This window comes from Pelophylax lessonae, assembly GCF_965119305.1.
Source record: "Pelophylax lessonae genome assembly, chromosome: 7".
Lineage (NCBI taxonomy): Eukaryota > Metazoa > Chordata > Amphibia > Anura > Ranidae > Pelophylax > Pelophylax lessonae.
The window spans coordinates 2,310,780-2,382,492 of NC_138774.1; the positions used below are offsets into that span (position 1 = coordinate 2,310,780).

A 71,713-nucleotide genomic window follows, 5' to 3' on the forward strand; every position below is an offset into this window, starting at 1 on the left:
ATGGAGGATATGGGATGGTATATAGATGGAGGATATGGGATGGTATATAGATGGAGGATATGGGACAGTATATAGATGGAGGATATGGGATGGTATATAGATGGAGGATATGGGATGGTATATAGATGGAGGATACGGGACGGTATATAGATGGAGGATACGGGATGGTATATAGAGGGAGGATACGGGATGGTATATAAATGGAGAATATGGGATGGTATATAGATGGAGGATATGGGATGGTATATAGATGGAGGATATGGGATGGTATATAGATGGAGGATATGGACGGTATATAGATGGAGGATATGGGACGGTATATAGATGGAGGATATGGGAAGGTATATGGATGGAGGATATGGGATGGTATATAGATGGAGGATATGGGACGGTATATAGATGGAGGATATGGGATGGTATATAGATGGAGGATATGGGATGGTATATAGATGGAGGATACGGGACGGTATATAGATGGAGGATACGGGATGGTATATAGAGGGAGGATACGGGATGGTATATAAATGGAGAATATGGGATGGTATATAGATGGAGGATATGGGATGGTATATAGATGGAGGATATGGGATGGTATATAGATGGAGGATATGGGACGGTATATAGATGGAGAATATGGGACAGTATATAGATGGAGAATACGGGACGGTATATAGATGGAGGATACGGGACGGTATATAGATGGAGGATATGGGATGGTATATAGATGGAGGATATGGGATGGTATATAGATGGAGGATATGGGATGGTATATAGATGGAGGATACGGGACTGTATATAGATGGAGGATACGGGACTGTATATAGAGGGAGGATATGGGATGATATATAGATGGAGGATATTGGATGGTATATAGATGGGGATATGGGATGGTATATAGATGGAGAATATGGGATGGTATATAGATGGAGGATATGGATGGTATATACAGTAGATGGAGGATATGGACGGTATATAGATGGAAAATATGGATGGTATATAGATGGAGGATATGGGATGGTATATAGATGGAGGATGTGGGATGGTTTATAGATGGAGGATATGGGACGGTATATAGATGGAGGATACAGGACGGTATATAGATGGAGGATATGGGACGGTATATAGATGGAGAATATGGGATGGTATATAGATGGAGGATACGGGACTGTATATAGAGGGAGGATATGGGATGGTATACAGATGGAGGATATGGGATAGTATATAGATTGAGGATACAGGACGGTATATAGATGGAGGATATGGGACGGTATATAGATGGAGAATATGGGATGGTATATAGATGGAGGATATGGGATGGTATATAGATGGAGGATATGGGATGGTATATGGATGGAGGATATGGGACGGTATATAGATGGAGAATATGGGATGGTATATAGATGGAGGATATGGGACGGTATATAGATGGAGGATATGGGATGGTATATGGATGGAGGATATGGGACGGTATATAGATGGAGGATATGGGACGGTATATAGATGGAGGATATGGGACGGTATATAGATGGAGGATATGGGATGGTATATAGATGGAGGATATGGGATGGTTTATAGATGGAGGATATGGACGGTATATAGATGGAGGATATGGGATGGTATATAGATGGAGGATATGGGACGGTATATAGATGGAGGATATGGGACAGTATATAGATGGAGGATATGGGATGGTATATAGATGGAGGATATGGGATGGTATATAGATGGAGGATATGGGATGGTATATAGATGGGGGATATGGGATGGTATATAGATGGAGGATACGGGACGGTATATAGATGGAGGTCTCATTATTCTATGTTTTTGCTCTGATTTAGGACGGAGGGATCGGGATGTTGGCTCAGATGGTCGTGTTTTTTATGTTCCTCCTGGAGGTAAGATAAGGTTCATCTGGTCTTATTGCTGGTGAGTCAGACCCCCCTCCCTGGGTTACCCCATTATGGACCCCTGTTCAGGTATGGGCTGACATTTTGCCTGGCTCTGCTCCTCCCCCTCCTAGGGTGCGGGCTGACATTGTCCCTGGCTCTGCTCCTCCCCCTCCTCTTCCCCCTTAGGTATGGGCTGACATTGTCCCTGGCTCTGCTCCTCCCCTCCTCCTCAGGTGTGAACTGACATTGTCCCTGGCTCTGCTCCTCCCCTCCTCCTCAGGTGTGGGCTGACATTGTCCCTGGCTCTGCTCCTCCTCCTCCTCCTCCTCAGGTATGGGCTGACATTGTCCCTGGCTCTGCTCCTCCTCCTCCTCAGGTATGGGCTGACATTGTCCCTGGCTCTGCTCCTCCTCCTCCTCCTCCTCAGGCATGGGCTGACATTGTCCCTGGCTCTGCTCCTCCTCCTCCTCAGGTATGGGCTGACATTGTCCCTGGCTCTGCTCCTCCTCCTCCTCCTTTAGGTATGGGCTGACATTGTCCCTGGCTCTGCTCCTCCTCCTCCTCAGGTATGGGCTGACATTGTCCCTGGCTCTGCTCCTCCCCCTCCTCAGGTATGGGCTGACATTGTCTCTGGCTCTGCTCCTCCCCCTCCTCAGGTGTGGGCTGACATTGTCCCTGGCTCTGCTCCTCCTCCTCCTCCTCAGGTGTGGGCTGACATTGTCCCTGGCTCTGCCCCTCCCCTCCTCCTCAGGTATGGGCTGACATTGTCCCTGGCTCTGCTCCTCCCCCTCCTCAGGGGTGGGCTGACATTGTCCCTGGCTCTGCTCCTCCCCCTCCTCAGGTGTGGGCTGACATTGTCCCTGGCTCTGCTCCTCCTCCTCCTCAGGTGTGGGCTGACATTGTCCCTGGCTCTGCCCCTCCCCTCCTCCTCAGGTATGGGCTGACATTGTCCCTGGCTCTGCTCCTCCTCCTCCTCAGGTATGGGCTGACATTGTCCCTGGCTCTGCTCCTCCTCCTCCTCCTCAGGTATGGGCTGACATTGTCCCTGGCTCTGCTCCTCCTCCTCCTCAGGTATGGGCTGACATTGTCCCTGGCTCTGCTCCTCCTCCTCAGGTATGGGCTGACATTGTCCCTGGCTCTGCTCCTCCCCCTCCTCAGGTATGGGCTGACATTGTCTCTGGCTCTGCTCCTCCTCCTCCTCAGGTATGGGCTGACATTGTCCCTGGCTCTGCTCCTCCCCCTCCTCAGGTGTGGGCTGACATTGTCCCTGGCTCTGCTCCTCCTCCTCCTCAGGTATGGGCTGACATTGTCCCTGGCTCTGCTCCTCCCCCTCCTCAGGTATGGGCTGACATTGTCCCTGGCTCTGCTCCTCCTCCTCCTCCTTTAGGTATGGGCTGACATTGTCCCTGGCTCTGCTCCTCCTCCTCCTCAGGTATGGGCTGACATTGTCCCTGGCTCTGCTCCTCCCCCTCCTCAGGTATGGGCTGACATTGTCTCTGGCTCTGCTCCTCCCCCTCCTCAGGTGTGGGCTGACATTGTCCCTGGCTCTGCTCCTCCTCCTCCTCCTCAGGTGTGGGCTGACATTGTCCCTGGCTCTGCCCCTCCCCTCCTCCTCAGGTATGGGCTGACATTGTCCCTGGCTCTGCTCCTCCTCCTCCTCAGGTATGGGCTGACATTGTGCCTGGCTCTGCCCCTCCCCTCCTCCTCAGGTATGGGCTGACATTGTCCCTGGCTCTGCTCCTCCCCCTCCTCAGGTGTGGGCTGACATTGTCCCTGGCTCTGCTCCTCCCCCTCCTCAGGGGTGGGCTGACATTGTCCCTGGCTCTGCTCCTCCCCCTCCTCAGGTGTGGGCTGACATTGTCCCTGGCTCTGCTCCTCCTCCTCCTCAGGTGTGGGCTGACATTGTCCCTGGCTCTGCCCCTCCCCTCCTCCTCAGGTATGGGCTGACATTGTCCCTGGCTCTGCTCCTCCTCCTCCTCAGGTATGGGCTGACATTGTCCCTGGCTCTGCTCCTCCTCCTCCTCCTCAGGTATGGGCTGACATTGTCCCTGGCTCTGCTCCTCCTCCTCCTCAGGTATGGGCTGACATTGTCCCTGGCTCTGCTCCTCCTCCTCCTCCTCAGGTATGGGCTGACATTGTCCCTGGCTCTGCTCCTCCCCCTCCTCAGGTATGGGCTGACATTGTCTCTGGCTCTGCTCCTCCTCCTCCTCAGGTATGGGCTGACATTGTCCCTGGCTCTGCTCCTCCCCCTCCTCAGGTGTGGGCTGACATTGTCCCTGGCTCTGCTCCTCCTCCTCCTCCTCAGGTATGGGCTGACATTGTCCCTGGCTCTGCTCCTCCCCCTCCTCAGGTATGGGCTGACATTGTCCCTGGCTCTGCTCCTCCCCCTCCTCAGGTATGGGCTGACATTGTCCCTGGCTCTGCTCCTCCTCAGGTATGGGCTGACATTGTCCCTGGCTCAGCTCCTCCCCCTCCTCAGGTATGGGCTGACATTGTCTCTGGCTCTGCTCCTCCCCCTCCTCAGGTGTGGGCTGACATTGTCCCTGGCTCTGCTCCTCCTCCTCCTCCTCAGGTGTGGGCTGACATTGTCCCTGGCTCTGCTCCTCCCCCTCCTCAGGTATGGGCTGACATTGTCCCTGGCTCTGCTCCTCCCCCTCCTCAGGTATGGGCTGACATTGTCTCTGGCTCTGCTCCTTCCCCTCCTCAGGTGTGGGCTGACATTGTCCCTGGCTTTGCTCCTCCCCCTCCTCAGGTGTGGGCTGACATTGTCCCTGGCTCTGCTCCTCCTCCTCCTCCTCAGGTGTGGGCTGACATTGTCCCTGGCTCTGCCCCTCCCCTCCTCCTCAGGTATGGGCTGACATTGTCCCTGGCTCTGCTCCTCCTCCTTTAGGTATGGGCTGACATTGTCCCTGGCTCTGCTCCTCCTCCTCCTCAGGTATGGGCTGACATTGTCCCTGGCTCTGCTCCTCCCCCTCCTCAGGTATGGGCTGACATTGTCTCTGGCTCAGCTCCTCCCCCTCCTCAGGTGTGGGCTGACATTGTCCCTGGCTCTGCTCCTCCCCCTCCTCAGGTGTGGGCTGACATTGTCCCTGGCTCTGCTCCTCCTCCTCCTCCTCCTCCTCCTCAGGTGTGGGCTGACATTGTCCCTGGCTCTGCCCCTCCCCTCCTCCTCAGGTATGGGCTGACATTGTCCCTGGCTCTGCTCCTCCTCCTCCTCAGGTATGGGCTGACATTGTCCCTGGCTCTGCTCCTCCTCCTCCTCAGGTATGGGCTGACATTGTCCCTGGCTCTGCTCCTCCCCCTCCTCAGGTGTGGGCTGACATTGTCCCTGGCTCTGCTCCTCCCCCTCCTCAGGGGTGGGCTGACATTGTCCCTGGCTCTGCTCCTCCCCCTCCTCAGGTGTGGACTGACATTGTCCCTGGCTATGCTCCTTCCCTCCTCCCCCTCCTCAGGTGTGGGCTGACATTGTCCCTGGCTCTGCTCCTCCTCCCCCTCCTCAGGGATGGGCTGACATTGTCCCTGGCTCTGCCCCTCCCCTCCTCCTCAGGTGTGGGCTGACATTGTCCCTGGCCGGCTCTCAGTATTAGTACGGTTCGGTATCATGGCTCCTCTGTGAAAATTCTCAGCCGTGTAGAAGGATTGGGTGAATGATGGAACATTGAAGATTGGATGTAGTTGGGGGGGGGCACAGAGGCGCCATTGGAAGTAGGGGGGGGGTCTGTGTCCCTGCATGTGGACTTATTTGGGGGTGACAGTTGTACCCCTATGTTGGGGTATTAGGGGGGGTCATAGTGATTAATTTACGTCTTTCATTGTATGAAGTTAACCCTTATCCCAGAGCTAGGAGAGTATCAGAGGAGGTCATCGGAACCCCCCCTTAAGGCATGGTAGGGGGCGGGGTCAGACCTGGTGGACACAGTGTTATGAGTCCTGTATTCATTGCAGGGCGTTCGCCCGGACACGGTACACGAGATGATCCAGGCCTGGAAGAAATATCAGAAGGAGTGTGAGCTCCGGATACAATCTGATCCTCCAATGAGTGGTGAGATGCCGGTCACTATTACATCTACAGGTGAAAGCCATTCCCCATGGAAGGAAAGGTGGGGGCAAAAGCCCCCTTCAAACACAATTTCTGATCTATTGTCTTGTTACCTTTGAATTCGGATCAGCTGCCTTCATGGTGACTCTACATGGGGTATAGCGGGGATACTGGTGGGTTGTGACTCTACATGGGGTATGGCAGCCATACTGGTGGGAGGTGACTCTACATGGGGTATGATGGCCATACTCGTGGAGGGTGACTCTACATGGGGTATCACAGCCATTCTGGTGGGGGTGATTCTACACAGGGTATGATGGCCATACTTGTGGGTTGTGACTTTCCATGGGGTAGGGTGGCCATACTGGTGGAAAGTGACTCTACATGGGGTATCACAGACATACTGGTGGGAGGTGACTGTACACAGGGTATGACAGCCATACTGCTGGGGGGTAACTCTACAAGGGGTATGATGGCGATACTGGTGGGGGGTGACTCTACATGGGTTATGACAGCCACACTAGAGGGTGGTGACTCTAAAAGAGGTACGAAGCCGATACTGGTGGGGGTGACTCTACATGGGATATGACTGCCATACTGGTGGGGGGTGACTCTACAAGAGGCATGATGGCCATACTTGGCCATACTGGTGGGAGGTGACTCCACATGGGACACGATGGCGATACAAGTGGGGATGACTCTACAAGGGGTATGGCAGCCATACTGGTGGGAGGGGACTCTACATGGGGTATGGCGGCCATACTGGTGGGAGGTGACTCTACAAGGGGTATGATGACGATACTGGTGGATTGTGACTCTACATGGGGTATGGCGGCCATACTGGTGGGGGTGACTCTACATGGGGTATTATGGCCATACTCATGGAGGGTGACTCTACATGGGGTATCACAGCCATTCTGGTGGGGGTAATTCTACATGGGGTATGACAGCCATACTGGTGGGAGGTGACTCTACAAGGGGTATGATGGCCATACTGGTGGTGGTGACTCTACACGGGGTATGATGGCCATACTGGTGGGAGGTGATTCTACAAGGATTATGATGGCCATACTGGTGGTGGTGACTCTACACGGGGTATGATGGCCATACTTGTGGGGGGTAAGTCTTCAAGGAGTATGATTGCCATAGTGGTGGGAGGTGACTCTACACGGGGAATGACTGCAATACTGGTGGGTGGTGACTCTACAAAGGGTATGACTGCCATACTGGTAGGAGGGGGACTCTTCATGAGGTATGACGCAGATCTGGTGGGGGTTACTCATACTGGTGGGGGGGTGAGACCAGCAGAACTCAGTCATATCTATGGTGCTTCCTGGCTGATGGGTGATCTTCTTGTTTAATGATAGGAGTGCACTGCAAACGCACCTTCGACAGGTACGTGTGCTGGGGGGATGCCGCGGCCAACACCACCCACTCAGAGCCCTGCCCATCCTATCTGTCCTGGTATGACCAAGGTGAGAAGTCATGTGACCAGACCAGCACAGGTCATCCATACTCTGTCCTTTCATACTCTGTGTCCATCCATACTCTGCCCATCCATACTTTGCCCATCCATACCCTGTCCATTCATACCCAGCTCATCCATACTCTGCCAATCCATACTCTGCCCATCTATACTCTGCCCATACATACTCTGTCTATCCATACTTTGTCCATCCATACTCTTTCCATCCATACCCTGTTCATCCATACTCTGTTCATCCATACTGTGTTCATCCATACTGTGTTCATCCATACTCTGTTTATCTATACTCTGTTTATCTATACTCTGTTTATCCATACTCTGCCCATCCATACTCTGCCTATCCATACTCTGTCCATCCATACTCTGTCCATCTATACCCTGTCCACCCATACCGTGTACATCCATACTCTGCCCATCTCAGCCCAACCACACCCTGCCCATCTATACCCTGCCCATCCATGCTCTGCCCATCCATACTCTGGCCATCCATTCCCTGTCCATCCATACTCTGCCCATCCATAATCTATCCTGCCATACCCTGTCCATCCATACTCTGTCCATCCATACTCTGTCCATAACTAGCCCATCCATACTCTGCCCATCCATAATCTGTCCATCCATACTCTGCCCAGCCATACTCTATCCTTCAATATTCTGCCCATCCATATTTTGCCCATCCATACTCTGTCCTTCCATACCCTGTCCATCCATACTCTGTGTCCATCCATACTCTGCCCATCCATACCCTACCCGTCAGTACCCTGCCCATCTGTACCCTGCCCATCCATACTCTGCCCATCCATATTTTGTCCTTCAATACTCTGTCCATCCATACTCTGCCAATTCATACCAAGTCCATCCATACTCTGTCCATCCATAGTCTGCCCATCCATTCTCTATCTTTCCATACCCTGTCCATCCATACTCTACCCATTTATACTCTGCCCATCCGTACCCTGCCCATCCATATTCTGCCCATCCATACCCTGTCCTTCAATTCTCTGTCCATCCATACTCTGTCCTTCCATACTCTGCCCATTCATAACAAGCCCATACATACTCTGCTCATCCATACTCTGTTCATCTTTACTCTCTCCTTTTATACTCTGCCCATCTATACTTTGTCCATCCATATTCTGTCCACCCATACGCTGTCCTTCCATACTCTGTTCTTCCATACTCTGTGTCCATCCATACTCTACCCATTTATACTCTGCCCATCCGTACCCTGCCCATCCATACTCTGCCCATCCATACTCTGCCCATCCATACCCTGTCCTTTAATTCTCTGTCCATCCATACTCTGTCCTTCCTTACTCTGCTCATTTATACCAAGCCCATACATACTCTGTTCATCCATACTCTGTTCATCCTTACTCTGTCCTTCCATACTCTGTCCACCCGTACTCTGTCCACCCGTACTCTGTCCACCCATACTCTGTTCTTCCATACTCTGCACATCTATACTCTGTGTCCTCCTCTCTCTGCAGTAAAGGACGGTTTTGTGTTCCGGCGGTGCGATGCCGAGGGTGAGTGGGTCAGAGATGAGACGGACATGCCCTGGAGAGACCACTCACAGTGCGAGAATGTCAACACAGTGGAGGAACAATCGCAGGTAAGAGACCCTCACCTCCATAGAGAGCATTCCTTCTCTGTACAGCACCGTGGTATATGTCAGAGCTATGTATCTATAAGAAATCCATCCAGTCTGCTGGTACTTGTGATGATAAGGAGAAGGTCCGGTGGTGGGATTGATGCTCAGGTGGTGGGATTGATGCTCAGGTGGTGGGATTGATGCTCAGGTGGTGGGATTGATGGTCAGGTGGTGGGATTGATGTTCAGGTGGTGGGATTGATGCTCAGGTGGTGGGATTGATGCTCAGGTGGTGGGATTGATGGTCAGGTGGTGGGATTGATGGTCAGATGGTGGGATTGATGGTCAGGTGGTGGGATTGATGGTCAGATGGTGGGATTGATGTTCAGGTGGTGGGATTGATGTTCAGGTGGTGGGATTGATGTTCAGGTGGTGGGATTGATGGTCAGGTGGTGGGATTGATGCTCAGGTGGTGGGATTGATGCTCAGGTGGTGGGATTGATGCTCAGGTGGTGGGATTGATGGTCTTTGTTCTTTGCCGGCAGTGGGAGGCCTGGATCGTGTCTCAGTTGCGGGTGATGTACAGTGTGGGATACGGCATTTCACTGGCTGCGCTGACTGTGGCCCTCTGTATACTGACACAGCTCAGGTACGTCTTCCACCTCCATTTCTGATTACCTGCTTGAGGATTCTGTGAGCTGCACTGGGTACCAAATGCATTCATATTTAAAAAGTTCCACCAATCAGAACTTGTCCTGTTCCAGCAAAACATTAGAAGGTAACCACATCCGCATGATATCCCAGGAGAATCTATCCTGAGAAGGATAGCTTTCATTGGAAGGTTTGCTGTACATTGTGTTATATACTGGTAATCAGCACAGAATCCTCGGCGGAGGCATTATACTCCTTGATCCTGCAGCCTTTGTGTGTTGTATACTGATCATCATTAAAGAGTCCTCATGGGAGGGACTATGCTCCCTGATCCTGCAGCCTTTGTGTGTTGTATACTGATCATCATTAAAGAGTCCTCATGGGAGGGACTATGCTCCCTGATCCTGCAGCCTTTGTGTGTTGTACACTGATCATCAGGGGAGGGACTAAGCTCCTTTATCCTGCAGTCTTTGTTGTACACTGAATATCATCAGCACAGAGTCCTCATGGGAGGGACTATGCTCCCTGATCCTGCAGCCTTTGTGTGTTGTACACTGATCATCAGTGCAGAGTACTCAGGGGAGGGGCTATGCTCCCTGATCCCACAGCCATTGTGTGTTGTACACTGATCATCAGTACAGAGTCCTCATGGGAGGGACTATGCTCCCTGATCCTGCAGCCTTTGTGTGTTGTACACTGATCATCAGTACAGAGTCCTCAGGGGAGGGGCTATGCTCCCTGATCCCACAGCCATTGTGTGTTGTACACTGATCATCAGAACAGAGTCCTCAGGGGAGGGACTATGCTCCCTGATCCCGCAGATTTTGTGTGTTGTACACTGATCATCAGGGGAGGGACTAAGCTCCTTTATCCTGCAGTCTTTGTTGTACACTGAATATCATCAGCACAGAGTCCTCATGGGAGGGACTATGCTCCCTGATCCTGCAGCCTTTGTGTGTTGTACACTGATCATCAGTGCAGAGTACTCAGGGGAGGGGCTATGCTCCCTGATCCCACAGCCATTGTGTGTTGTACACTGATCATCAGTACAGAGTCCTCAGGGGAGGGACTAAGCTCCCTGATCCTACAGCTTTTGTGTGTTGTACACTGATCATCAGTACAGAGTCCTCAGGGGAGGGGCTATGCTCCCTGATCCCACAGCCATTGTGTGTTGTACACTGATCATCAGTACAGAGTCCTCATGGGAGGGACTATGCTCCCTGATCCTGCAGCCTTTGTGTGTTGTACACTGATCATCAGTACAGAGTCCTCAGGGGAGGGGCTATGCTCCCTGATCCCACAGCCATTGTGTGTTGTACACTGATCATCAGTACAGAGTCCTCAGGGGAGGGACTATGCTCCCTGATCCCGCAGCTTTTGTGTGTTGTACACTGATCATCAGGGGAGGGACTAAGCTCCTTTATCCTGCAGTCTTTGTTGTACACTGAATATCATCAGCACAGAGTCCTCATGGGAGGGACTATGCTCCCTGATCCTGCAGCCTTTGTGTGTTGTACACTGATCATCAGTGCAGAGTACTCAGGGGAGGGGCTATGCTCCCTGATCCACAGATTTTGTGTGTTGTACACTGATCTTCAGGAGAGAGTACTCAGGGGAGGGACTAAGCTCCTTGATCCTGCAGTCTTTGTTGTACACTGAATATCATCAGTACAGAGTCCTCAGGGGAGGGACTGTGTTCACTGATCCTAAAGCCTTTGTGTGTTGTATATTGATCATCAGAGCAGAGTCCTCAGGGGAGGGAAGATGCTCCCTTATCCTGCATTCTTTGTTGTTCACTGAATATCATCAGCACAGAGTCCTCAGGGGAGGGACTATGCTCCCTGATCCTGCAGTCTTTCTTGTTCACTGAATATCTTCAGCACAGAGTCCTCAGGGGAGGGACTATGCTCTCAGATCCTGCAGTCTTTGTTGTACACTGAATATCTTCAGCGCAGAGTCCTCAGGGGAGGGACTATGCTCCCAGATCCTGCAGTCTTTGTTGTACACTGAATATCTTCAGCACAGAGTCCTCAGGGGAGGGACTATGCGCCTTGATCCTGCAGTCTTTGTTGTACACTGAATATCTTCAGCACAGAGTCCTCAGGGGAGGGATTATGCTCCCTAATCCTGCTGCCTGTGTGTTGTACACAGAATATCCTCAGCACAAAGTCCTCAGGGGAGGGACTATGTTCATGGATCCGGAGGCCTCTGTCTGTTAGGATTATGCACTTTTTGGGACCTAATTTACTAATTTATACAGAGAATGAAAATATTGAACACTGTAGAGAAGACTTTTCCCCGATTCCTCCCTGTGGGTTGGGGAAGTCAGGGCAGTGTGCAGGTGATTGGTGGATAAATGGCGGTTGACATAATGATGCGTTTTGTGTTGCAGGCGCCTGCGCTGTACGCGGAATCTCATCCACTGTAACCTGTTTGTGTCTTTCATCCTGCGTGCCGTGTCTCTGCTGTCCCGGGACGCTCTGCTCTTTCACCAACACAGCATGATACAGGGCCAGGAGAACATGACTGCTCTGCTGAGGGAGCGGGTGAGACCATCTAATATCTGTACAGGGTGTGGCTCCTTCCCTTACCTGTATAGAGGGGTGGAGTCCTGTCAGGCTTCTCCTCCTCTTTGTATAAGGAAGGTGGTCCTGTCAGGCTCCTCCCTTTACCCAAAGGGGGCAAAGTCTGGTCAGGCTCCTCCTCTGATCTGTATCAGGGTTTGGTCTTGTCAGACTCCTCCTCTTACCTGAATAAAGGGTGTAGTCTCACCAGGGTCCTCCCCTTTCCTGTATTGGGTTAAGGTCTGATCTGTGTCAAGGTTTTGTTTTTTCAAGCTCCTCGCCCTACCTGTATAGATGTATAGGTTTTTATCAGGCTCCTCCCCTTAGCTGTATGGGAGAGAGAGGTTCTGTCAGGCCCTCCCCTTACCTGTATGGAGGGAAGAGGTTCTGTCAGGCTCCTCCCCTTACCTGTATGGAGTAAAGATGTTCTGTGAAGCTCCTCACCTGTATGGAGGGAAGAGGTTCTGTCAGGCTTCTCCCCTTACCTGTATGGAGGGAAGAGGTTCTGTCAGGCTCCTCCCCTTACCTGTATGGAGGGAAGAGGTTCTGTGAAGCTCCTCCCCTCACCTGTATGGAGGAAAGTTGTTCTGTCAGACTCCTCCCCTTACCTGTATAGAGGGAAGAGCTCCTGTCAGGTTCCTCCCCTTACCTGTATGGAGGGGATAGGTTCTGTCAGGCTCCTCCCCTTACCTGTATGGAGGGGATAGGTTCTGTCAGGCTCCTCCCCTTACCTGTATGGAGGGAAGAGGTTCTGTGAAGCTCCTCCCCTTACCTGTATGGAGGAAAGATGTTCTGTCAGACTCCTCCCCTTACCTGTATAGAGGGAAGAGCTCCTGTCAGGTTCCTCCCCTTACCTGTATGGAGGGGATAGGTTCTGTCAGGCTCCTCCCCTTACCTGTATGGAGGGGATAGGTTCTGTCAGGCTCCTCCCCTTACCTGTATGGAGGGGATAGGTTCTGTCAGGCTCCTCCCCTTACCTGTATGGAGGGAAGAGGTTCTGTCAGGCTCCTCCCCTTACCTGTATGGAGGGAGGAGGTCCTGTCAGGTTTTCCCCTTACCTGTATTGAGGGAAGAGATTCTATCAGGCTCCTCCCCCACCTGTACAGAGAGCAAAGGTTCTGTCAGGCTTCTCCCCTCAACTGTATGGAGAGAATTTGTGTCAGACTCCTCCCCTTACCTGTATGGAAGGTAGAGGTTCTGTCAGGCTCCTCCCCTTACCTGTATGGAGGGAAGAGGTTATGTCAGGCTCCTCCCCCTACCTGTATGGAGGTAAGAGGTTCTGTCAGGCTTCTCCCCTTACCTGTATGGAGGGAAGAGGTTCTGTCAGGCTCCTCCCCCTACCTGTATGGAGGTAAGAGGTTCTGTCAGGCTCCTCCCCTTACCTGTATGGAGGGAAGAGGTCCTTTCTGGCTCCTCCCCTTACCTGTATGAAGGGGAGAGGTTCTGTCAGGCTCCTCCTCTGATCTGTATCAGGGTTTGGTCTTTTCAGATTCCTCCTCTTACCTGTATAGAGAGTGTAGTCAGGCCCTTCCTTGTATAGAGGGGAGAAGTTCTGCCAGGCTCCTCCCCTTACCTGTATTGGGGGAGAGTTCCTGTCAGGTTTCTCCCCTAACATGTATGGAGGGGAGAAGTTTGGTCAAGCTCCTCCCTTGACTTATATTGTATGGTAGGGAGAGGGTCTGTCAGGCTCCTCCCCTTACATGTTTGGAGGAGAGAGGTTCATTCAAGCTCCTCTCCTTACCTGTATGGAAGGGAGTAGTTCTGTCAGACTCCTCCCCTAATCTGTATGGAGGGTAGAGTTTTGGTCAGGCTCCTCCCCTTACCTGTATGGCAGTAAGAGGTTTGATTAGAATCCTTCCCTGACCTGAGTGTCAGGGAGAGGTTCTGTCAGGCTCCTCCCCTTACCTGTATGGAGGGAAGAGATTCTGTCAGGCTCCTCCCATTACCTGTATGGAGGGGATAGGTTCTATCAGACTCTTCCCTTCACCTGTATGGAAAGAACTTCTGTCAGGCTCCTCCTCTTACCTGTATAGAGGGGAGAGGTTCTGCTAGGCTCCTCCCCTTACCTGTATAGAGGGGGGAGGTTCTGCTAGGCTCCTCCCCTTACCTGTATTGGGGGAGATGTCCTGTCAGGTTTCTCCTCTTACATATTATCAGAATAGAGGTACTCACCGAGGCCGAGATGCCGAGAGCGGTTCGCTGTTGCGACTAAGCGCACTCCGCCCCTCTGGAGGTGATACAGAGGGTGGATGGCACAAAGAGGCACAAGCTACCAGCAGGCAGGGTAGAGCTTGCGTGGAGGTCCTGTAGAGCTGGAGCAGAGACTGATAAGGATCCAGCAGTAAAAGTCCAGAGCAGGCTGAGGGTCAAACACAGGTAAGCAGACAATCCAGGTCACAGGCTGAGGGTCAAGGCACTGGAGATAGGAGACAAGACTAGGTCACAAGCAGAAGGTCAAGGCACAGGAGACTGAAGGTAAATCCGGGTCGCAGGCAGAGGGTCAAACACAGGTAAGCAAAAGCAAAGTCCGTAAAACAAGCCAAGGTCGGGTCCAGGAGAAGAGCAGAGTAGGTCAGGGTCAATCCGGGTCACAGCAGGTAAACAATCACACAGGAAACAGGAACTCAGGTACAGGAAGCTGAAAGACAAACCAGCAATTCCTCTGAGCACTTGCTCAGCTTTTATAGGCAGCCAGGAAGTCAAGTGGAAGTCATGTGGTGCTTGTCATGTGACGACCAGTCTGCAGCTGAAGGTTTCTCTGACAGTGCCCCCCCCCGAGGGGCGGCCTCTGGACGCCCAAACTGGACATCAACTCCGGGTGATTCACATGAAAAGCTCGGATCAAGCGAGGGGCGTGTATGTTTCTTGAGGGTTCCCAAGAGTTGTTTTCAGGTGGGTACCCCTTCCACTTGATTAGGTATTGGAGAAGTCTACCCCTCTTCCTGCAGTTCAGTATGGCTTCAACCTCAAATTCATTTTCTCCATCCACCTGGACCGGTGGAGGAGGCGGCTCCTCTCTTCCCGGGAAGGGGCTAGGAATCACTGGTTTCAGTAAGGATGCATGAAAGACAGAATGAATCCTGTAAGAGCTGGGTAAGGCCAATTCAAAGGCCACAGGGTTAACCATCCTCTTGATTTTGAACGGCCCTATGAACTTTGGGCCCAACTTCCGTGAGGGAAAAGGTAATTTGAGGTTAGCTGAAGATAACCAAACTTCCTCACCGACCTTGAAAACCGGGTTCTCCTTCCTTCCCCTGTTGTAGTACTTCTTATAGTCATCCTGGGCCTTTTGCATGGTTTCCTGAATCCTTTGAAAGTTCTGTTGGATGGAGGCTATGCGATCTTGGACAGCAGGAACAGATAATTCAGGGGTAGCGTTTGGAAGGAAAGAAGGGTGAAACCCAAAGTTAGACCAGAAGGGCGTTTGGTTGGTGGCTGAATGAACTGAATTATTATACGCGAACTCCGCGTAGGGTAGCAGAGAGGACCAGTCATCCTGGGAGCCAGAAGAGAAACAGCGGAGATACTGCTCCAGAGTTTGGTTCGTTCTCTCTGTCTGGCCATTGTTTTGAGGGTGATACGCAGAGGAGAGACAGACCTTTATTTGTAGTGCTTTACAAAGTTCTTTCCAAAATTTGGATGTGAACTGAACCCCTCTGTCAGAAACAACACTGTCGGGTACTCCATGTAGCCTTATTATTTCTTTGATAAAAATGTTAGCTGTCTCCAAAGCAGAGGGGGTGCCCACCATGGGCAAGAAGTGTGCCATTTTGGAAAGGCGGTCGACAACAACCAGAATGGAGGTGAAACCTTCCGAGGGAGGAAGATCAACAATGAAGTCCATAGAAACTTCAGCCCATGGGCGTTCTGGAATGGGTAAAGGTCTAAGTAATCCCCAAGATTTGGTGTTAGCCACTTTACTGCTCTGGCAAGAAATACAAGAGAGGACATACTTTTTACAGTCCTGCCTCCAACCAGGCCACCAAAAAGAACGGGCGACCAATTCCAAAGTCTTTTGAGTCCCAAAGTGACCAGCCAGTTTATGGTCATGAAGCAACTTTAACGTCATGGGTCTAGCCTCCGGTGGGACAAAAATTCTTCCTTGGGACCAGAACAAGTCATCTCGTTTCTCCAAGGAGGATATTTCTGGGTCAGTACAATGGCTGGATGCCCACTTGATGGTGGTCATAAGATCAGTGTCTGTGAGCAGAAGGAAGTTTTGTGGAGATAAGATGGTACTAGGTTCCGTTGACTGGGGAGATTCAGGGAACATCCGGGAGAGTGCGTCTGCTTTCCCATTCTTAAGGCCAGGTCTATAAGAGATATGAAAGTTGAACCTAGAAAAGAAGAGGGCCCACCGGGCTTGCCTGGGTCTTAAGCGTTTGGCTGTCCTGAGGTATTCTAGGTTTTTATGATCGGTGAAGATCATGATGGAATGGGAAGCACCCTCCAACAGATATCTCCACTCCTCCAGAGCGAACTTGATGGCCAACATCTCCCGGTCTCCCACATCATAATTCCTTTCCGGGGAACTTAGTTTCCGAGATGCGAAAGCTACAGGATGGAGGAGAGCCTTGGGGCCCTGTCTCTGGGAGAGGATGGCTCCAGTGGCGGTTTCCGAGGCGTCTACCTCCAACACAAATGGCAGGGCTGGATCCGGATGCCGTAGGATTGGTGCAGAGGTGAACAGGGCTTTGAGCTTGGTAAAAGCTTCCTGGGCCTCTTGGGACCACTGAAAACGACTGTGTTGGCGGGTTAGTTGGGTGATGGGTGCAACAATGGATGAGAAGCCAAAGATAAACCTCCGGTAAAAATTAGCGAATCCGATAAACCGCTGTACCCCCTTTTTGTCTACTGGAGCCGGCCACTCCTGAATTGCCTTGACCTTCTGTGGATCCATTGCGACCCCGTTGGTAGAAATGATAAAGCCTAGGAATTGCACAACAGATTTTTCGAATTCGCATTTCTCTGCTTTAAGGTACAATTTGTGTCTCCTGAGAATTGCAAGGACTGTCTTTACATGAACCCGGTGTAGCTCAATGGTGGCAGAAAAAATAAGAATGTCGTCCAGGTAAACAACTAGGAAATTGTCCAGATATTCTCGAAAAATGTCGTTTACCAGGTGCTGAAATGTGGCCGGGGCGTTACACAACCCAAAGGGCATTACCAAATATTCATAATGTCCAAACCTGGACCTGAAGGCAGTCTTCCATTCGTCTCCAGGCCTGATTCGGATGAGGTTATAGGCACCTCGCAGATCCAACTTGGAGAAAATTCGGGCAGACCGGAAACGCTGAAACAACTCTGGGATAAGTGGAAGAGGATAGCGATTTTTTATCGTTATTTTGTTCAGTTCTCTATAGTCTATGCATGGTCTTAGGGAACCATCTTTCTTTTCCACAAAGAAGATGCCGGCTCCGGCCGGTGAAGATGATGGACGAATGAAACCCTTATCCAAGTTCTCATCAATATACGTTTTAAGAGCCGCTAGTTCAGTCTCAGATAGTGGAAAGATACGGCCAAAGGGTATTTCAGAACCAGGTAGCAAATCAATGGGGCAGTCGTAAGACCGATGAGGTGGTAGGCAATCAGCTTTTTGTTTATCGAAGACATCTCTAAATTCAAGATATACCGGAGGGACATGCTGGAGATTGTCAGGTGTAGGTGCTACAGTTAAACAGGCGGCTGGAGCTGGAGGAAGGCAATGCTGGGAACAGTAGGGAGAGGAGAAGGAGACTTTCTTCTTGTTCCAATTGATGTCAGGTTCATGTGCCTGTAGCCAGGGGAGCCCCAAAATGATGGGGAACATGGGGGAGAAGATGATGTCAAAGCTTAGAAGCTCCTGGTGGCCGGAGTCCGTGGTGACAAGGATGGGCCTTGTCTGTTGTGTGACAAATCCAGAGCGAGGGAGAGACCCATCAGCCAGGTAGACTTGGAGGCTTTGTTCTTTGGTTTGCAGTGGAATGTGTAGTTTTTGGGCCAGTGAAGTGTCTAGAAAACAACTACAGGCTCCGGAATCAATAATTGCTGGTAGATGAACTTCCTTTTCCATTAGCTGTAAGGAGACAGAGAGGGTGACATAAGTCTGGGATAAACCAGGGTTCTGAAAGTTCATGAAAAACTGCGAGCGTGACTTACTGGGTCTCACGGGGCAGGTACGCAGAAAATGTCCAGTTCCCCCACAGTACAGACAGAGATTGGCCTGTCGCCGTCGTTGCTTCTCTTCAGGGGTAAGAGGAGCACGGACCAATCCAAGCTGCATGGGCTCAGCCTCTGGAGCAGAGGTGACAGGAGTCACTGGAAAGGATGGGTGAACGGGAGAAGGTTTAGGGAGCATCCAACTAGGTCGGGGACCCTGGGAGCGCTCAGAGCGCCGCTCGCGCATGCGCCTGTCTAGCTTGGTAGCGGATTGGATTAAATCCTCCAAAGTGGCAGGGGTTTCAATCCTGGCCAACTCATCTTTCAAAGCTTCTGACAGCCCCTGGCGGTACTGGTATTTAAGAGCGGGTTCGTTCCACCCTGTGTCAGCTGACCATTTTCGAAATTCAGCAGTGTAGTCCTCCACCGGTCTCTTTCCTTGAGACAGGGAGTGTAGCACGGCTTCTGCAGTAGCGGTGCGTTGGGGGTCGTCATATAGTTGAGACATACTTTCAAAGAAAAGGTCCAAAGAATTCAGAAGAGAGCTCCTCTGTTCCATCAGGCAGTGGGCCCAGGCCTGCGGCTCTTCGGTCAACAGGGAGATGACAAATCCCACCTTAACTACTTTGGATGAAAAAGTCCTGGGCTGAAGGGCTAAGTACAAGGAGCATGCATTTTTGAAGGCCCGGAACTTTTTGCGATCGCCTGAAAAACGCTCCGGTGTGGGAACCCTGGGCTCAGGGGTAGCCATGATCACTGTGGGGCTTGATGCAACTTGAGAAGAGGAGGCTCCGCTGGTGGGCGCAGAGGCTGCGACTGTTGATGCAGATGACCCTGAAAGTTGCTGGAGACGACCGTCAATCTGGGCATAGCCTTCCTGCAGTTTCTGGACTGCATCAGTGAGGGTTGTGACCTGCTGGCACAGGATCTCAAGAGGAGAACGCGCTCTGTCGGCCTCTGACATGGCTGGTTTGTACTATCAGAATAGAGGTACTCACCGAGGCCGAGATGCCGAGAGCGGTTCGCTGTTGCGACTAAGCGCACTCCGCCCCTCTGGAGGTGATACAGAGGGTGGATGGCACACAGAGGCACAAGCTACCAGCAGGCAGGGTAGAGCTTGCGTGGAGGTCCTGTAGAGCTGGAGCAGAGACTGATAAGGATCCAGCAGTAAAAGTCCGGAGCAGGCTGAGGGTCAAACACAGGTAAGCAGACAATCCATGTCACAGGCTGAGGGTCAAGGCACTGGAGATAGGAGACAAGACTAGGTCACAAGCAGAGGGTCAAGGCACAGGAGACTGAAGGTAAATCCGGGTCGCAGGCAGAGGGTCAAACACAGGTAAGCAAAAGCAAAGTCCGTAAAACAAGCCAAGGTCGGGTCCAGGAGAAGAGCAGAGTAGGTCAGGGTCAATCCGGGTCACAGCAGGTAAACGATCACACAGGAAACAGGAACTCAGGTACAGGAAGCTGAAAGACAAACCAGCAATTCCTCTGAGCACTTGCTCAGCTTTTATAGGCAGCCAGGAAGTCATGTGACGACCAGTCTGCAGCTGAAGGTTTCTCTGACACATATATGGTGGGAGAGGTTCTGTCAGGCTCCTCCCCTTACCTGTATGGAGAGAAGAGGTTCTGTCAGGCTCCTCCCCTTACCTGTATGGAGGGTAGTGGTTCTGTCAGGCTCCTCCCCTTACCTGTATGGAGGGTAGTGGTTCTGTCAGGCTCCTCCCCTTACCTGTATGGAGGGTAGTGGTTCTGTCAGGCTCCTCCCCTTACCTGTATGGAGGGTAGTGGTTCTGTCAGGCTCCTCCCCTTACCTGTATGGAGGGTAGTGGTTCTGTCAGACTCCTCCCCTTACCTGTATGGAGGGTAGTGGTTCTGTCAGGCTCCTCCCCTTACCTGTATGGGGGGTAAAGGTTCTGTCAGGCTCCTCCCCTGACCGGTACGAAGGGGAGAAGTCCTGTCAGGCTCCTCCCCTTACCTGTATGGAGGAAAGAGCTCCTGTCAGGTTCCTCCCCTGACCTGTATAGAGAGAGAAGTCCTGTCAGGCTCCTCCCCTGACCCGTATGGAGGGGAAAATTGCTGTCAGGCTCCTCCCCTTACCTGCATGTAGGGGGGAAGTCCTGTCAGGCTCCTCCCCTGACCCGTATGGAGGGGAGAAGTCCTGTCAGGCTCCTCCCCTTACCTGCATGTAGGGGGGAAGAGGTTCTGCCAGGCTCCTCCCCTGACCTGTATGGAGGGGAGAAGTCCTGTCAGGCTCCTCCCCTTACCTGTATGGGGGGAAGAGGTTCTGCCAGGCTCCTCCCCTGACCTGTATGGAGGGGAGAAGTGCTGTCAGGCTCCTCCCCTTACCTGTACAGGTGGTGATGAGGTCACCTGTTGTTCTGTATATGTTGATCTCATTGGCTCCTCACGGTGTCTCCTGTCTCCGCAGACTCTGGTTGGCTGTCGCGTTGCTCAGACCATCACCCAGTATTGTGTGGCCGCCAATTACTACTGGCTGCTGGTGGAGGGCGTCTACCTGCACAACCTGCTGGTTGTCCTGTCCTTCTCCGAGGAGGCGGCGCTGCCACGATACATGGCGCTGGGCTGGGGTAAGTCCATGGTGTCACCTGTATGGGGGTAAGTCCATGGTGTCACCTGTATGGGGGTAAGTCCATGGTGTCACCTGTATGGGGGTAAGTCCATGGTGTCACCTGTATAGGGGTAAGTCCATGGTGTCACCTGTATGGGGGTAAGTCCATGGTGTCACCTGTATGGGGGTAAGTCCATGGTGTCACCTGTATGGGGGTAAGTCCATGGTGTCACCTGTATAGGGGTAAGTCCATGGTGTCACCTGTATGGGGGTAAGTCCATGGTGTCACCTGTATAGGGGTAAGTCCATGGTGTCACCTGTATGGGGGTAAGTCCATGGTGTCACCTGTATAGGGGTAAGTCCATGGTGTCACCTGTATGGGGGTAAGTCCATGGTGTCACCTGTATGGGGGTAAGTCCATGGTGTCACCTGTATAGGGGTAAGTCCATGGTGTCACCTGTATAGGGATAAGTCCATGGTGTCACCTATAAAGTGGTAAGTCCATGGTGTCACCTGTATAGGGATAAGTCCATGGTGTCACCTGTATAGGGATAAGTCCATGGTGTCACCTGTATAGGGATAAGTCCATGGTGTCACCTATAAAGTGGTAAGTCCATGGTGTCACCTGTGTACATGACTCACCTGAGGTCACCCTTCCCTTCCTGTGTCTTCCAGGGGCCCCGGTGCTGTTTGTGGTCCCATGGGTGGTGGTGCAGCAGCTGTATGACAACACGCAGTGAGTACAAAATACGCCGCAGCGCAGCGCGTGACAACATTTCCCGCACATCAGGGGGCGTGTCTCCGGGGTGTCACCATCCTCTGACATGTCTCTGATTGGTGGGGGAGGAGCCATCTATGAGGTTGTGTGACGTCCCGCCTTCTGTCTTCCAGGTGTTGGGAGAGGAATGACAACCGATCCTATTGGTGGATCATCAAATCTCCAATCCTATTCGCTGTGCTGGTGAGTGAAGGATTGTGAGCTCTGCGGTCAAGTCCAGTGAGGGTCGGGGAAGATTTGCACATGTATTGTACGGGGATGGTGATTGGATGAGAATCTTCCTCCCTCTCCATCCATTCATCACATAGCAGTCTTCCTTCCTCCATCTCCATCCATTCATCATATAGCGGTCTTCCCTCCTCCATCTCCATCCATTCATCACATAGCGGTCTTCCTTCCTCCATCCATTCATCAAATAGCAATCTTCCTTCCTCCATCCATTCATCATATAGCAGTCTTCCTTCCTCCATCCATTCATCATATAGCAGTCTTCCTTCCTCCATCTCCATCCATCCATTCATCATATAGTGGTCTTCCCTCCTCCATCCATTCATAATATAGCAGTCTTCCTTCCTCCCTCTCTGTCCATTCATCATATAGCAGTCTTCCTTCCTCCATCCATTCATCATATCGCAGTCTTCCTTCCTCCATCTCCATACATTCATTCATAACATCGCAGTCTTCCTGCCTACATCCCCATCCGTCCATTCATCATATCGCAGTCTTCCTTCCTCCATCCATTCATCATATAGCAGTCTTCCTTCCTCCATCTCCATTCATCATATAGCGGTCTTCCCTCCTCCATCCATTCATCATATAGCAGTCTTCCTTCCTCCATCCATTCATCATATAGCAGTCTTCCTTCCTCCATCTCCATCCATCCATTCATCATATAGCAGTCTTCCTTCCTCCATCCATTCATCATATAGCAGTCTTCCTTCCTCCATCCATTCATCATATAGCAGTCTTCCTTCCTCCATCCATTCATCATATAGCAGTCTTCCTTCCTCCATCTCCATCCATCCATTCATCATATAGCAGTCTTCCTTCCTCCATCCATTCATCATATAGCAGTCTTCCTTCCTCCATCCATTCATCATATAGCAGTCTTCCTTCCTCCATCCATTCATCATATAGCGGTCTTCCTTCCTCCATCTCCATTCATCATATAGCGGTCTTCCCTCCTCCATCCATTCATCATATAGCAGTCTTCCTTCCTCCATCCATTCATCATATAGCAGTCTTCCTTCCTCCATCCATTCATCATATCGCAGTCTTCCTTCCTTCATCCATTCATCATATCGCAGTCTTCCTTCCTCCATCCATTCATCATATAGCAGTCTTCCTTCCTCCATCCATTCATCATATCGCAGTCTTCCTTCCTTCATCCATTCATCATATCGCAGTCTTCCTTCCTCCATCCATTCATCATATCGCAGTCTTCCTTCCTTCATCCATTCATCATATCGCAGTCTTCATGTGACGTTTTATTCTATGATGTCATCAGGTGAATTTTATCATCTTCCTGCGGATTCTGCGCATTCTGGTGCTGAAACTACGAGCCAATCAGATGAGGAGGAGCGACCGCAAATACAGGTGAGCCAATCACAGGACAGCTCTGCAGACCTTCTCACTCCGTATATTCTGCAGATTATTATCCGTCCTCCCCTCCCCCCAGGAGTTCCTGCTGACCTCAGAATACCCCCTCTGTGGTGTGGAGTCATGTATACCCCCTCTGTGGTGTGGAGTCATGTATAGCACCTCCTGTGGTGTGGAGTCATGTATAGCACCTCCTGTGGTGAGGAGTCATGTATAGCGCCCCCTGTGGTGTGGAGTCATGTATAGCGCCCCCTGTGGTGTGAAGTCATGTATAGCGCCCCCCTGTGGTGTGGAGTCATGTATAGCGCCCCCTGTGGTGTGGAGTCATGTATAGCGCCCCCCTGTGGTGAGGAGTCATGTATAGCGCCCCCTGTGGTGTGGAGTCATGTATAGCGCCCCCCTGTGGTGTGGAGTCATGTATAGCGCCCCCTGTGGTGTGGAGTCATGTATAGCGCCCCCCTGTGGTGCGGAGTCATGTATAGCGCCCCCTGTGGTGCGGAGTCATGTATAGCGCCCCCTGTGGTGCGGAGTCATGTGTAGCGCCCCCTGTGGTGCGGAGTCATGTATAGCCCCCTGTGGTGCGGAGTCATGTGTAGCGCCCCCTGTGGTGCGGAGTCATGTATAGCCCCCATGTGGTGTGGAGTCATGTATAGCGCCCCCTGTGGTGTGGAGTCATGTATAGCGCCCCCCTGTGATGTGAAGTCATGTATAGCGCCCCCCTGTGGTGTGGAGTCATGTATAGCGGCCCCCTGTGGTGTGGAGTCATGTATAGCGCCCCCTGTGGTGTGGAGTCATGTATAGCGCCCCCCTGTGATGTGAAGTCATGTATAGCCCCCCTGTGGTGTGGAGTCATGTATAGCGCCCCCTGTGGTGTGGAGTCATGTATAGCGCCCCCTGTGGTGTGGAGTCATGTATAGCGCCCCCCTGTGATGTGAAGTCATGTATAGCGCCCCCCTGTGGTGTGGAGTCATGTATAGCGGCCCCCTGTGGTGTGGAGTCATGTATAGCGCCCCCTGTGGTGTGGAGTCATGTATAGCGCCCCCCTGTGATGTGAAGTCATGTATAGCGCCCCCCTGTGGTGAGGAGTCATGTATAGCGCCCCTGTGGTGTGGAGTCATGTATAGCGCCCCCTGTGGTGTGGAGTCATGTATAGCGCCCCCTGTGGTGTGGAGTCATGTATAGCGCCCCCCTGTGATGTGAAGTCATGTATAGCGCCCCCCTGTGGTGAGGAGTCATGTATAGCGCCCCCTGTGGTGTGGAGTCATGTATAGCGCCCCCTGTGGTGTGGAGTCATGTATAGCGCCCCCCTGTGATGTGAAGTCATGTATAGCACCTCCTGTGGTGAGGAGTCATGTATAGCGCCCCCTGTGGTGAGGAGTCATGTATAGCGCCTCCTGTGGTGAGGAGTCATGTATAGCGCCCCCTGTGGTGAGGAGTCATGTATAGCGCCCCCTGTGGTGTGGAGTCATGTATAGCGCCCCCCTGTGGTGAGGAGTCATGTATAGCGCCCCCTGTGGTGAGGAGTCATGTATAGCGCCCCCTGTGGTGTGGAGTCATGTATAGCGCCCCCTGTGGTGTGGAGTCATGTATAGCGCCCCCCTGTGGTGTGGAGTCATGTATAGCGCCCCCTGTGGTGTGGAGTCATGTATAGCGCCCCCCTGTGGTGTGGAGTCATGTATAGCGCCCCCTGTGGTGCGGAGTCATGTATAGCGCCCCCTGTGGTGCGGAGTCATGTGTAGCGCCCCCTGTGGTGCGGAGTCATGTATAGCGCCCCCTGTGGTGCGGAGTCATGTGTAGCGCCCCCTGTGGTGCGGAGTCATGTATAGCCCCCCTGTGGTGTGGAGTCATGTATAGCGCCCCCTGTGGTGAGGAGTCATGTATAGCGCCCCCTGTGGTGTGGAGTCATGTATAGCGCCCCCCTGTGGTGTGGAGTCATGTATAGCGCCCCCTGTGGTGTGGAGTCATGTATAGCGCCCCCCTGTGATGTGAAGTCATGTATAGCGCCCCCCTGTGGTGTGGAGTCATGTATAGCGGCCCCCTGTGGTGTGGAGTCATGTATAGCGCCCCCTGTGGTGTGGAGTCATGTATAGCGCCCCCTGTGGTGTGGAGTCATGTATAGCGCCCCCCTGTGATGTGAAGTCATGTATAGCCCCCCTGTGGTGTGGAGTCATGTATAGCGCCCCCTGTGGTGTGGAGTCATGTATAGCGCCCCCCTGTGATGTGAAGTCATGTATAGCGCCCCCCTGTGGTGTGGAGTCATGTATAGCGGCCCCCTGTGGTGTGGAGTCATGTATAGCGCCCCCTGTGGTGTGGAGTCATGTATAGCGCCCCCCTGTGATGTGAAGTCATGTATAGCGCCCCCCTGTGGTGAGGAGTCATGTATAGCGCCCCTGTGGTGTGGAGTCATGTATAGCGCCCCCTGTGGTGTGGAGTCATGTATAGCGCCCCCTGTGGTGTGGAGTCATGTATAGCGCCCCCCTGTGATGTGAAGTCATGTATAGCGCCCCCCTGTGGTGAGGAGTCATGTATAGCGCCCCCTGTGGTGAGGAGTCATGTATAGCGCCCCCTGTGGTGTGGAGTCATGTATAGCGCCCCCTGTGGTGTGCAGTCATGTATAGCGCCCCCTGTGGTGTGCAGTCATGTATAGCGCCCCCCTGTGGTGTGCAGTCATGTATAGCGCCCCCCTGTGGTGTGGAGTCATGTGTAGCGCCCCCTGTGGTGTGGAGTCATGTATAGCGCCCCCTGTGGTGTGGAGTCATGTGTAGCGCCCCCTGTGGTGAGGAGTCATGTATAGCGCCCCCCTGTGGTGTGGAGTCATGTATAGCGCCCCCTGTGGTGTGGAGTCATGTATAGCGCCCCCTGTGGTGTGGAGTCATGTATAGCGCCCCCTGTGGTGTGGAGTCATGTATAGCGCCCCCTGTGGTGTGGAGTCATGTATAGCGCCCCCCTGTGGTGTGGAGTCATGTATAGCGCCCCCCTGTGGTGTGGAGTCATGTATAGCGCCCCCCTGTGGTGTGGAGTCATGTGTAGCGCCCCCTGTGGTGTGGAGTCATGTATAGCGCCCCCTGTGGTGTGCAGTCATGTATAGCGCCCCCCTGTGGTGTGCAGTCATGTATAGCGCCCCCCTGTGTTGTGGAGTCATGTGTAGCGCCCCCCTGTGGTGTGGAGTCATGTGTAGCGCCCCCTGTGGTGTGGAGTCATGTATAGCGCCCCCCCGTGGTGTGGAGTCATGTGTAGCGCCCCCCTGTGGTGTGGAGTCATGTATAGCCCCCCTGTGGTGTGGAGTCATGTATAGCGTCCCCCTGTGGTGTGGAGTCATGTATAGCGCCCCCCTGTGGTGTGGAGTCATGTATAGCGCCCCCCTGTGGTGTGGAGTCATGTATAGCGCCCCCTGTGGTGTGGAGTCATGTATAGCCCCCCTGTGGTGTGGAGTCATGTATAGCGCCCCCCTGTGGTGTGGAGTCATGTATAGCGCCCCCGGTGGTGTGGAGTCATGTATAGCGCCCCCCTGTGGTGTGGAGTCATGTATAGCGCCCCCTGTGGTGTGGAGTCATGTATAGCACCCCCGGTGGTGAGGAGTTATGTATAGCGCCCCCTGTGGTGTGGAGTCATGTATAGCGCCCCCCTGTGGTGAGGAGTCATGTATAGCGCCCCCGGTGGTGTGGAGTCATGTATAGCGCCCCCCTGTGGTGTGGAGTCATGTATAGCGCCCCCGGTGGTGTGGAGTCATGTATAGCGCCCCCCTGTGGTGTGGAGTCATGTATAGCGCCCCCCTGTGGTGTGGAGTCATGTATAGCGCCCCCTGTGGTGTGGAGTCATGTATAGCACCCCCGGTGGTGAGGAGTTATGTATAGCGCCCCCTGTGGTGTGGAGTCATGTATAGCGCCCCCCTGTGGTGAGGAGTCATGTATAGCGCCCCCGGTGGTGTGGAGTCATGTATAGCGCCCCCTGTGGTGTGGAGTCATGTATAGCACCCCCGGTGGTGAGGAGTTATGTATAGCGCCCCCTGTGGTGTGGAGTCATGTATAGCGCCCCCTGTGGTGCTCCTGAGAATGCAGTGTGCCAGGAATATGCTGGTGGAGGTCACATGATATAATGGAGGCATGTCATTGGTCAAATCTCTCTGATAGGCTCACTGCCTCTCCTTTCCCTCCAATCACCAGGCTGGCCAAATCTACTCTGACATTGATCCCTCTTCTGGGGATTCACGAAGCCGTCTTCAACCTGATCCCGGAGGAGAGCGCGCGGGGCCGCGTCCGATACAGCAAACTGGGCATAGAGTCACTGCTCAGCTCTTTCCATGTAAGAGATCACAGCCTGTGATTGGTCAGCTGGAGGCTAATCAGCATTTCCATTGGTCGGTTCCTAATGTGGCGCAGTCCCTCCCCTTTTCTCCATAGTGAAGGTGTATCCATGTCTGCATACCTGTGAGCTGTCACCCTGATCACTGATCAATAATATGTATTGATGAATGTACAGTCAATTATCAATAATATGTATTGATCAGTGTACAGTCAGTGATCGATGATATTTATTGATCGATGATATGAATTGATGAATGTACAGTCAGTGATCATTGAAATGTATTGATGAGTATACAATCAATGATCAATGGTATGTATTGATCAGTGTACAGTCAGTGATCATTGATATGTTTTAATGACTGTACAACATTCAGTGATCAATGATCTGTATTGATGAGTGTACATTCAGTGATCAATTATATATATTGATGAATGTACAATCAGTGATTAATGATATGTATTGATGAATGTACAGTCAATGATCGATGACATGTATTGATGAATGTACAGTCAGTGATCATTGATAAGTATTGATCAGTGTACAGTCAGCAATCAATGATATGTATTGATGAATGTACAATCAGTGATCAATGATATGTATTGACGAATGTACAATCAGTGATCAATGATATGTATTGATGAATGTACAGTCAGTGATCAATGATATGTATTGATGAATGTACAGTCAGTGATTATTGATATGTATTGATGAATGTACCGTCAGTGATCATTGATAAGTATTGATCAGTGTACAGTCAGCGATCAATGATATGTATTGATGAATGTACAATCAGTGATCAATGATATATATTGATGAATGTACAGTCAATGATCAATAATATGTATTGATGAATGTACATTCAGTGATCAATGATATATATGCATGAATGTACAGTCAGTGATCAATAATATGTATTGATGAATGTACATTCAGTGATCAATGATATATATGCATGAATGTACAGTCAGTGATCATTGATATATATTGATGAATGTACAGTCAGTGATCATTGATAAGTATTGATGAATGTACATTCAGTGATCAATGATATGTATTGACGAATGTACAATCAGTGATCAATGATATATATTGATGAATGTACAGTCAATGATCAATAATATGTATTGATGAATGTACATTCAGTGATCAATGATATATATGCATGAATGTACAGTCAGTGATCATTGATATATATTGATGAATGTACAGTCAGTGATCATTGATAGGTATTGATGAGTGTACAGTCAGTGATCATTGATATGTATTGATGAATGTACATTCAGTGATCAATGATATGTATTGACGAATGTACAGTCAATGATCAATGATATGTATTGATGAATGTACAATCAGTGATCAATGATATGTATTGATGAATGTACATTCAGTGATCAATGATATGTATTGACGAATGTACAGTCAATGATCAATGATATGTATTGATGAATGTACAATCAGTGATCAATGATATGTATTGATGAATGTACAGTCAGTGATCAATGATTTGTATTGATTCACGTTGGTTCCCACTCTTTTTTTTCCCTGTCTTCATAAGAAAGGGGCATTTAAGGTTTGCCTGCGTGTTAGAGGAGGTGAACTGCCTCCCCTCTGGGATTGTTCCTAGAAATGATCAATAGATTACTATGTGTGGGTTTCTCTCATATGATTTAGAGATCCTATCACTGTACTATATTGATCTCTACCCATTTTGTACCAGCCTGGATTTGGTTTTGTATTGTTTTTTTTTCTGTTTTATATCAAATAAACTGCATCTGTTAAATAGAAATCATACGTGTTAATAATTGTGAAGTCAATAATCGATGATTTGTACCAATAAATCTACAGTCAGCGATCTGCCTGTCAGCTGTATAAATCTCTGATCTTTCCATGTTCTTCTCTCCTGGGCTCCTCAGGGGTTGCTGGTCGCTGTGCTGTACTGTATCTGCAACAAGGAGGTGAGAGACTTCTCTTCCTTCATCATCTCCTCCTCTCTATTCTCTTCTTTCCTTTATTCCTTTTTATTCCTATCAGATCTCTGTCCTCAGTGTCTCCTCCTCTGGTGATCTCTGTCCTCCTCAGTCTCTCCTCCTCTGGTGATCTCTGTCCTCCTCTGTGTCTCCTCCTCTGGTGATCTCTGTCCTCCTCAGTGTCTCCTCCTCTGGTGATCTCTGTCCTCCTCTGTGTCTCCTCCTCTGGTGATCTCTGTCCTCCTCGGTGTCTCCTCCTCTGGTGATCTCTGTCCTCCTCAGTGTCTCCTCCTCTGGTGATCTATGTCCTCCTCGGTGTCTCCTCCTCTGGTGATCTCTGTCCTCCTCGGTGTCTCCTCCTCTGGTGATCTCTGTCCTCCTCAGTGTCTCCTCCTCTGGTGATCTCTGTCCTCCTCTGTGTCTCCTCCTCTGGTGATCTCTGTCCTCCTCTGTGTCTCCTCCTCTGGTGATCTCTGTCCTCCTCAGTGTCTCCTCCTCTGGTGATCTCTGTCCTCCTCTGTATCTCCTCCTCTGGTGATCTCTGTCCTCCTCGGTGTCTCCTCCTCTGGTGATCTCTGTCCTCCTCTGTGTCTCCTCCTCTGGTGATCTCTGTCCTCCTCTGTGTCTCCTCCTCTGGTGATCTCTGTCCTCCTCAGTGTCTCCTCCTCTGGTGATCTCTGTCCTCCTCTGTATCTCCTCCTCTGGTGATCTCTGTCCTCCTCAGTGTCTCCCCCTCTGGTGATTTCTGTCTTCCTCAGTGTCTCCTCCTCTGGAGACCTCTGCCCTCCTCAGTGTCTCCTCCTCTGGTAATCTCGGTGTCTCTTCTTCTGGTGATCTCTGTTCCTCCTCAGTTTCACCTCCCATTGTGGTCTCTATAATCCTCAGTCACTCCTCCTGTGTTGATCTCTGTCCTCCTCAGTCTCTCCTCCTCTAGTGCTCTTTGTCCCCTTTAGTCTCTCCTCCTCTGGAGACCTCTGCCCTCCTCAGTCTCTCCTCCTCTGGTGATCTCTGTCCTCCTCAGTCTCTCCTCCTCTGGTGATCTCTGTCCTCCTCAGTCTCTCCTCCTCTGGTCATCTCTGTCCTCCTCAGTCTCTCCTCCTCTGGTGATCTCTGTCCTCCTCAGTCTCTCCTCCTCTGGTGATCTCTGTCCTCCTCAGTCTCTCCTCCTCTGGTGGTCTCTGTCCTCAGTGTCTCTTCCTCTGGTGGTCTCTGTCCTCAGTGTCTCTTCCTCTGGTGATCTCTGTCCTCCTCAGTCTCTCCTCCTCTGGTGATCTCTGTCCTCCTCAATCTCTCCTCCTCTGGTGATCTCTGTCCTCCTCAGTGTCTCCTCCTCTGGTGATCTCTGTCCTCCTCAGTCTCTTCTCCTCTGGTGATCTCTGTCCTCCTCAGTGTCTCTTCCTCTGGTGGTCTCTGTCCTCCTCTGTGTCTCCTCCACTGGTGATCTCTGTCCTCCTCAGTCTCTTCTCCTCTGGTGATCTCTGTCCTCCTCAGTGTCTCTTCCTCTGGTGGTTTCTGTCCTCCTCTGTGTCTCCTCCACTGGTGATCTCTGTCCTCCTCAGTCTGTCCTCCTCTGGTGATCTCTGTCCCACTCAGTGTCTCCTCCTCTGGTGATCTCTGTCCTCCTCAGTCTCTCCTCCTCTGGTGATCTCTGTCCTCCTCAGTGTCTCCTCCTCTGGTGATCTCTGTCCTCCTCAGTGTCTCCTCCTCTGGTGATCTCTGTCCTCCTCAGTCTCTCCTCCTCTGGTGGTCTCTGTCCTCCTCAGTCTCTCCTCCTCTGGTGATCTCTGTCCTCCTCAGTGTCTCCTCCTCTGGTGATCTCTGTCCTCCTCAGTCTCTCCTCCTCTGGTGGTCTCTGTCCTCTGTGTCTCCTCCACTGGTGATCTCTGTCCTCCTCAGTCTCTCCTCCTCTGGTGGTCTCTGTCCTCCTCAGTCTCTCCTCCTCTGGTGATCTCTGTCCTCCTCTGTATCTCCTCCTCTGGTGATCTCTGTCCTCCTCGGTGTCTCCTCCTCTGGTGATCTCTGTCCTCCTCAGTGTCTCCTCCTCTGGTGATCTCTGTCCTCCTCAGTATCTCCTCCTCTGGTGATCTCTGTCCTCCTCTGTATCTCCTCCTCTGGTGATCTCTGTCCTCCTCTGTGTCTCCTCCTCTGGTGATCTCTGTCCTCCTCTGTATCTCCTCCTCTGGTGATCTCTGTCCTCCTCGGTGTCTCCTCCTCTGGTGATCTCTGTCCTCCTCAGTGTCTCCCCCTCTGGTGATTTCTGTCTTCCTCAGTGTCTCCTCCTCTGGAGACCTCTGCCCACCTCAGTCTCACCTCCTCTGGTAATCTCGGTGTCTCTTCTTCTGGTGATCTCTGTTCCTCCTCAGTTTCACCTCCCATTGTGGTCTCTATAATCCTCAGTCACTCCTCCTGTGTTGATCTCTGTCCTCCTCAGTCTCTCCTCCTCTAGTGCTCTTTGTCCCCTTTAGTCTCTCCTCCTCTGGAGACCTCTGCCCTCCTCAGTCTCTCCTCCTCTGGTGGTCTCTGTCCTCCTCAGTCTCTCCTCCTCTGGTGATCTCTGTCCTCCTCAGTCTCTCCTCCTCTGGTGATCTCTGTCCTCCTCAGTCTCTCCTCCTCTGGTTATCTCTGTCCTCAGTCATCTGTGGTCTCTATCTCTTTGGCAGGTTCAGGCAGAATTGCGCAGGAAGTTGAAGGACACATTTTCCCGGGAACATTCATCCTCTACATCCAGATCTCTGCCTCCCCCTCCTGGAAGACCCCACGTTGGGGAGGATCTGATGTCTGATAGTTCAGAGGCCGTCCAGCCTATTGCTTGCAGCAGACAGTGTTAGGTCGACTCTTCTTCACCTATTTATTTATTTATTGTTTGTCATATTCCCACGTCTTGTCATTAAAATCTTGTGAAAAAGCAGAACGCGGCCAACAATTCATTATTCTCCAGTGCCAAAACCGAGTCACAGATCCTCATCCTGACCCGATACCAATAGTGGTGACAACCATGCCTTATCCATGGTGAGGGTATTAGAAGTATTAGATCTGTCTCTTCCATGGTGGGGGCGTCAGGAGAATTAAAATATACCTCTTCCATGGTGAGGGTATCAGTGGTATTAGATCTGTCTCCTTCATGGTGAGGGTATTAGAAGTATTAGATTTGTCTCTTCCATGGTGAGGGTACTAAATAATGTATTTGATCTGGCATTTTCATGGTGGGGATGTCAGGAGTATTGGATCTGTCTCTTTCGTAGTGGGGGTATCAGGGGTATTGGATATGACTCTTCCATTGTGCAGGTGTCAGGGGTATTAGATCTGTCTCTTCCATAGTGGGGGTGTCAGAGGTATTAGATCTTCCATTTTCCATGGTGGAGGTATCAGGAGTATTAGATCTGCCTCCTCCATGGTGGAGGTATCTGGGGTATCAGGTCTGCCTCTGCCATAGTGTGGGTATCTGGGGGTAATAGATATGCCTCTTCCATGCAGGGCGTGTCAGGGATATTATATCTGCCTCTTCCATTGTGATGGTGTCAGGAGTATTAGATCTTCCTCTTCCATGGTGGGGGTGTCAGAAGAATTAAAATATGCCTCTTCCATGGCAGGGGTGTCAGGGGTATTAGAGCTGCCTTTTCCATAGTGAGGATGCCAGGGGTATTAGGTCTACCTCTTCCATGGTGGGTGTGTCAGGGGTATTAGATCTGCCTCTTCCATGGTGGGGGGTATCAGGGGTAGCTATGCCTTTTCCATGGTGTGGGTGTCAGGCATATTAGATCTGCCTCTTCCGTGGTGGGGGTGTCAGGGGTATTAGATCTGCCTCTTCCATGGTGAGGGTGTTAGGGGTATTAGATCTGCCTCTTCCATTGTGAGGGTGTCAGGAGTATTAGATCTGCCTCTTCCATGGTGTCAGGAGTATAGATCTGTCTCTTCCATGGTGGAGGTATCGGGATCATTAGATCTGCTTCTTTTATGGTGAAGGTATCAGGGCGGGGTATTAGATCTGCCTCTTTCATGGTGGAGGTATAAGGGGTATTGGATATAATGCCTTGTATCTGGAAGTCACCCATGTGCAGCGGAAGAGTTTAGTTGTATTTATTCTCAGACCTGAAATACAGAATTATAACTGTAATAATCAGATGAAATATTCAGTAAGATGCAGACTGTGCATGAAATGGCAAGAAAAAAAAGGCAAGTTTCGAAGAAATAGGATTTACAAAATGAACAGAATGGTGGTCAGACCGCCCAGATTTATTATAGATTAAGTATTATGTGACTGATGATTGGTTTGAGGATTCTCCATAGTGGGTGGGGAAGGGTTCATGTACCAAATGTTATCATGAGCCGTTCCTCCGGGTGGAGTCTATTGGAAACACAAACCAATCCAGCATCAGAACCGAGATCCTGCCTCCGCTGAGCGGAAGAGGTGACAGATGACAGAATTCACACATAACTATTACATGTTAGTGGAGGTGTCATATATAATGGATTTAGATAACCTTCATGGTGTATAGGAATCATTGGGGAATCACCTCCTTTTAAAGTTGGATAATTAAGTGTCCAAGTTTAGCCCAAGTGGTGCTCGGTTACTTATCATTTCTTTCCATGCAGAAGGCTGGGGTGGTATGAGGGCTTCCATTGGAGGAGGATTACCCCTTTGACATAGTACAAGGGGTAAGACAGCCACCAATTAAGGGGGGGGGGGAACGTTGTGTATCAGTAATGATACCCTAAATTATCAAGACAAGGTTTGGCTTCACTGTTCTGTGCAATTGTGAGTTAAAAGTATCTATCATTTTCTCCAATAACCTTCATTCTGTGGACAGGACCACAACATAGGAAGGTAAGTACCGGTGCCAACATTGCACCTTGGGCAAGTGGGTAGAGCTTGGGTATAATAAATCCTATGGATAAACATAGTCTGAATACGTTGATCCTTGGAGTAGATCATATGTGAAGTTCAGTTTTCAGGACAGTCCTCCTAGTCCTCTTAGTCCAATGAGGGGATGTCCATTTGCCATTGGTGGAGGGGATAAGAAAGTTTAGGTGAATCAGTCCAGAGTAGAAAGGTGCATAATGAGGAGAGCCCACCCTGAGATCCAACCCTGAAAAACAACCCGAGGTCCCACCCAGAGAACCCACCTCGAGGTCCCACCCAGAGAACCCACCGGAGGTCCCACCCAGAGAACCCACCCGGAGGTGCCACCCAGAGAACCCACCTCGAGGTCCCACCCAGAGAACCCACCCGGAGGTGCCACCCAGAGAACCCATCCTGAGATCCAACCCTGAAAACCCACCCCGAGGTCCCACCCAGAGAACCCACCCCAAGGTCCCACCCAGAGTTCCCAACCAGATGTACCACCCAGAGAACCCACCCTGAGGTCTCATCCAGAGGTGCCACCCCGAGATCCCACCCAAAGACCCCACCCAGAGGACCCACCCAGAGATCCCACCCAGAGGACCTACCCAGAGATCCCACCCAGAGATCCCACCCAGAGAACCCACCCAGAGATCTCACCCCGAGAACCCACCCAGAGATCTCACCCCGAGAACCCACCCAGAGATCCCACCCAGAGAACCCACCCAGAGATCCCACCCCATCAGTAGCTTTTCTAACAGATCCAACATGAGAGGGGGGTTAGGGATGGAGCCAAGTGCTGCCCAGGAAAGTCCCGGAGATTGTAATCATTTATTAAGGTCTTAGAAGGATAGAAGATTCCGTCTGGTGTCAGGTGCTGTAGGAGATTCACACCAAATCTTACCCATAGCTGGGGAGGAAAATCTATAGAATGTTTAGTGGAAGTCCACACTTTATGGATGGTTTGCACTGGCGATGGAAGTTTGGAGGTCACACAAGGTCCCCTAAGAACCAGGTTGCTCAGTTAGCCGATTAGCATTCCACCCTTTAAAATTGAAGTTGTGAAGCGGACAATCCAGGCCGGTCTCCATCTCAGATAAATGAAGTGACACATTTGTTTATCTCGTCTTTTAGAGGTAGTACAGGATGATAAAATGTTCGAAAATTTGGGGACGAATATAATTTTGAGATTTAATGCAAGAGAGCAGGAGGTACCCCGCCATTAAGTGATGGAGAACGAGGGGGGTGTGAAGAGCACTTCAGTTGTGTAAATTTTCAAATTTACACAACTTTAATTTCCAAAGTATTTAAATTAATCTCCCCACTGAATGGAGATCTTGATTGCAGAGTCTCTGGCTTCTGGATCTAAAGAAGATAAATTGGATGTATACCAAAAAATGATGACTCTGCAAAAGGAGACAAATGTATCAACATATATACTGTATATACTCTATATAAGCCTTGAAAGCACCCCATGGGGGTCAGCAGAGCCCCTATTATAAATCCATGCTATCTATAGCAGCATGTATAAGTATATACCCTCCAGGACAAACTTCAGAACTCAGGGACTGAAAGTAAGCAACTTGTGAATAAGAACATTTACACCCTCAGGGGATTTTCAGTAGGTTACATGCAAGCTACAGGCTAGGTGCAGGTCAGTGGGGAGTGTTCCGCCAGAAGGTCACATGGGTGCAGGTCACTGAGGAGTGTTCCACCAGAAGGTCACATGGGTGCAGGTCACTGAGGAGTGTTCCACCAGAAGGTCACATGGGTGCAGGTCACTGAGGAGTGTTCCACCAGAAGGTCACATGGGTGCAGGTCAGTGAGGAGTGTTCCACTAGAAGGTCACATGGATGCAGGTCACTGAGGAGTGTTCCACCAGAAGGTCACATGGGTGCAGGTCACTGAGGAGTGTTCCACCAGAAGTTCACATGGGTGCAGGTGATTGAGGAGTGTTCCGCCAGAAGGTCACATGGGTGCAGGTCACTGAGGAGTGTTCCACCAGAAGATCACATGGGTGCAGGTCACTGAGGAGTGTTCCACCAGAAGGTCACATGGGTGCAGGTCAGTGAGGAGTGTTCCACCAGAAGGTCACATGGGTGCAGATCACTGAGGAGTGTTCCACCAGAAGGTCACATGGGTGCCGGTCACTGAGGAGTGTTCCACCAGAAGATCACATGGGTGCAGGTGATTGAGGAGTGTTCCACCAGAAGGTCACATGGGTGCAGGTCACTGAGGAGTGTTCCACCAGAAGGTCACATGGGTGCAGGTGATTGAGGAGTGTTCCACAAGAAGGTCACATGGGTGCAGGTCATTGAGTTTTCCACCAGAAGTTCACATGGGTGCAGGTCATTGAGGAGTGTTCCACCAGAAGATCACATGGGTGCAGGTCACTGAACAGTGTTCAACCAGAAGGTCACATGGGTGCAGGTCACTGAGGAGTGTTCCACCAGAAGGTCACATGGGTGCAGGTCAGTGAGGAGTGTTCCACTAGAAGGTCTCATGGATGCAGGTCACTGAGGAGTGTTCCACCAGAAGGTCACATGGGTGCAGGTCATTGAGGAGTGTTCCACCAGAAGGTCACATGGGTGCAGGTCACTGAGGAGTGTTCCACCAGAAGATCACATGGGTGCAGGTCACTGAGGAGTGTTCCACCAGAAGGTCACATGGGTGCAGGTCAGTGAGGAGTGTTCCACCAGAAGGTCACATGGGTGCAGATCACTGAGGAGTGTTCCACCAGAAGGTCACATGGGTGCAGGTCACTGAGGAGTGTTCCACCAGAAGATCACATGGGTGCAGGTGATTGAGGAGTGTTCCACCAGAAGGTCACATGGGTGCAGGTCACTGAGGAGTGTTCCACCAGAAGGTCACATGGGTGCAGGTGATTGAGGAGTGTTCCACAAGAAGGTCACATGGGTGCAGGTCATTGAGTTTTCCACCAGAAGTTCACATGGGTGCAGGTCATTGAGGAGTGTTCCACCAGAAGATCACATGGGTGCAGGTCACTGAGCAGTGTTCCACCAGAAGGTCACATGGGTGCAGGTCACTGAGCAGTGTTCAACCAGAAGGTCACATGGGTGCAGGTCACTGAGGAGTGTTCCACCAGAAGGTCACATGGGTGCTGGTCACTGAGGAGGGTTCCACCAGAAGGTCACATGGGTGCAGGTCACTGAGGAGTGTTCCACCAGAAGGTCACATGGGTGCAGGTCACTGAGGAGTGTTCCACCAGAAGGTCACATGGGTGCAGGTCACTGAGGAGTGTTCCACCAGAAGATCACATGGGTGCAGGTCACTGAGGAGTGTTCCACCAGAAGATCACATGGGTGCAGGTCACTGAGGAGTGTTCCACCAGAAGGTCACATGGGTGCAGGTCATTGAGGAGTGTTCCACCAGAAGGTCACATGGATGCAGGTCACTGAGGAGTGTTCCACCAGAAGATCACATGGGTGCAGGTCACTGAGGAGTGTTCCACCAGAAGGTCACATGGATGCAGGTCATTGAGGAGTGTTCCACCAGAAGGTCACATGGGTGCAGGTCACTGAGGAGTGTTCCACCAGAAGATCACATGGGTGCAGGTCACTGAGGAGTGTTCCACCAGAAGGTCACATGGATGCAGGTCATTGAGGAGTGTTCCACCAGAAGGTCACATGGGTGCAGGTCACTGAGGAGTGTTCCACCAGAAGGTCACATGGGTGCAGGTCACTGAGGAGTGTTCCACCAGAAGATCACATGGATGCAGGTCACTGAGGAGTGTTCCACCAGAAGATCACATGGATGCAGGTCACTGAGGAGTGTTCCACCAGAAGGTCACATGGGTGCAGGTCATTGAGGAGTGTTCCACCAGAAGGTCACATGGGTGCAGGTCACTGAGGAGTGTTCCACCAGAAGATCACATGGGTGCAGGTCATTGAGGAGTGTTCCACCAGAAGGTCACATGGATGCAGGTCATTGAGGAGTGTTCCACCAGAAGGTCACATGGGTGCAGGTCACTGAGGAGTGTTCCACCAGAAGATCACATGGGTGCAGGTCACTGAGGAGTGTTCCACCAGAAGATCACATGGGTGCAGGTCATTGAGGAGTGTTCCACCAGAAGGTCACATGGATGCAGGTCATTGAGGAGTGTTCCACCAGAAGGTCACATGGATGCAGGTCACTGAGGAGTGTTCCACCAGAAGATCACATGGGTGCAGGTCACTGAGGAGTGTTCCACCAGAAGGTCACATGGGTGCAGGTCAGTGGGGAGTGTTCCACCAGAAGGTCACATGGGTGCAGATCACTGAGGAGTGTTCCACCAGAAGGTCACATGGGTGCAGGTTATTGAGTGTTCCACCAGAAGTTCACATGGGTGCAGGTCATTGAGTTTTCCACCAGAAGTTCACATGGGTGCAGGTCACTGAGCAGTGTTCCACCAGAAGGTCACATGGGTGCAGGTCACTGAGCAGTGTTCCACCAGAAGGTCACATGGGTGCAGGTCACTGAGGAGTGTTCCACCAGAAGGTCACATGGGTGCAGGTCACTGAGCAGTGTTCCACCAGAAGGTCACATGGGTGCAGGTCACTGAGCAGTGTTCCACCAGAAGGTCACATGGGTGCAGGTCACTGAGCAGTGTTCCACCAGAAGGTCACATGGGTGCAGGTCACTGAGGAGTGTTCCACCAGAAGGTCACATGGGTGCAGGTCACTGAGGAGTGTTCCACCAGAAGTTCACATGGGTGCAGGTCACTGAGGAGTGTTCCACCAGAAGGTCACATGGGTGCAGGTCACTGAGGAGGGTTCCACCAGAAGGTCACATGGGTGCAGGTCACTGAGGAGGGTTCCACCAGAAGGTCACATGGGTGCAGGTCACTGAGGAGTGTTCCACCAGAAGATCACATGGGTGTAGGTCACTGAGGAGTGTTCCACCAGAAGGTCACATGGATGCAGGTCATTGAGAAGTGTTCCACCAGAAGGTCACATGGGTGCAGGTCACTGAGGAGTGTTCCACCAGAAGGTCACATGGGTGCAGGTCACTGAGGAGTGTTCCACCAGAAGGTCACATGGATGCAGGTCATTGAGGAGTGTTCCACCAGAAGGTCACATGGATGCAGGTCATTGAGGAGTGTTCCACCAGAAGGTCACATGGATGCAGGTCATTGAGGAGTGTTCCACCAGAAGGTCACATGGATGCAGGTCATTGAGGAGTGTTCCACCAGAAGGTCACATGGGTGCAGGTCACTGAGGAGTGTTCCACCAGAAGGTCACATGGATGCAGGTCATTGAGGAGTGTTCCACCAGAAGGTCACATGGATGCAGGTCATTGAGGAGTGTTCCACCAGAAGGTCACATGGGTGCAGGTCACTGAGGAGTGTTCCACCAGAAGGTCACATGGGTGCAGGTCAGTGAGGAGTGTTCCACCAGAAGGTCACATGGATGCAGGTCATTGAGGAGTGTTCCACCAGAAGGTCACATGGATGCAAGTCATTGAGGAGTGTTCCACCAGAAGGTCACATGGGTGCAGGTCACTGAGGAGTGTTCCACCAGAAGATCACATGGGTGCAGGTCACTGAGGAGTGTTCCACCAGAAGGTCACATGGGTGCAGGTCACTGAGGAGTGTTCCACCAGAAGGTCACATGGATGCAGGTCACTGAGGAGTGTTCCACCAGAAGGTCACATGGGTGCAGGTCATTGTTCCACCAGTAAATCCTCCACCTGGCTTGTCCGCACTTCCACTGTTTTATTTCTGGTTCTGGTATCGTCAAGTCATGGGTGTCCACATGTGATTGCCGTTCCTATCGGTGTGGGTGGAGCCGTCCTGTCGGGTATTTAATTGCAGGTATTTCTGGAGGAGTTCCTGAGGCTGAGAGGCAGATTCTGAGCCCAGAAGGAAATCTGTTATTTATATTTCATCGTGATTTATGTAGATCTGCATTGCTGGATGATGGGACTGATGATGGATTTACAGTCCTGGGATTTTTTTTTGGGGGGGGTTAATTATTTTTCAATAAAAGACATGACAAAAGATGACTATTAATAAATCAAAAGCAATATCATTCTCTGGTCAAACTCCGGGAACTCCAACATATCCCATAGTAAGTCTGAGGGCCCCATAGTAAGTCTGAGGGCCCCATGCGGAGTGCTACCCCCCCCCCCCCCCCCCTCAGTAGGATTTCCCTCTGGATTTTTTTGGGATTCAGTTTCTCCGGTTGTGTGACCGCGCGGCTCAGAGCGGGATATTGATTGTGGGGTCTCAGCTGGAAGAGCGGCTTTCTGACCTTTGTCAGGCTTACAATTCTGTCCCACAGGGCTGACACTCTAATCATCCGGCTGGCTGTAGGATCAGAGACTTCCAAGAAGTGTTTGTTTAGCTTGCCGGAGAATTAGAGGAATTGTCGATGTTTCATTATCCGGGATAAACGGCGAATCTCTGCGGAATGATGGATATGAATGTCCCGCACGATCCACCGACCTCATAGAGATCATCATGAAGTGTCTGGGGGGGGGGAGCTGAGCCCCCGGCCTGTTCTGTGTGGAGCTCATCATCAATGTACAGCGCCGCGGCCTAGGTTGGTGCCTTTCATATAAACGATGCTTAGACGCTGATCTCAGTGATTCTATACAAGAATCTTATCATTCAGAGCGGGGGATGGCGGCAGTGTTGGGCATGAAACTTAAAAAAAGTAATTAGTTATAGTTACTTATCACAAAAAGTAACTGAGTTACATCAGTAAAAAAGTAACTAATTACCAGGAAAAGTAACGATTGCGTTACTTAACCACTTAAGCCCCGGAAGATTTTACCCCCATTCCGACCAGGGGGTATTTTGCGATTTGGCACTGCGTGACTTTAACGGACAATTGCGCGGTCGTGCGACGCTGTACCTAAACGAATTTGGCGTCCTTTTTTTCCCACAAACAGAGCTTTCTTTTGGTGGTATTTGATCACCTGTGCGATTTTTTGATCACGCGCTATAAACAAAAAAAGAGCGTCAATTTTGCAAAAATAACAATATTTTTCACATTTTTTTATATGAAATTCCCCCAAAAAAAAATTTAAAAATCAAAATTTTTTTACTTTTTCGGCCAATTTGTTTTATGCTACCTATGTTTGGTAAAAAAAATCTCAAAAAGCGTATTTTGATTGGTTTGCGCAAAAGTTATTGCGTTTACTAACAAAAGGAAAGATTTCTGTCATTTTTGTTGTTTTTTTTTTAACGTGTAATGGCGGGGATCTGTGATTTTTTTTTGCGGTACTGCGACATTGGGGCGGACAGATCGGACCCTTGACTGACATTTTTGACACTTTTGGGGTTACCAGTGACATTTCTACAGTAATCAGTGCTATATATATGCACTGTTACTGTAAAAATACACTGGTAGTGAAGGGGTTAACTTTATTTGGGAGGGAGGGGCTGTGTGTATCCCTAGGGGCGTGCTTTCTACTGTGATTGGCTGGGGCTTGAGCTGTATGGACACTGATCAACGGATCTACATACTAGATCCGAGTGATCAGTATCCTAACAGCAAGGAGAATGACAGGTGGCTTGTTTACACAAGCTGCCTGACATTCTCCCTCTCCCCCGCCGATCGCCGAGTGACCGGCGGACATCGGGACACGCGCGGGGGGGTCCGTGACCACGCGGGAGCGGGGGCGCGCGCTCGCTCCCTAGACCCTCACAAGCTAGTGACGTAGCCCTACGTCACTTTGCCTGTGAGGGGCTGACTGCCGACGTAGATCGGCGTTAGGCAGTCGGCAAGTGGTTAACAAAAATAAATATGTCAAATAACTTGTATGAGTGGTATTTGCTGAGTGGTACTGGCTGGCTGAGTGGTACACTGGTACCTGCGTGGTACACTGTCGGTGTATAGGGTGGGTGGGTAGGTGTATATAGGGGTCAGTGGGTGTATAGTGTGACTAGGTATGTGTATAGAAGGGTCAGTGGGTGTATAGGGTGGGTGGGTAGGTGTATATAGGGGTCAGTGGGTGTATAGGGTGGGTAGGTAGGTGTATATAGGGGTCAGTGGGTGTATAGGGTGGGTAGGTAGGTGTATATAGGGGTCAGTGGGTGTATAGGGTGGGTAGGTAGGTGTATAGAAGGGTCAGTGGGTGTATAGGGTGGGTGGGTAGGTGTATATAGGGGTCAGTGGGTGTATAGGGTGGGTAGGTAGGTGTATATAGGGGTCAGTGGGTGTATAGGGTGGATAGGTAGGTGTATATAGGGGGTCAGTTGGTGTATAGGGTGGGTAGGTAGGTGTATATAGGGGTCAGTGTGTGTATAGGGTGGGTAGGTAGGTGTATATAGGGGTCAGTGGGTGTATAGGGTGGGTAGGTAGGTGTATAGAAAGGTCAGTGGGTGTATAGGGTGGATAGATAGGTGTATAGAAGGGTCAGTGGGTGTATAGGGTGGAAAGGTAGGTGTATAGAAGGTTCAGTGGGTGTATAGGGTGGATAGGTAGGTGTATATAGGGGTCAAGGGGTGTATAGGGTGGGTAAGTAGGTGTATATAGGGGTCAGTGGGTGTAAAGGGTGGGTGGGTAGGTGTATATAGGGGTCAGTGGGTATATAGGGTGGGTGGGGAGGTGTATATAGAGGTCAGTGGGTGTATAGGGTGGGGATAGGTAGGTGTATATAGAGCTCAGTGGGTGTATAGGGTGGATAGGTAGGTGTATATAGGGGTCAGTGGGTGTATAGGGTGGAAAGGTAGGTGTATAGAAGGGTCAGTGGGTGTATAGGGTGGATAGGTAGGTGTATATAGAGGTCAGTGGGTGTATAGGGTGGGTAGGTAGGTGTATATAGGGGTCAGTGGGTGTATAGTGTGAGTAGGTAGGTGTATAAAAGGGTCAGTGGGTGTATAGGGTGGATAGGTAGGTGTATATAGAGGTCAGTGGGTGTATAGGGTGAATAGGTAGGTGTATATAGGGGTCAATGGGTGTATAGGGTGGGTGGGTAGGTGTATATAGGGGTCAGTGGGTGTATAGGGTGAGTAGGTAGGTGTATAGAAGGGGTCAGTGGGTGTATAGGGTGAGTAGGTAGGTGTATAGAAGGGGTCAATGGGTGTATAGGGTGGGTAGGTAGGTGTATATAGGGGTCAGTGGGTGTATAGTGTGAGTAGGTAGGTGTATAAAAGGGTCAGTGGGTGGATAGGTAGGTGTATATAGAGGTCAGTGGGTGTATAGGGTGAATAGGTAGGTGTATATAGGGGTCAATGGGTGTATAGGGTGGGTGGGTAGATGTATATAGGGGTCAGTGGGTGTATAGGGTGGGTAGGTAGGTGTATATAGGGGTCAGTGGGTGTATAGGGTGGGTAGGTAGGTGTATATAGGGGTCAGTGGGTGTATAGGGTGGGTAGGTGTATATAGGGGTCAGTGGGTGTATAGGGTGGGTAGGTAGGTGTATATAGGGGTCAGTGGGTGTATAGGGTTGAAAGGTAGGTGTATAGAAGGGTCAGTGGGTGTATAGGGTGGATAGGTAGGTGTATATAGAGGTCAGTGGGTGTATAGAGTGGGTAGGTAGGTGTATATAGGGGTCAGTGGGTGTATAGGGTGGGTAGGTGTATATAGGGGTCAGTGGGTGTATAGGGTGGGTAGGTAGGTGTATATAGGGGTCAGTGGGTGTATAGGGTTGAAAGGTAGGTGTATAGAAGGGTCAGTGGGTGTATAGGGTGGATAGGTAGGTGTATATAGAGGTCAGTGGGTGTATAGAGTGGGTAGGTAGGTGTATATAGGGGTCAGTGGGTGTATAGGGTGGATAGGTAGGTGTACATAGAGGTCAGTGGGTGTATAGGGTGAATAGGTAGGTGTATATAGGGGTCAATGGGTGTATAGGGTGGGTGGGTAGGTGTATATAGGGGTCAGTGGGTGTATAGGGTGGGTGGGTAGGTGTATATAGGGGTCAGTGGGTGTATAGGGTGGGTAGGTAGGTGTATATAGGGGTCAGTGGGTGTATAGGGTGGGTAGGTAGGTGTATATAGGGGTCACTGGGTGTATAGGGTGGATAGGTAGGTGTACATAGGGGTCAGTGGGTGTATAGGGTGGGTAGGTAGGTGTATATAGGGGTCAGTGGGTGTATAGGGTGAGTAGGTAGGTGTATAGAAGGGTCAGTGGGTGTATAGGGTGGATAGGTAGGTGTATATAGAGGTCAGTGGGTGTACAGGGTGGGTAGGTAGGTGTATATAGGGGTCAGTGGGTGTATAGTGTGAGTAGGTAGGTGTATAAAAGGGTCAGTGGGTGTATAGGGTGGATAGGTAGGTGTATATAGAGGTCAGTGGGTGTATAGGGTGAATAGGTAGGTGTATATAGGGGTCAATGGGTGTATAGGGTGGGTGGGTAGGTGTATATAGGGGTCAGTGGGTGTATAGGGTGAGTAGGTAGGTGTATAGAAGGGGTCAGTGGGTGTATAGGGTGAGTAGGTAGGTGTATAGAAGGGGTCAGTGGGTGTATAGGGTGGGTAGGTAGGTGTATATAGGGGTCAGTGGGTGTATAGTGTGAGTAGGTAGGTGTATAAAAGGGTCAGTGGGTGTATAGGGTGGATAGGTAGGTGTATATAGAGGTCAGTGGGTGTATAGGGTGAATAGGTAGGTGTATATAGGGGTCAATATGTGTATAGGGTGGGTGGGTAGGTGTATATAGGGGTCAGTGGGTGTATAGGGTGGATAGGTAGGTGTATATAGGGGTCAGTGGGTGTATAGGGTGGGTAGGTAGGTGTATATAGGGATCCGTGGGTGTATAGGGTGGGTAGGTAGGTGTATATAGGGGTCAGTGGGTGTATAGGGTGGGTAGGTGTGTATATAGGGGTCAGTGGGTGTATAGGGTGGGTAGGTAGGTGTATATAGGGGTCAGTGGGTGTATAGGGTTGAAAGGTAGGTGTATAGAAGGGTCAGTGGGAGTATAGGGTGGATAGGTAGGTGTATATAGAGGTCAGTGGGTGTATAGAGTGGGTAGGTAGGTGTATATAGGGGTCAGTGGGTGTATAGGGTGGATAGGTAGGTGTACATAGAGGTCAGTGGGTGTATAGGGTGAATAGGTAGGTGTATATAGGGGTCAATGGGTGTATAGGGTGGGTGGGTAGGTGTATATAGGGGTCAGTGGGTGTATAGGGTGGGTGGGTAGGTGTATATAGGGGTCAGTGGGTGTATAGGGTGGGTAGGTAGGTGTATATAGGGGTCAGTGGGTGTATAGGGTGGGTAGGTAGGTGTATATAGGGGTCAGTGGGTGTATAGGGTGGATAGGTAGGTGTATATAGGGGTCAGTGGGTGTATAGGGTGGGTAGGTAGGTGTACATAGGGGTCAGTGGGTGTATAGGGTGAGTGAGTAGGTGTATAGAAGGGGTCAGTGGGTGTATAGGGTGAGTATGTAGGTGTATAGAAGGGGTCAGTGGGTGTATAGGGTGGGTAGGTAGGTGTATATAGGGGTCAGTGGGTGTATAGTGTGAGTAGGTAGGTGTATAAAAGGGTCAGTGGGTATATAGGGTGGATAGGTAGGTGTATATAGAGGTCAGTGGGTGTATAGGGTGAATAGGTAGGTGTATATAGTGGTCAATGGGTGTATAGGGTGGGTGGGTAGGTGTATATAGGGGTCAGTGGGTGTATAGGGTGGATAGGTAGGTGTATATAGGGGTCAGTGGGTGTATAGGGTGGGTAGGTAGGTGTATATAGGGGTCAGTGGGTGTATAGGGTGGGTAGGTAGGTGTATATAGGGGTCAGTGGGTGTATAGGGTGGGTAGATAGATGTATATAGGGGTCAGTGGGTGTATAGGGTGGAAAGGTAGGTGTATATAGGGGTCAGTGGGTGTATAGGGTGGGTAGGTAGATGTATATAGGGGTCAGTGGGTGTTTAGGGTGGAAAGGTAGGTGTATATAGGGGTCAGTGGGTGTATAGGGTGGGTGGGTAGGTGTATAGAAGGGTCAGTGGGTGTATAGGGTGGGCAGGTAGGTGTATATAGGGGTCAGTGGGTGTATAGGGTGGGTGGGTAGGTGTATATAGGGGTCAGTGGGTGTATAGGGTGGGTGGGTAGGTGTATATAGGGGTTAGTGGGTGTATAAGGTGGGTGGGTAGGTGTATATAGGGGTCAGTGGGTGTATAGGGTGGGTGGGTAGGTGTATATAGGGGTCAGTGGGTGTATAGGGTGGGTAGGTAGGTGTATAGAAGGGTCAGTGGGTGTATAGGGTGGATAGGTAGGTGTATATAGGGGTCAGTGGGTGTATAGGGTGGGTAGGTAGGTGTATATAGGGGTCAGTGGGTGTATTGGGTGGGTAGGTAGGTGTATATAGGGGTCAGTGGGTGTATAGGGTGGATAGGTAGGTGTATATAGGAGTCAGTGGGTGTATAGGGTGAATAGGTAGGTGTATATAGGGGTCAATGGGTGTATAGGGTGGGTGGGTAGGTGTATATAGGGGTCAGTGGGTGTATAGGGTGAGTAGGTAGGTGTATAGAAGGGGTCAGTAGGTGTATAGGGTGAGTATGTAGGTGTATAGAAGGGGTCAGTGGGTGTATAGGGTGGATAGGTAGGTGTATATAGGGGTCAGTGGGTGTATAGGGTGGGTAGGTAGGTGTATATAGGGGTCAGTGGGTGTATAGGGTGGGTAGGTAGGTGTATATAGGGGTCAGTGGGTGTATAGGGTGGGTAGATAGATGTATATAGGGGTCAGTGGGTGTATAGGGTGGAAAGGTAGGTGTATATAGGGGTCAGTGGGTGTATAGGGTGGGTAGGTAGATGTATATAGGGGTCAGTGGGTGTTTAGGGTGGAAAGGTAGGTGTATATAGGGGTCAGTGGGTGTATAGGGTGGGTGGGTAGGTGTATAGAAGGGTCAGTGGGTGTATAGGGTGGGTAGGTAGGTGTATATAGGGGTCAGTGGGTGTATAGGGTGGGTGGGTAGGTGTATATAGGGGTCAGTGGGTGTATAGGGTGGGTGGGTAGGTGTATATAGGGGTTAGTGGGTGTATAAGGTGGGTGGGTAGGTGCATATAGGGGTCAGTGGGTGTATAGGGTGGGTAAGTAGGTGTATATAGGGGTCAGTGGGTGTATAGGGTGGGTGGGTAGGTGTATATAGGGGTCATTGGGTTTATAGGGTGGGTAGGTAGGTGTATAGAAGGGTCAGTGGGTGTATAGGGTGGATAGGTAGGTGTATATAGGGGTCAGTGGGTGTATAGGGTGGGTAGGTAGGTGTATATAGGGGTCAGTGGGTGTATTGGGTGGGTAGGTAGGTGTATATAGGGGTCAGTGGGTGTATAGGGTGGATAGGTAGGTGTATATAGGGGTCAGTGGGTGTATAGGGTGAATAGGTAGGTGTATATAGGGGTCAATTGGTGTATAGGGTGGGTGGGTAGGTGTATATAGGGGTCAGTGGGTGTATAGGGTGAGTAGGTAGGTGTATAGAAGGGGTCAGTAGGTGTATAGGGTGAGTATGTAGGTGTATAGAAGGGGTCAGTGGGTGTATAGGGTGGGTGGGTAGGTGTATATAGGGGTCAGTGGGTGTATAGTGTGAGTAGGTAGGTGTATAAAAGGGTCAGTGGGTGTATAGGGTGGATAGGTAGGTGTATATAGAGGTCAGTGGGTGTATAGGGTGAATAGGTAGGTGTATATAGGGGTCAATGGGTGTATAGGGTGGGTGGGTAGGTGTATATAGGGGTCAGTAGGTGTATAGGATGGATAGGTAGGTGTATATAGGGGTCAGTGGGTGTATAGGGTGGGTAGGTAGGTGTATATAGGGGTCAGTGGGTGTATAGGGTGGGTAGGTAGGTGTATATAGGGGTCAGTGGGTGTATAGGGTGGGTAGGTAGGTGTATAGAAGGGTCAGTGGGTGTATAGGGTGGATAGGTAGGTGTATATAGGGGTCAGTGGGTGTATAGGGTGGGTAGGTAGATGTATATAGGGGTTAGTGGGTGTATAGGGTGGAAAGGTAGGTGTATATAGGGGTCAGTGGGTGTATAGGGTGGGTAGGTAGGTGTATATAGGGGTCAGTGGGTGTATAGGGTGGGTAGGTAGGTGTATAGAAGGGTCAGTGGGTGTATAGGGTGGGTGGGTAGGTGTATATAGGTGTCAGTGGGTGTATAGGGTGGGTAGGTAGGTGTATATAGGGGTCAGTGGGTGTATAGGGTGGGTAGGTAGGTGTATATAGGGGTCAGTGGGTGTATAGGGTGGGTAGGTAGGTGTATATAGGGGTCAGTGGGTGTATAGGGTGGGTAGGTAGGTGTATAGAAGGGTCAGTGGGCGTATAGGGTGGGTGGGTAGGTGTATATAGGGGTCAGTGGGTGTATAGGGTGGGTAGGTAGGTGTATATAGGGGTCAGTGGGTGTATAGGGTGGATAGGTAGGTGTATATAGGGGGTCAGTGGGTGTATAGGGTGGGTAGGTAGGTGTATATAGGGGTCAGTGTGTGTATAGGGTGGGTAGGTAGGTGTATATAGGGGTCAGTGGGTGTATAGGGTGGGTAGGTAGGTGTATAGAAGGGTCAGTGGGTGTATAGGGTGGATAGATAGGTGTATAGAAGGGTCAGTGGGTGTATAGGGTGGAAAGGTAGGTGTATAGAAGAGTCAGTGGGTGTATAGGGTGGATAGGTAGGTGTATATAGGGGTCAGTGGGTGTATAGGATGGGTAAGTAGGTGTATATAGGGGTCAGTGGATGTAAAGGGTGGGTGGGTAGGTGTATATAGGGGTCAGTGGGTATATAGGGTGGGTGGGGAGGTGTATATAGAGGTCAGTGGGTGTATAGGGTGGGGATAGGTAGGTGTATATAGAGCTCAGTGGGTGTATAGGGTGGATAGGTAGGTGTATATAGGGGTCAGTGGGTGTATAGGGTGGATAGGTAGGTGTATATAGAGGTCAGTGGGTGTATAGGGTGGGTAGGTAGGTGTATATAGGGGTCAGTGGGTGTATAGTGTGAGTAGGTAGGTGTATAAAAGGGTCAGTGGGTGTATAGGGTGGATAGGTAGGTGTATATAGAGGTCAGTGGGTGTATAGGGTGAATAGGTAGCTGTATATAGGGGTCAATGGGTGTATAGGGTGGGTGGGTAGGTGTATATAGGGGTCAGTGGGTGTATAGGGTGAGTAGGTAGGTGTATAGAAGGGGTCAGTGGGTGTATAGGGTGAGTAGGTAGGTGTATAGAAGGGGTCAGTGGGTGTATAGGGTGGGTAGGTAGGTGTATATAGGGGTCAGTGGGTGTATAGTGTGAGTAGGTAGGTGTATAAAAGGGTCAGTGGGTGTATAGGGTGGATAGGTAGGTGTATATAGGGGTCAGTGGGTTTAGGGTGGGTAGGTGTATATAGGGGTCAGTGGGTGTATAGAGTGGGTAGGTAGGTGTATATAGGGGTCAGTGGGTGTATAGGGTTGAAAGGTAGGTGTATAGAAGGGTCAGTGGGAGTATAGGGTGGATAGGTAGGTGTATATAGAGGTCAGTGGGTGTATAGAGTGGGTAGGTAGGTGTATATAGGGGTCAGTGGGTGTATAGGGTGGATAGGTAGGTGTACATAGAGGTCAGTGGGTGTATAGGGTGAATAGGTAGGTGTATATAGGGGTCAATGGGTGTATAGGGTGGGTGGGTAGGTGTATATAGGGGTCAGTGGGTGTATAGGGTGGGTGGGTAGGTGTATATAGGGGTCAGTGGGTGTATAGGGTGGGTAGGTAGGTGTATATAGGGGTCAGTGGGTGTATAGGGTGGGTAGGTAGGTGTATATAGGGGTCAGTGGGTGTATAGGGTGGATAGGTAGGTGTATATAGGGGTCAGTGGGTGTATAGGGTGGGTAGGTAGGTGTATATAGGGGTCAGTGGGTGTATAGGGTGAGTAGGTAGGTGTATAGAAGGGTCAGTGGGTGTATAGGGTGGATAGGTAGGTGTATATAGAGGTCAGTGGGTGTATAGGGTGGGTAGGTAGGTGTATATAGGGGTCAGTGGGTGTATAGTGTGAGTAGGTAGGTGTATAAAAGGGTCAGTGGGTGTATAGGGTGGATAGGTAGGTGTATATAGAGGTCAGTGGGTGTATAGGGTGAATAGGTAGGTGTATATAGGGGTCAATGGGTGTATAGGGTGGGTGGGTAGGTGTTTATAGGGGTCAGTGGGTGTATAGGGTGAGTAGGTAGGTGTATAGAAGGGGTCAGTGGGTGTATAGGGTGAGTAGGTAGGTGTATAGAAGGGGTCAGTGGGTGTATAGGGTGGGTAGGTAGGTGTATATAGGGGTCAGTGGGTGTATAGTGTGAGTAGGTAGGTGTATAAAAGGGTCAGTGGGTGTATAGGGTGGATAGGTAGGTGTATATAGAGGTCAGTGGGTGTATAGGGTGAATAGGTAGGTGTATATAGGGGTCAATGGGTGTATAGGGTGGGTGGGTAGGTGTATATAGGGGTCAGTGGGTGTATAGGGTGGATAGGTAGGTGTATATAGGGGTCAGTGGGTGTATAGGGTGGGTAGGTAGGTGTATATAGGGATCAGTGGGTGTATAGGGTGGGTAGGTAGGTGTATATAGGGTTCAGTGGGTGTATAGGGTGGGTAGGTGTATATAGGGGTCAGTGGGTGTATAGGGTGGGTAGGTAGGTGTATATAGGGGTCAGTGGGTGTATAGGGTTGAAAGGTAGGTGTATAGAAGGGTCAGTGGGAGTATAGGGTGGATAGGTAGGTGTATATAGAGGTCAGTGGGTGTATAGAGTGGGTAGGTAGGTGTATATAGGGGTCAGTGGGTGTATAGGGTGGATAGGTAGGTGTACATAGAGGTCAGTGGGTGTATAGGGTGAATAGGTAGGTGTATATAGGGGTCAATGGGTGTATAGGGTGGGTGGGTAGGTGTATATAGGGGTCAGTGGGTGTATAGGGTGGGTGGGTAGGTGTATATAGGGGTCAGTGGGTGTATAGGGTGGGTAGGTAGGTGTATATAGGGGTCAGTGGGTGTATAGGGTGGGTAGGTAGGTGTATATAGGGGTCAGTGGGTGTATAGGGTGGATAGGTAGGTGTAAATAGGGGTCAGTGGGTGTATAGGGTGGGTAGGTAGGTGTATATAGGGGTCAGTGGGTGTATAGGGTGAGTAGGTAGGTGTATAGAAGGGGTCAGTGGGTGTATAGGGTGAGTATGTAGGTGTATAGAAGGGGTCAGTGGGTGTATAGGGTGGGTAGGTAGGTGTATATAGGGGTCAGTGGGTGTATAGTGTGAGTAGGTAGGTGTATAAAAGGGTCAGTGGGTATATAGGGTGGATAGGTAGGTGTATATAGGGGTCAGTGGGTGTATAGGGTGAATAGGTAGGTGTATATAGGGGTCAATGGGTGTATTGGGTGGGTAGGTAGGTGTATATAGGGGTCAGTGGGTGTATAGGGTGGGTAGATAGATGTATATAGGGGTCAGTGGGTGTATAGGGTGGAAAGGTAGGTGTATATAGGGGTCAGTGGGTGTATAGGGTGGGTAGGTAGATGTATATAGGGGTCAGTGGGTGTTTAGGGTGGAAAGGTAGGTGTATATAGGGGTCAGTGGGTGTATAGGGTGGGTGGGTAGGTGTATAGAAGGGTCAGTGGGTGTATAGGGTGGGTAGGTAGGTGTATATAGGGGTCAGTGGGTGTATAGGGTGGGTGGGTAGGTGTATATAGGGGTCAGTGGGTGTATAGGGTGGGTGGGTAGGTGTATATAGGGGTTAGTGGGTGTATAAGGTGGGTGGGTAGGTGTATATAGGGGTCAGTGGGTGTATAGGGTGGGTAAGTAGGTGTATATAGGGGTCAGTGGGTGTATAGGGTGGGTGGGTAGGTGTATATAGGGGTCAGTGGGTGTATAGGGTGGGTAGGTAGGTGTATAGAAGGGTCAGTGGGTGTATAGGGTGGATAGGTAGGTGTATATAGGGGTCAGTGGGTGTATAGGGTGGGTAGGTAGGTGTATATAGGGGTCAGTGGGTGTATTGGGTGGGTAGGTAGGTGTATATAGGGGTCAGTGGGTGTATAGGGTGGATAGGTAGGTGTATATAGGAGTCAGTGGGTGTATAGGGTGAATAGGTAGGTGTATATAGGGGTCAATGGGTGTATAGGGTGGGTGGGTAGGTGTATATAGGGGTCAGTGGGTGTATAGGGTGAGTAGGTAGGTGTATAGAAGGGGTCAGTAGGTGTATAGGGTGAGTATGTAGGTGTATAGAAGGGGTCAGTGGGTGTATAGGGTGGGTGGGTAGGTGTATATAGGGGTCAGTGGGTGTATAGTGTGAGTAGGTAGGTGTATAAAAGGGTCAGTGGGTGTATAGGGTTGATAGGTAGGTGTATATAGAGGTCAGTGGGTGTATAGGGGGAATAGGTAGGTGTATATAGGGGTCAATGGGTGTATAGGGTGGGTGGGTAGGTGTATATAGGGGTCAGTGGGTGTATAGGGTGGATAGGTAGGTGTATATAGGGGTCAGTGGGTGTATAGTGTGGGTAGGTAGGTGTATATAGGGGTCAGTGGGTGTATAGGGTGGGTAGGTAGGTGTATATAGGGGTCAGTGGGTGTATAGGGTGGGTAGGTAGGTGTATAGAAGGGTCAGTGGGTGTATAGGGTGGATAGGTAGGTGTATATAGGGGTCAGTGGGTGTATAGGGTGGGTAGGTAGATGTATATAGGGGTTAGTGGGTGTATAGGGTGGAAAGGTAGGTGTATATAGGGGTCAGTGGGTGTATAGGGTGGGTAGGTAGGTGTATATAGGGGTCAGTGGGTGTATAGGGTGGGTAGGTAGGTGTATATAGGGGTCAGTGGCTGTATAGGGTGGGTAGATAGATGTATATAGGGGTCAGTGGGTGTATAGGGTGGAAAGGTAGGTGTATATAGGGGTCAGTGGGTGTATAGGGTGGGTAGGTAGATGTATATAGGGGTTAGTGGGTGTATAGGGTGGAAAGGTAGGTGTATATAGGGGTCAGTGGGTGTATAGGGTGGGTAGGTAGGTGTATATAGGGGTCAGTGGGTGTATAGGGTGGGTAGGTAGGTGTATATAGGGGTCAGTGTGTGTATAGGGTGGGTAGATAGATGTATATAGGGGTCAGTGGGTGTATAGGGTGGAAAGGTAGGTGTATATAGGGGTCAGTGGGTGTATAGGGTGGGTAGGTAGATGTATATAGGGGTCAGTGGGTGTATAGGGTGGAAAGGTAGGTGTATATAGGGGTCAGTGGGTGTATAGGGTGGGTGGGTAGGTGTATAGAAGGGTCTGTGGGTGTATAGGGTGGGTGGGTAGGTGTATATAGATGTCAGTGGGTGTATAGGGTGGGTAGGTAGGTGTATATAGGGGTCAGTGGGTGTATAGGGTGGGTAGGTAGGTGTATATAGGGGTCAGTGGGTGTATAGGGTGGGTAGGTAGGTGTATATAGGGGTCAGTGGGTGTATAGGGTGGGTAGGTAGGTGTATATAGGGGTCAGTGGGTGTATAGGGTGGGTGGGTAGGTGTATATAGGGGTCAGTGGGTGGATAGGGTGGGTAGGTAGGTGTATATAGGGGTCAGTGGCTGTATAGGGTGGGTAGATAGATGTATATAGGGGTCAGTGGGTGTATAGGGTGGAAAGGTAGGTGTATATAGGGGTCAGTGGGTGTATAGGGTGGGTAGGTAGATGTATATAGGGGTTAGTGGGTGTATAGGGTGGAAAGGTAGGTGTATATAGGGGTCAGTGGGTGTATAGGGTGGGTAGGTAGGTGTATATAGGGGTCAGTGGGTGTATAGGGTGGGTAGGTAGGTGTATATAGGGGTCAGTGTGTGTATAGGGTGGGTAGATAGATGTATATAGGGGTCAGTGGGTGTATAGGGTGGAAAGGTAGGTGTATATAGGGGTCAGTGGGTGTATAGGGTGGGTAGGTAGATGTATATAGGGGTCAGTGGGTGTATAGGGTGGAAAGGTAGGTGTATATAGGGGTCAGTGGGTGTATAGGGTGGGTGGGTAGGTGTATAGAAGGGTCTGTGGGTGTATAGGGTGGGTGGGTAGGTGTATATAGATGTCAGTGGGTGTATAGGGTGGGTAGGTAGGTGTATATAGGGGTCAGTGGGTGTATAGGGTGGGTAGGTAGGTGTATATAGGGGTCAGTGGGTGTATAGGGTGGGTAGGTAGGTGTATATAGGGGTCAGTGGGTGTATAGGGTGGGTAGGTAGGTGTATATAGGGGTCAGTGGGTGTATAGGGTGGGTGGGTAGGTGTATATAGGGGTCAGTGGGTGGATAGGGTGGGTGGGTAGGTGTATATAGGGGTCAGTGGGTATATAGGGTAGGTAGGTAGGTGGGTAGGTAGATGTATATGGGGGGGTTGGTGGATGTACAGTTCAGGACTTTCACTGCTCTCACGGTTCCCCTCGGCCGGTCCGCTCTCACTCTCCGCTCTCCTCCATGTCACCCATGCCAGTACCGCAGACAGCGCCGGCAGGGTCATAGAGGAGTGAGGAGGAATTACCCTCCTGCCATCTAGTGGCGGTAGATGTAATTGCGGTAACTCCGCTTAAGTAATGGGAACGGCGTTACCGCGGGGGGAAAAGTAATCAATTAGATTACTAGTTACCCGCATAAGTAACAGCGTTAGTAATGCCGTTAACTTTTTTCCCATCACTGGATGGAGGTGATAAATCTTATGTTCTTTGACTTTATCAATAGGACGTCCAAAATATGGTGCAGCGAGATGACAGAGACTCTTCAAGTGAATGTCCACTGACAGATATTGGCAAAAAAATGTTATGCGGGCAGATAGTAGCTTTATTAAAGCACCTCATCCCTGAATAATAGACAGACTTGTATAAAGTACTCGAAATTTCTACTTGAGTAAAAGTACAAGTGCTCGATCAAAAAATTACTTGAGTAGAAGTGGAAGTGCTCGCAGAAAAAGTTACTTAAGTAGAAGTACTAAAGTATTCAACATTTTTTTTACTTAAGTATTGCAAGTAGTTTTTTCAAAAAATTTGCTACTTAAGTACTAAAAGTAAAAAGTACCAGTAGTTTTGAAAAAAAATTTCTACTCAAGTACTGAAAGTAGAAGTACAAGTACTGTGTTATGTAGTTATTAAAGAAAGAAGTCAAAAGTATGAACATCATATTGTTTTTATTATTTCAAATGATTTATTCAAATGATTAACCTGTGTTTGTTAGTAGTTTCTTGATGCACTTTAAGCGCTGTAGCACCATTTATTTGTTTGTTTCATATTTTCTTTTTATTGGAAAGATTTGGTATAGCAGCTTTTATTATACACAGCCTTTATTTTCGTATGCGCTGATTTACAAATGACATTATACACATTTTTTTGAGCTTTATGCAACCTGCCATCTACTGTTCTGGCAGTGGTCATTTTTTTAAAAGTAACGAGTAACTATGCAGCACAAAAAAAAAATACTTGAGTAGAAGTATCGAAATCATCGAAAAAATGTAGTGAAGTAAAAGTAGAAGTAGGAGAAAAAAATTATACTCTAGGAAAGTACAGATACCGCATTTCGGTACTTAAGTACAGTACTTAAGTAGTTCTACTTCGTTACTATACATCTCTGATAATAGAATTAAAAAAAGTGGGGGGGTGAAGAAATGGGAATTATTGCGCTGCAAAGAAATCCACAGCAAAATTTTCTTTAGTTAAAAGTAGAAAACATTTTATTGGTATCTGAATAAAATCTATCATAGAAGAGGCAACGGCACAAGGCAATAATTGCCATAACAATATATCAACAAATAATGGAAGATCGGTGTACAAACTTATAGGTGGACAGATATACATTTAAATCATTTTCACAGAAGGACGGTGCTCCGAATCATCCCAACGTGTTTCGCCTGAATCGGGTTCTTCAGGGGACTTCGAAATAAGCACCAACCGTCCAGTGACTAACAAAGGAAGAATATAAATATTAGAAACATTCACATGCTCCAAAGAGATCAAATATAATAACAATGCTATATCGAAATAATAGTGTGTTGGTGTAACGGATCAACCAGCACCCCGACCGAGTACCTCCGTTGACGGGTTGCTCCTAGTGCTTCCCGAGGGCTCCAAGCACTCCACCAGACACCGTAACCGCTTCAGATCCCACGAACCGCCGCAGCTTGGTTGGGGTCTCGCCGTTTCCTACCCACCTGGACCTACGACAAGGCTCCAGGTTCCCGTGGGTGAACCTCTCTTTCCCCAGAGAGTGCAGCAGAACAAGCTCTTACAAGAGCTTAGTGATTAGACCATAGCAATCCCTTGTAGCGGATTCCCCCAATAAGAAACAGAACTCTACATTGAGGGTGAAGTAACTCTAGAACTAACTTGATTGAACAAGAAACAGACTTGTATACAGTTTTTCCCCCACAAGGTTACCGCCCAGGTGGACCTTGTTGAGGACTGGACGTGACATTCAGAATCCAATAGAAACAGGTTTTTACACTCCCATACAGTGTACACAAAAATATACAATCCCCCCTCCCCCTTAGCATCCACTCCACATACCTATATACATCCCATAATAAGTTTCTATTAAGGCAGACAGACAGAACAATGTGAGGTCATTAACATTTAACAATGGAACAGACAGGTAAACTTTAACACAATACACATTCCCTTCCAATACACAAACAATAGGGAAGTCTGCGAATGACAGTCTTTGTGTCTCTCTCACAGACAAGCATGGAATACACTGTGTAAGGTGGTATTAAATCTTCATATTTTTATATAAAGATTTTGCTGACAAATATTGAAGCAATCCAAACCATTACTTATCTGTCTTTCACTCATAGTGACGGTGAGTACCGTCACAGTTGGCAATCAATGTCTTCATTCCCACATGAGACTCACCCCAATGATGTTAAACAATAGGCGCCTGGGTCAGCATTCACATAAGGCCTCCTAAGTAAACCCAATGCCCAAACCCAGCCTAAATGGGGGGACAACTAGGTAAGCCTTGCAATCGCAGGAGGCCTCAAGGCACAACGGGCTGTAAGTAAAGAATTAAATGCAAAAAATGAAATCTAATAATAATATAATAGTAAAGGAAAGAAGCGGTAAGCTTGTGAATTACGATACACTCACACTTCTTACTAAAGAGATGAATGAAACAATAATCTCATTTCTTCACCCCCTTTTTTTGAAGCCCACTGACAGATTATTATATAAGACAGATCCGGGATAATGGAGGTCAAAGTGAGGCTAACATGGTGCAACCCCCACACCGAATAATGGATGCCACTTGTAGCGCCTTTCTTCTGATCATACAATCAAGAAGAAACCTCCTGCATGTTGGCAGATGTTTAATTGTTGCCCCTCCTTTGGTGATGTAGAGAGCGGAGGTGGTGCCCCTTTAAATGCCAGCTGTGGGTGGGGCCCAGGGTAGTTGGGGTATAAGAGGAGGACACCCCTGATAAGCAAGATGTAGAGTTGTGAGGAGGGAGAGAGGGCCCTCTGCAGGACTGAACTGAGGGCAGATGTGGAGGACATTGGGGGAAGATGAGGAGGACACATTGGGGGAAGATGAGGAGGACACATTGGGGGAAGATGAGGAGGGCACATTGGGGGAAGATGAGGAGGACATTGGGGGAAGATGAGGAGGACACATTGGGGATAGAATTGGAAGACACATTGAGGGCAGATAAGGACCCATTGGGGGAAGATGAGGAGGACACATTGGGGGAATATGAGGAGGACACATTGGGGGGAGATGTGAAAGACACATTGGGGGCAGAAAAGGAGGACACATTGAGGACAGATGAGGAGGACACATTGGGGGCAGATGAGGAGGACACATTGGGGGTAGATGAGGAGGACACATTGGGGGCAGATGAGGAGGACACATTGGGGGCAGATGAGGAGGACACATTGGGGACAGATGATAAGGACACATTGGGGGTAGATGAGGACGACACATTGGGGGTAGATGAGGAGGACACATTGGGGTAAGATGAGGACACATTGGGGACAGATGAGGAGGACAGATTGGGGACAGATGAGGAGGACACATTGGGGACAGATGAGGAGGACACATTGAGGGAAGATGAGGAAGACATATTGGGGCAGATGAGTAGGACACGATAGCGGAAGAGGACACATTGGGGGAAGATGAGGAGGACATATTGGGGGCAGATGTGGAAGATACATTAGGGGCAGATGAGGAGAACACATTGAGGACAGATGATGAGGACACATTAGGGACAGATGAGTAGGACACATTGGGGGAAGATGAGGACACATTGGGGACAGATGATGAGGACACATTGGGAACAGATGATGAGGACACATTGGGAAGAGATTAGTAGGACAAATTAGGGGAAGATGTGGACACATTGAGGAAAGATAAGAGGGCACATCGGGGGCAGATGCGGAGGATGCATTGGGGGAAGATGAGGAGGACACATTGCAGAGTTCTGGAGTGCGCTACATACAGAGTGCAGAGTTCAAGAGCACACATCATACAGAGTGCAGAGTTCAGGAGTGCGCTATGTAAAAAGTGCAGAGTTCATGAGCACGCCATGCACAGAGTGCAGAGTTCAGGAGCGCTACATACAAAGTGCAGAGTTCAGGAGCGCTACATACAAAGTGCAGAGTTCAGGAGTGTGCTAAGTACAGAGTGCAGAGATCAAGAGAACACAATGTACAGAGTAGCAAGGTGAGGAGTGTGCTTCGTACAGAGCGCATAGTTCAGGGATGGGCTACGTAAAGAGTGCAGAGTTTAGGGGTGCGCTACGTAAAGAGTGCACAGTTTAGGGGTGTGCTACGTAAAGAGTGCACAGTTTAGGGGTGTGATACGTAAAGAGTGCACAGTTTAGGGGTGCGCTACATACAGAGTGCAGAGTTCAGGGGTGTGCTACATGCAGAGTTTAGGGGTGTGCTACATAAAGAGTGCAGGGTTCAGGAGTGTGCTATGTACAGAGGGCAGAGTTCAGGGGTGTGCTATGTACGGAGGGCAGCGTTCAGGGGTGTGCTATGTACGGAGGGCAGCGTTCAGGGGTGTGCTATGTAAAGAGTGCACAATTCAGGCTGGCCAGGGAGTGGAGCACACCCTAGCTCCTGTAACCACTGCAGAGAGGAAAGAAGGGATCCCTGATGTGGATGTGCAGTGTGACAGTACTCACCATCACTGGGAGTGAAAGACAGATACTTAATGGACACTGAGAATATGGTTTGGATTGCTTCAAATGGGACAGTAATATTTGTCAACCATGTATCTCAAGAAATATGTGAGGACTGCTTCACACAGTCAGACTCATAGCAGATGCCAATATCATCAGCTCACCCTCCTGTCTTCCACACATTGTTGAATATGCTGATTGACTCACCTGGTATCTACAATGGGTGCTGTGTTTACACTTATGATAATGTGTATCGTACTTCAGGAGCTCAAGGACAGCCGTCTGCTAGTTTATTGGCTCAGGTTGATTGAATCATTTATAAAGGGGGTAGAACTGAATGGACTTTGTTGGCACCATAACCAGACAATTAAGTCGTAAAAAAATTTATATTTTATTTAGAAAATGTTAAAAACCATATATACGTATATGTATACAACCACAAATATAAGACAAAAGACAAAACAAAATTGAATCAAAAACAGAATCTTAAAAACAAGCATATATACTGATATACTCGTTAATATAACCGTAGCCTCCGTAACCACCTTATTGGAGAAAATGTAACATCTGAAAACCTGATAAAAGACAGGAATAACAGACAACCCTGAGGCTATTCCCAGTAAGCTTAATTGGTAATTAAACACAAATCCAACGCTGGTGGTGGTTTTGAAGGCTCAGTATTCAGTAGTACAGTTTTGTCACAGACATACTCTACATGTTTCGTGCGAGGTGCGCTTCTTCAGGAGTTATGTGGAGACTGTAGTAATTCTATAGAAGTAGAGGAAAATATAGAAATTTTTTTTAAGATTCATACTAAGTCTGTTAAAAAATTTTAAGCATACACAGATATCAAAATATATAGTTTACATGAAACATAGAAATAAGTTGACTATATTTTCTTACCAATATGACAGTATTGATAGCAGAGTGTAGTAACACTATTTTTTCTTATGTAGTATCAGTGCTCGTGGTCACATGGCAGGCAATGGGCAAGGGTCCAAAAACCGGCACCACTACCACCCAAAAAGGGGGATGGCGGAGGTGGGGAGATATTTAGGAAAGATAGTATCAATCTAATAAAAGGAGAAGACATAATGGAGTATGTATTATAACTTAATGAAAAAGAATATATTATAAAAAAATAAAAATGATAAAGATAATAGTATCCAAAGTCTTACCCTTAACCGGTTGCCGACCGCCGCACGACTATATACTGCGGCGGTCAGCCCCGGCCAGGCAGAGTGACGTATCGGTACGTCACTCGCCTGTCACTGACTTGCGAGCCTATCGCGGGCGGGCGCGCGCCCGCCGAGGCGCGCGCCCGCCGCGGCTCGTTCACAGGCAAGTCAGTGCGTGTGACCGGCGGACTCGATGTCCGCCAGTCACACTGCGATCGCTCCTGTGAAGGGAGAAAGACAGAGCAGCTTGTGTAAACAAGCTGCCTGTCAGTTCTCCCTGTGTAAAAGTGAAGATCTGACCGTTCTACTATGTAGAACGGTTGATCTTTGCTTTTACACCAATAGGAATGTCCCTACACAGTAGAAAGCACGCCCCTAGGACACACTTAACCCCTCCCTGTCCAATAAAGTTAACCCCTTCCCTGCCAGTGTCATTTTTGCAGTAACAGTGCATATGTATAGCACTGATTACTGCAGTAATGTCACTGGTAACCCCAAAAGTGTCAAAAATGTCAGTCAAGGGTCCGATCTGTCCGCCGCAATGTCGCAGTACCGAAAAAAAATCGCAGATCGCCGCCATTACGCGTTAAAAAAAAAAACACCAAAAATGACAAAAATCTTTCTCTTTGTTAGTAAACGCGATAACTTTTGCGCAAACCAATCAAAATACGCTTTTTGCGATTTTTTTTACCAAACATAGGTAGCATAAAACAAATTGGCCGAAAAATGTTAAAAAATTTTGATTTTTACTTTTTTTTTTGGGGAATTTCATATAAAAAAATGTGAAAAATATTGTTATTTTTGCAAAATTTACGCTCTTTTTTTGTTTATAGCGCGTGATCAAAAAATCGCACAGGTGATCAAATACCACCAAAAGAAAGCTCTGTTTGTGGGAAAAAAAGGACGTCAAATTCGTTTAGGTACAGCGTCGCACGACCGCGCAATTGTCCGTTAAAGTCACGCAGTAAAAAATCGCAAAAAAACCCCTGGTCCTTTAGCAGCCAAATCCTCCGGGGCTTAAGTGGTTAAGGTAAGTTTATTATTGTAGTTCAGGAGATCACCAAAAATAGATGTTTTGGTACAGGAAAACAGCGGAACGTACAAATATGGGGATCAATGAACAAAGATATATTCACTGTAAAAAAAGGGGGGGGGGAAACAAGGTATATATAAATGAAAGTGCAGGGTATAAACCTCACTGACACTTATTAAAAAGAAAAAAATACCAATGGAGATAAAAATAATAGATACAAAAAAATGTAAAGCAGGCAAGGGGGTAATGTCCATCATAGCATATATATATATATATCACTAACGTGGTCCAGAGTAAAATAACATACCTTTGTATGTACTGCAAAACACCAATAGACAGGTTGGTATATAACGGTGTGTTTTGGAGAGGAATCCCCCTAATGGTAATTGAGGGACAAGGTAAGCCTAAAGAAAAGAAAAAGGGAGGGTGTGTAAGCCACATAAGAGAGTTGGGAAATGAAAGCCCAAAAAACTGTAATCACCATGTAGTCTCTATTTTAAGTACTGACCTGTAGAAGCTGCCAAATAAAAAAAAAAGGTGTCAATCGTGACACTCGCTGGAGCGCTGTGACCTCCGGTGCAACCAGACCGACGCGAGCTTCGGTCTGGGTTAAATAGCCCCCAACTGCAGAAGTCAACACGCCGTGATGGCGTGTGACGTCAATGCAGTCCGGCAAAGATACCGCCCCCCGCTCGGTTTGGGAAGGGCGCAAATTCACAATGCCCAATCCCGTGAGGAAGCTTAATGAGGGCGGGTCCGAGAGGCGTGGACAGTTCCAGCCTCTTCGTGACGCGCCGCCAGCTGTGACAGGGCATTGCAGACGGCGGAGGGAAGACAAGCTGCCCATCCATCCGACGATTGGGCCGCATCTCATGACCGGGGCCAGATGGAGCAGACAAACCAGGGAGAAGTCCCTGATGTGGCGGTGAGAGAGAGCCATTGCCCTGTGAGGTGACGGCGCTACCAGCCGCACCCCCCAGGTGCCGGATAGAACCAGTGCCACAAAAAGTTGCCATGTAACCATAAACACAACACATAAACCAACAAGATATAAGATGACAAAATGTTGATGATATCATTATAAACATATTGTATGTGGTCGGCAAAGCAGAGACCCCTGTCATCAGTTAGTTTTTGAGTGGAAATAGTATACTGCTTGTGTTGGTTGTTCTGTAGATATGTTAATTATATTTCTGTATACAATTTCATCTGTATATGATAATGTAATCAGGCACCTTACCTGGTGGGGTAATTTGATCGGGGGGGGGGGGGATGTCCATGCTGTATATAAATTCTGTGTGACTGTTCAATAAAGGAGAAGCTTCCAGAACTTGTACAAGCTAAGTTGTCGGCTAGCTTTCTATGGGGGCGGCTAGGATTTGATATCTATGTTCGTGACTGGGAGGAAGCCGTATACTGATGGAAGTCCACAAGCACAGTGTGGGTCGCAGTTCTGTTACATGCGGCATCGGGGATCCCTTCCCTCCCATTTTCCACATTAGACCGTCTTCCACATCTGACCATCCCCCCTATCTGGCCGTTCCCCATATCCTATCGTCTACCATATCCCACCGTCACCTAAATCTGACCGTCTCCCACATCCCACCATCTTCCACGTCCCACTGCCTCCCATATCAGGTCGTCTACCACATCTGACCGTCTCTCATATCTTTTTTTTTTTTTAAAGGTATTTTATTGAACAAACAAAACAATACATAACAGAGAAATAACCGGAATCATGTCAATTGAGGAGCCAAAAGAGACACACACAAAACTCCATTTCACAACAAAAGCCATGACAAAAATAACATACATAACTGTCAGCCGTAACATTAGTATAGAACCCTCCCAGCCGAAATAAAAATCTTCCAGAGGCTGTAAGACCATTGTCTACGCAGAGTCAGAAATTGAAGAAGTAGTCCGGTCAGAGTCCACCCAAAAAGACCAAATTTTCCGGAACTTCTTGGGGCAGCCTCTGGCCTCATACGTCATTTTATACATAGGCAATGCCTGATTAATGAGAGCAATCCATAATGGAACGTCAGGGGGAGCAGTAGACATCCATCTAGTAGCTATAGTCTTCCTAGCATAAAAGAATGTCAAGCGGAGAAACAATTTAGTACGAGCAGGGACGTCCTCGTCATCCACATAACCCAGCAGACAACGAAGGGGGCTACAAATATTGGATAACTGAGAGATATCTGCAATAAAAGCTGTGACTTCCGACCAAAAGGCCCGGACAGGTGGACATTCCCAGAACATATGAAAAAATGAACCATCAGCAGCAGTACACTTGGAGCATAGCGGAGAAGGCAATGTACCCATTTTGTGCAGGAGTACTGGGGTATAGTACGCCCTGTAAAGAAGCTTCAATTGGATAACCCTATCCCTAGAGGAGATAACAACAGGTATTTGTTCCGGAAGGACGTCTTGCCACACCTCATCCGACAATTCCGGGATATCCTCCCGCCACTGAGACTCAACCACCGCGAGCCGTTTGGAGTGAGAATGTAAAAGTCGAGTATAATATGTAGAGATCAGCTTCTCATGTGACGAGTCAGAAAGAAGATTTTCCAAGGGGGTCGGTTCAAGCGAGACATCACGGAGGCCAAACTGTGCGGCCGCCGTGTGTCTCAATTGCAAGTACCGGTAGTAAGCCGTGGGGGGCAGACCAAAGGTAGATTGCATGTCCGCAAAGGACCTGAAGGTTCCCCGGACATACAAATGAGAAATAGATTTCACCCCTAGGCGGGACCAGAAAAGGCCATCATCCCGACTAAAGAACTCCTTCAGCCGCGGATTGCTCCAAAGGGGGGCATTGGGGGAATGCAGCTCCGGAGGGTCTGAACCATCCAAGGCCGCAGCCGCGAAAATCCGCAGGGTGACAGAAACAAGAGCAGTGTTCGGTCTGCCCATAACGGACCTTCGATGTACCAAGTTTTGCAGTGATTCATAGGAGGTGAAAATAGCTGCTTCCAATGAAGCCGCAGCATTAGCATCCTCCGGGTGGAACCACCAATGAGCATGGGCCAATTGAGACGCAAAGTAGTATAGACGCAAGTTAGGCGCAGCCAGCCCGCCCGCGAGAACCGGCAGCTGCAGAGCATCCCTGGCCACACGCGCCGCCCGACCCCCCCAAATAAAGGAGGTCAGGAGCGAGTCAATGGCCTGAAAGCGGCGCTTAGGGACATATACCGGGGAATGGCTGAGCACATATAAAAAACGGGGGAGAAAAATCATTTTAAAAATATTAATCCGGCCTAGCACCGTGAGGGGAAGCGTAGACCAAAGCCGCAGCGAGGACCTAAGACGGGCAACCAGGGGATCCAGGTTGTTGGAAAAGAATCGAGACAGGGGGAGCTGAATCTCAATCCCCAAATATCGAAACCGATCCACAACCTGGAGGGGACAGGAAGCAAGGGAAGGGGGCAGAGCCTGGGGATCCAGGGGGAACAGCGTGGACTTACTCCAATTCACCCTGAAACCAGAGAAGTGACCAAAGCGTTCGATAACATTCAACAGAATAGGGAGGGATTGATAGGGATCCGCCAGATATATCAACATATCGTCCGCGTACAGGGAGACCTTTTCTTCCAAGCCATTGATCACAAAGCCCGCAATACCCTCACAAAGGCGGATCTGCGCAGCCAAGGGCTCAATGGCCAGGGCAAACAACAGCGGAGATAGCGGACACCCCTGCCTGGTGCCCCGAAAAATGGGAAAGGGGTCCGACACAAAACCGTTCACCCGAAGACGAGCACGAGGTAGATAATACAGAAGGCGGACCCAATTTATAAATCCGGGCCCAAAGCCAAATTTCGCCAACACTTCCAGTAAATAAGGCCATTCCACGGAGTCGAAAGCCTTATGAGTGTCCAGGGTCACAACGACCCTGGACCCCACAGAGGCATGAGTCGTCTGAAGGTTAGTAAAAAGTCTACGCAGGTTGATCGATGTAGAACGGCCAGGAATAAATCCCGACTGATCCGCACCCACCAAGTCCGTGACAACCGTATTCAGACGCCTCGCGAGGACTTTGGCGAGAATCTTGACATCAGTATTAATAAGCGAGCTCGGCGGTATGACTCACAGAGAAGGGGGTCTTTACGTGGCTTGGGGATGAGCACAATGAGAGCTTCTGTCATAGAGGGTGGCAGACGTCCCTCCTTCAGAGCACAAGTGAACACAGTCAGTAAATGGGGGACCAGCAATTCCCTATAGTGCAAGTACCATTCGATAGGAAAACCATCCAGGCCAGGTGTCTTATTGTGCGCGAAAGTGGCTAGGGCCTTGTTTATCTCATCCGCAGTCAGGGGCGAATCCAGAAAACTAGATTGGCCGGCCGACAACTTAGGCAAAGTAATATCGTATAAGAAATCATCAAGTTCAACAATGGTATAATGAGCTCTAGATTGGTACAAGGAGGAATAGAAAGCAACAAAACTGGCCAGAACATCGGGGGTTTGTTCCACAATGACACCGGCGTGGCTGGTAATCCGAGGGATGACACATGGCTGGTATTCCGGCCTAGCTAAATAAGCCAAGAGGCGACTGTTCTTATCGCCCAGTTCAAAAATGCGCTGATTTTGATAAAGGAGTTTCTTCTGTGTACGCTCCACAACCACCAGATCCAGGTCCCGGGCCCTGGCCCGCCAAGAAGCATGGTGTTGGGGAGTAGGGTCATCAGTATATTGTCGTTCAGCCGCATGCAGCGCCAGTTCGGCGTCAACCAACTTAGTCTGGCGAGCCTTCCTGGCACCGCCCACGGCAGACGAAAAGGTACCTCTCATGGTCGCCTTAAAGGCCTCCCAGGTCAACAATTCAGATCCAGCTTGTTTATTGAGTGCCCAATATGAGTTCATCTCCGCCGACCCCTGGTCAGTCACTGCCTGGTCCGCCAGCCACAGGGGGCTGAGCCTCCATAGTTTATAATTAGGGGGGGACCCCAATGCGAGATCCACCAATAAAGGGGAGTGGTCCGATACTGCGCGGGGCAGATACCGGACACCCGAAAGAAGACTTAGCAGTTCCCGAGGGAGCAGGCAGAGATCAATGCGGGACAATGTATTATGGGAGCTGGAATAACAGGAATACTCAGTAATCCCCCCATGTTTCCATCTCCAGGCGTCCAGGAGATCCAATTTGTCCAAGTAGGAGCATAAAGGAGTTGGTGCGGAGGAGACAGCTCCAGACCTGTCCAGAGCAGCATCGAGGACCGTATTAAAGTCACCCGCCATAATAAGGGGACCCTCAGCCATTTCCAAGACCAGACCCAGCACACGGTCAAAAAACTGTCTAGTAAATGGCGGAGGGACATAAACGTTAACCAGGGTATAGGGCTTACCCAGAAATTCAAAGACAAGAATAATAAAACACCCAGAAGGGTCAGTCTTCAAATGCTTGATGGTGACAGGGGCTGATTTTGCAATCAGAATCGAAGTACCGCGAGCATACGAGGAATATGTAGAGTGTAGCGCGTACGCCACATGCGCCCTCTTTAGGGCCATCACCCTGGACCCCTGGAGATGGGTTTCCTGTAATAAAACAATGTGTGGGTTATGACGTTTTAAATATTCGAAAACCAGGGAACGCTTGACTTTAGAATTTAGCCCCCTGACGTTCCAAGAGACTAAACGGAGAGTAGACATAGTGATATGTTAAAAATCAGCGTTGGCGACCGGGGGGGTCCCAAAAAAGAGGGAGGCCCCCCCCCCCGAGCACCAAGACCTCACAATATGGCAGGCAAAACCATTGGCAGGCAGTATGCATAGGAGGAAAAGGCATAGACAAGAACCAAAACATTATCAAGTACAGCAAGGCAGAGATGAAAATCGTAGCACCTAGGCGTAAAAAAAAATATCCCTGATAAGAGTCCAAGAGGACATGACGGAGTAAACGCAAATCAAAAAAAGGGGGAAGAGACCCCCACAATCCCATATAAACACAAAGACAATAGTAACCCAACACCCATCCCACCCTAACCCACCACCCATCCCACCCTAACCCACCCGGCCCTCAGTCCCCAACAGTTGAGAGCTTGAAATCCCATAACCAAAAAACAGTGTAGTTCAGGGAAACGTGGATCTGCTCGTCCTGAAGCAGACAGGAATGGTAGCAAAAAAAAAAAGGAAAAAAGGGGGAAGGGGAGCAACCATCCCCAAAAATGCCCTTCCAGAGGAACAAGGAGGGTCCCCCCATTCAGGAGGACACCCGACAATCACAAAAAGAGTTGCAAGAAGGATCATAGAATATAAAGGTGTATCCCAACGACATCCAGGGGGAAGAAAGGGAAACCCAGCAGCAGTAGCAAGACACAGGCCAGCGATCACCGACGAGGAGACCTATGATCCTGGGAGGGAGGCGAGCGGCGTCCCAAGGAATCCACCCACTGCGCAGCGTCCTGAGGATCCTGAAAAAAGTGGGCTTTACCTTGATAGATGACCCTCAAACGAGCCGGGTACAGGATACTATACGGCAATTGTAAATCCCGCAGTCTCCTCTTAACTGCCATGAAGGAGGCCCGCTGCTTCTGGGTCGCAGCAGAGAAGTCCGGGAAGATAGATACAGCGTGGTTATTATACAGGATTCGGCCCTTGTCCCTAGAGGCCCGGAGCACAGCCTCCCTATCACGGAAGTGCAGGAGCTTGATGAGAAGAGGACGGGGTGGGGCCCCGGGCGGCAAGGGGCGCAACGGCACTCTGTGCGCCCTTTCAATGGCAAACAAGGGGGAGAAAACTTCCTTCCCAAAAGTATCGATAAGCCAATGTTCCATGAATGATTCAGGATTTTTACCCTCCGATCCCTCCGGAAAGCCCAAAAAACGCAAATTATTGCGCCTGAGGCGGTCCTCCATGTCCGTTAGCTTGTCTGTAGTAGCGACATGACCCCTCTGTAACTCTGACACAGTGGACTGCATGGGGCGGTGGGCATCTTCCATGTCACTAATACGCTGCTCCGCGTTGCCCACCCTGTGGCGAAGGTTGTGCACATCCTGTTTGAGAAACGACATGTCCATCTGGACAGACTCAATCTGTGTGGCAAGCGAGGTCTGACAGTGCTGGATAGCGTCCATTATGGCAGACAGGGTAGGTTCGGGCCTATCCACAGACGGAGCAGGCTCCGAGGGTACGGGGGAACCCAGGGGAGGAGAGAGGGCACCACTTACAGTCACCGCCAGCTGAGACGATCCAGGAGGGACTGCTTCCCCATCCACAGAGGCCGATGCCGTCCGTACAGCCGAGGAGCGAGCGACCTGGGAGGAAGGGCCCGCAGCGCGTGCAGGGCCGGCGCCATCTTGGGATCGTGGCAGCGTGAGGTCCGGCGGGCGGATACCGAGTGCCTCTGGACCGGGAGGACCTATTTTGACCATCGCCGCGGGTGCACCGGGATATCAGGAGACAGGAGACGTCGGAATCAGGTGAGTAGGATGTCGGGTTCCAGCAGGATCACGGAAGGATCAGGGCAGAGAGGACAGAGCTCCGGAGCCGCGCTGCTTTCACATCCGAGTTCCGGCCACGCCCCTCACCGTCTCTCATATCTAATCTTCTCCCACATCCGACTGTCTCCCATATCGCACCGTCTCCCATATCCCAACGTCTCCCACATCCGACCGTCTCCCACTGTCTCCTATATCCCACATCTTACCGTCTTCTATATACAACAGTCTCCCACATCCCACCATCTCCCATATCCGACCGTCTCCCACACCTGACCGTCTTCCAAATCCCATTGTCTCCAATATCCCACCGCCTCCCCTATCTGACCGTCTCCCACATCCCACCGTCTCCCATATCCCACCGCCTCCCCTATCTGACCATTTCCCACATCCCACCGTCTCCCACATTCTTCACAAAGGAATCGGGGGGCTACACGAACCCAGCTTGTAAGGCCGAACTAAATAATACACTTCAGGAAGTGCCGCCATGGCTAACAGAGGATAGACTTAGAGCTAAACTAGAGAAACTTAACATAAATAAATCCCCGGGACCGGATGGCTTGCACCCGAGGGTTCTTAATGAGCTCAGCCAGGTGATTGCCAGACCATTATTCTTGATCTTTAAGGATAGTTTACAGACAGGTATGGTGCCAGCTGATTGGAGAAAAGCCAACGTGGTACCAATATTTAAAAAGGGGCCGAGATATATCCCGGGTAACTATAGGCCGGCCAGCCTAACATCAGTAGTCTGCAAAATTTTGGAGGGGATGATAAGGGACCACATACAAGACTTTAGTAATGAAAACGGTATTATAAGTAGTAAGCAGCATGGATTCATGAAAAATCGTTCGTGCCAAACCAATCTGTTAACCTTCTACGATGAAGTGAGCTGCCACCTAGATAAAGGAAAGCCTGTGGATGTGGTGTATCTGGATAAAGGAAGGTCTGTGGATGTGGTGTATCTGGATAAAGGAAGGTCTGTGGATGTGGTGTATCTGGATAAAGGAAGGTCTGTGGATGTGGTGTATCTGGATACAGGAAGACCTGTGGATGTGGTGTATCTGGATAAAGGAAGGCCTGTGGATGTGGTGTATCTGGATAAAGGAAGGCCTGTGGATGTGGTGTATCTGGACTTTGCAAAGGCCTTTGACACCGTTCAACACAAACACCTACTGTACAAACTAAGGAAGGTAGGTATGGACCATAAGGTGAGTACCTGGATAGAGAACTGGCTCCAGGGGAGAGTCCAGAGGGTGGTGATTAATGGGGAGTACTCGGATTGGGCGGATGTGGAAAGTGGGGTCCCCCAGGGTTCTGTCCTGGGACCAATCCTGTTTAATTTATTCATAAATGATCTGGAGGAGGGGATATCTAGTACAATCACAGTATTTGCGGATGATACTAAACTAAGCATGCCAATATCTTCTATGCAGGATGTGGAAACCTTGCAAGCGGACCTGAACAAAATAACGGGGTGGGCAACTACATGGCAGATGAGGTTTAATGTTGAAAAATGTAAAGTAATGCACTTGGGGGCCAGAAACCAGAAAGCAAGCTACTCACTAGGGGGGGAACCTCTGGGTGAGTCTAGGATGGAAAGGGACCTGGGGGTACTGGTAGACAACAGGCTTGGAAGTGGCATGCAATGCCAAGCCGCTGCAAGCAAAGCCAACAGAATACTGGGATGTATAAAAAAGGGGATTCACTCCAGAAATAAAGAGATTATTCTTCCACTCTACAAGACTCTGGTCCGGCCACATCTGGAGTATGCTGTCCAGTTCTGGGCACCGGTCCTCAGGAAGGATGTGCTGGAACTGGAGAAAGTCCAGAGAAGGGCAACAAAAATAATTAGGGGAATGGAGGACATCAGCTATGAGAAAAGACTACAAGCACTGAACTTATTCTCTCTGGAGAAGAGACGATTGAGGGGGGATATGATATCAATGTACAAATATTGTACTGGCGACCCTAGCATAAGGAACAAACTATTCAGAGTAAGGAAATACAATGAGACACGTGGCCACTCACTAAAACTTGAGGAAAGGCGGTTTAACCTTAAAGTGCGTAAGGGGTTCTTCACTGTAAGAGCGGTAAGGATGTGGAATTCTCTTCCACAAGCAGTCGTATCAGCCGGGAGCATCGATAGTTTCAAAAAACTATTAGATGGACACCTTGGAGACCACAACATACAGGGGTATACAATGTACAACATACAGGGGTATACATAGTACAACATACAGGGGTATACAATGTACAACATACAGGGGTATATAATGTACAACATACAGGGGTATACAATGTACAGAATACAGGGGTATACAATGTACAACATACAGGGGTATACAATGTACAGAATACAGGGGTATACAATGTACAACATACAGGGGGTATACAATGTACAACATACAGGGGGTATACAATGTACAACATACAGGGGTATACAATGTACAGAATACAGGGGTATACAATGTACAACATACAGGGGTATACAATGTACAACATACAGGGGTATACAATGTACAACATACAGGGGTATACAATGTACAACATACAGGGGTATACAATGTACAACATACAGGGGAATACAATGTACAACATACAGGGGTATACAATGTACAACATACAGGGGTATACAATGTACAACATACAGGGGGTATACAATGAACAACATACAGGGGTATACAATGCACAACATACAGCGGT

General features: G+C 49.7%; 1 protein-coding gene across 1 annotated transcript; it reads left to right on the forward strand.

Moving 5' to 3' along the window:
* Positions 1 to 1,773: 1,773 nt before the first annotated feature.
* GIPR (gastric inhibitory polypeptide receptor) lies at positions 1,774 to 32,454 on the forward strand. Its single transcript, XM_082264349.1, has 13 exons — positions 1,774 to 1,895; positions 5,835 to 5,931; positions 7,296 to 7,403; positions 8,905 to 9,029; positions 9,553 to 9,656; positions 12,051 to 12,204; positions 20,789 to 20,948; positions 21,605 to 21,665; positions 21,821 to 21,890; positions 23,215 to 23,303; positions 27,470 to 27,608; positions 29,525 to 29,566; positions 32,239 to 32,454. The coding sequence occupies exons 1-13, from the start codon at positions 1,854 to 1,856 to the stop codon at positions 32,404 to 32,406; spliced, it is 1,359 nt and encodes a 452-aa protein (XP_082120475.1). The 5' UTR covers positions 1,774 to 1,853; the 3' UTR covers positions 32,407 to 32,454.
* The last annotated feature ends 39,259 nt before the right edge of the window (positions 32,455 to 71,713 follow it).

What these genes read in the sequence shown, in the direction of transcription:
- GIPR (XM_082264349.1), top strand. Translation starts at nt 1,854, where the DNA reads ATGTTGGCTCAGATGGTCGTGTTTTTTATGTTCCTCCTGGAG. An exon ending in ATACATGGCGCTGGGCTGGG is followed by an intron (nt 20,949 to 21,604) that starts GTAAGTCCATGG and finishes TGTGTCTTCCAG; the next exon opens with GGGCCCCGGTGCTGTTTGTG. An exon ending in CAATCCTATTCGCTGTGCTG is followed by an intron (nt 21,891 to 23,214) that starts GTGAGTGAAGGA and finishes TGATGTCATCAG; the next exon opens with GTGAATTTTATCATCTTCCT.